General features: G+C 40.5%; 2 protein-coding genes and 1 pseudogene across 3 annotated transcripts; 1 reads left to right on the forward strand and 2 right to left on the reverse strand.

Moving 5' to 3' along the window:
• Window positions 1–523: 523 nt before the first annotated feature.
• Window positions 524–26,532, reverse strand: RAD21L1 (RAD21 cohesin complex component like 1). 2 transcript variants are annotated; one of them, XM_065892805.1, is made up of 13 exons: window positions 26,389–26,532; window positions 25,071–25,200; window positions 23,413–23,506; window positions 21,633–21,739; window positions 17,282–17,452; window positions 16,263–16,358; window positions 15,182–15,292; window positions 13,627–13,853; window positions 13,296–13,395; window positions 12,330–12,454; window positions 10,004–10,096; window positions 7,614–7,691; window positions 524–712 (listed from the first exon to the last, which is right to left on the reverse strand). In XM_065892805.1, the coding sequence occupies exons 1-13, from the start codon at window positions 26,530–26,532 to the stop codon at window positions 524–526; spliced, it is 1,665 nt and encodes a 554-aa protein (XP_065748877.1). The 2 variants fall into 2 exon arrangements, with proteins under 2 accessions (XP_065748877.1, XP_065748876.1); XM_065892804.1 differs by having other exon boundaries at window positions 10,004–10,099.
• On the forward strand, window positions 1,733–2,831 carry LOC136134584 (small ribosomal subunit protein eS27-like; annotated as a pseudogene).
• Window positions 26,533–47,720: 21,188 nt separating the features above from the next.
• On the reverse strand, window positions 47,721–49,992 carry C15H20orf202 (chromosome 15 C20orf202 homolog). Its single transcript, XM_065893631.1, has 2 exons — window positions 49,864–49,992; window positions 47,721–47,954 (listed from the first exon to the last, which is right to left on the reverse strand). The coding sequence occupies exons 1-2, from the start codon at window positions 49,927–49,929 to the stop codon at window positions 47,721–47,723; spliced, it is 300 nt and encodes a 99-aa protein (XP_065749703.1). The 5' UTR covers window positions 49,930–49,992.
• Window positions 49,993–54,598: the final 4,606 nt, after the last annotated feature.

Raw genomic sequence — 54,598 nt, forward strand, 5'->3', positions numbered from 1 at the left:
TAGACTGAAGCCACTTAGATAATTAAAAGCTAAGGTGAATTTTATAACTCTTCAATTAAGATATTAGATTAAAAGCCAGGGCATATCAAATCAAGAATGATAGGCATTAGGATCAAATAAATTAGTGTCTGTGGGGAAATAAGAAAGTGTTCATTATTAATTAATCCCATAAAATTTAAGTAAATAATCCAATTTTTAAAAAATCCTTGAATGTTTCTTGAAGGCATACAGTATTTTAACAATGTATTCTAAATGCAACGTTCAAGTTAGGGAAATGGTAAATGATATGCATTCAAGTCAGCTAAGTTAAAATATTACTTAGCTATAATTAAGTATTGCTGTAAGCATATAGGTTTCCAATTCTAGCTATGATTATTCTGAGCTTACAAAGAGGAAATGGAGATCAACCTATCTATGAAATGGATCAGACCTTCAGCTGCTTCCAGACAAGCTTTGACATTAAACTGAACAATCTATAAAGAAATTCCAATGGTGACATAAATCTGCATGTTCTGGATTTCCTTCACATTTTATGGAACATTGGTCCCTCTGTAGCTATAATATCTGCATAGGGAGCACTCTGCCTCAGCTCAATAGCCCGCTGTTTTTTTAGGACAAGAAAGCTATAAAATTTGGCTGCAGCTTGTTTTCGGTCATTATTTCTGCAGAGCTTCATCAGACTAAAGTACTGCATTCCCATCTTGTTGGATTCCTGGGAAAACAATTATAAAAGAAGAAAGGAAAGGGAAACAAGATGATTAGAAATAAAGCAGGCTGTGGATGCATAATGAACAACAAAATATTGATATTTTTGATAAGTGACTGAAATTCTTAAATGGAGAAATGCAAATGACTCATTAGGAAACAAAAAACATCATAGGTCATTGAGCACAGCTTGGTTCATTGAGAAAATACATGCAAAAGAACTCTAAAGTATTACACAAATTTCTAATGTGTTGTACAAATGTTAGGTCTTTTAAAAAATTGATGTTAACATAAATGGCTCCTGGAGAAAGTGCAAATTAATTTAGACTTGCAGGCAGAAAAAAGTCCACAGGACCTTGGGAATCTTCAAAATCAATGAAAATTATCAGCCTATCAGGCTTGTTTTCTTTAAAGGTACTGCAGGATGGGGGTGACTAAACAATTCTTGTGGTAAATGTCATGGCAGGGGAATATGACTAAATACATCTCCCAGTTTCTTTGCACAGATTAAAAAGATGTTGGATTCACTATAGGACACCTGTGAATCTACTAGAAAAAACTGAGGTACAATAAAGTATTTAAATAGACTACGTACCTGGAATCAGATTTCTAGAACAGGAGTATTGTTTTTTAGTTAGAAATACTGTGGTGAATACTGGTCAGTATCCCTGTGAGTATTGTACTAATCTGATAGCTGTGAAGCATTTTTTTTTTTTTAAATAACATATACAAGGGTTTTTCTGTTTTGTTTTGTTTTGTTTTGTTTTGCCAGTCCATAACACTTAACAAATCAATAAGTTAAATAATTTATCATACTTTATCTCAACCAAAGGAGCAGCCCAGTGTCAGCAACCTTTCAGAGATGGCACGCCAAGCCTTCATTTATCCCCCCCTCTTGAGGAGACAAAATGCAGATCAGGTGGCTTTTTCCCCAGGGAGAGAGCAGGGACAGCCTTCTCAATTCCAAGAATCCTTTTGAAAAACACCCTGAGAGGATTATTCTGTTTCCTCCAGAAACTCCTTTAAAATGAAGGTAAAGGAATAAAGGAAGGAGAGAAATACAAAGTGGAAGACTATCAGACTTAGAGAAAGCCGAACCCTACATGCCAGCAGAGAGGAAAGCCAGCAAAAAGCAAGCCAACTTGAGATACAGAAATTTGACCCTGTTTGAGGAAAGTCTTTTAGGAACTTATTTGGAGAACAAGGATTTTTGAGGAATGCACTAACCATTCTGCCTCTAGACTGAGTTTCTTGCTGGCTGTTCTAATCTACAGATCCCAGACTTGAACTGCAACATCCAATTGGATTTTCAGCCTCCAGCCAGCCCTGCTCACTTCTGACTGTCCAGACCCTACAATCTGAATTGGCTTGAGCCAATTCCTTAATCTATCTTGTTGCTACTGCTTCTCATGACTAATAGGGATTTTGTACAATTCAGTGGTTTTTGTATACTGAACAAAAAAACTACTTAGTTTGTCTAAAGTCTGAAGTCAAGGGGAGATTCTGTCAGCAAGCAAGGACCTCTCAGTTCAGTCCTGAATGGGCTTTTCCTCTAATTGCAACCCAAAGCTTTACATCTGTCTTCCTGTCCCTATAGAGTTTACTTGTGCCACTAAATGTGTAAATGTATATAGACAGAATGTTACTACCGCCAGATTCTCTAATTATTTAATATATTCTACAACCTCTAATATATCACATACTTAAGGCCATCCGTCCATTTATCTTTACATGTCAAAAATGTGGACATAAGGCCAGCATATACTTGTGCTCAGTATTTAATGGTGGAATTTAAGTTAAGTACAATAAAACATGAAAGCTGTAAAATAAAAAAATTAAAAAAAAGCATTTCCAGCAGTGACAGCCTCCCCATGAGTATGTGCCTCTTGCAAAGGATCTCCTTCATCCGTCTCCAAAAGAGAAGAGCAAACATGAGAAGCACCTGGTCCAGAACCCCAATTCCTACTCCATGGTTATGAAATACCCAGGATGCCATAAAATCACTACCACCTCTAGCAATGCACAAACAGTAATTTTGTGTGTTGGTTGCTCCTTGTTCTCGCCAGCCTACAGGAATAAAAGCAAGGCTTACAGAAGGATGCTCCTTCAGACAGAAGCAGCTCTAAAAGCATCCTGAATCAAGACGAGAGGGATACCATTCCTATAAACACACTTGAATAAAACAAAAGACAAAACCCCAAAGTGAAACAAAACCTAGGAAAAGCTCAGGAATTGTAGGCAGCAGGATGTCATAAGCTGGAAATGAGGGGTGAAGCTAAAAACATGAGAGTTCCTTAAAAGGCTACTTGGAAACAGTTAGATCCTCAGGTCTACTCCACCACCTCACAGAACCTTAAGACCACTACTCCCATACCTAGCAGGAAGCAGGAAGTTGTCTTTCTGGAGATATCAACCAGTGAGGTTCTAGACTTGGAATAATAGGCACTGTGGATGGTGGAGGAGAAGTGTTATAGACTGGGGAAATATGGGAAATTCTAATGTCTAAACAGTGAGACTGCAGCCTCTCCCTTACTCCCTTTGGTTCCTGAACCACGGGCATCATGCTTATATCTGCTAGGCAGTAGATCTGAAGATTAAGCTGGGAAAGTGAACATTCCAAGGAAAAGAATCCTATAGATAATGATGTGTGTGTGTGTGTGTATTGGGGGGGCACTACCCAATTATCTCACTATAAAGACCACAAGTCTACAAGCCCCATCCATGCTTATCTAACCTCCAATCAGCTTTTTGGTGTCTCACTCTTTTAAAAAAAAAAGAGATCTAAGAGACATTTGGATAAAATTTCTAACATTCAAGAGCAGAAAAGAATGCATTCAAGAGAATCACTAAGGGGCTTCCCTGGTGGCGCGGTGGTTGAGAGTCCACCTGCAGATGCAGGGGACACGGTTCGTGCCCCGGTCCGGGAAGATCCCACATGCCACGGAGCAGCTGGGCCCGTGAGCCATGGCCGCTGAGCCTGTGCTTCCGGAGCCTGTGCTCCCGGAGCCTGTGCTCCGCAACGGGAGAAGCCGCGACAGTGAGAGGCCCGCGTACCGCAAAAAAAAAAAAAAAAAAAAAAAAAAGTAAAGGTGCAATTCAGGAGATCCAACATCTGACGCATAGGTAGTGCAGAAAAGGAGACTAGATTAACAAGGAGGAAATCCAAAACAATTTCCAATGCAAGAACATGAACTCTCAGAATAAAGAATCTATTACATGTTTAGCACAATAAATGAAAAAGACCCATACCAGAGCACATCATCATGAAATTTCAGGCCACTGGGGATAAAGAAAAGATCTAAAAGCTTCCAGAGAGAAAATAAAGGTCACCTACAAAAGACCACCAACCAAGCAGCATCTGACTTTTCAATAACAACACACATGCCTAGAAATGTTGCAAAGCCTTCAAGATCTGAGAGTTATTATTTTCAAGCTATGTTCAGATACACCCAATAAAGTTAAAGGTAAAATAAAGACATTTTCAGACTTGTATGTAGGGCCTCTATCTCTTATGAACTCTTTTTTTTTAGATTAATTTATTTAATTTTTATTTATAACTGTGTTGGGTCTTCGTTGCTGTGCACAGGCTTTCTCTAGTTGCGGTGAGCAGGGGCTACTCTTCGTTGTGGGGTGCAGGCTTCTCACTGTGGTGGCTTCTCTTGTTGCAGAGCACAGGCTCTAGGCGCATGGGCTTCAGTAGTTGTGGCATGCAGGCTCAGTAGTTGCGGCACATGGACTTCTTGGCTCCGCGGCATGTGGGATCTTCCTGGACCAGGGCTTGAACCCATGTGCCCTGAATTGGCAGGCGGATTCTTAACCACTGTGCCACCAGGGAAGCCCTCTTTTTTTTTTTAAATTTAATTTAATTTGTTTATTTTTTATACAGCAGGCTCTTGTTATCTATTTTATACATATTAGTGTATACATGTCAATCCCAATCTCCCAATTCATACCACCACCCGCCCCCAACCCCCCACCCCGCCACCCCCCCACCACTTTCCCCCCTTGGTGCCCATGTTTGTTCTTTACATCTGTGTCTCTATTCCTGCCCTGCAAACCAGTTCATCTGTACCATTTTTCTAGGTTCCACATATATGCGTTAATATACTATATTTGTTTTTCTCTTTCTCACTTACTTCACTCTGTATGACAGTCTCTAGGTCCATCCACGTCTGTACAAATGACCCAATTTCGTTCCTTTTTATAGTTGAGTAATATTCCATGGTATGTATGTACCACGTCTTCTTTATCCTTTAGTCTGTCGATGGGCATTTAGGTTGCTTCTATGATCTGGCTATTGTAAATAGTGCTGCAGTGAACACTGGGGTGCATGTGTCTTTTTGAATTATGGATTTCTCTGGGTATATGCCCAGTACTAGGATTACTGGGTCATATGGTAAGATTATTTTTAGTTTCCATACTGTTCTCCATAGAGGCTGTATCAATTTACATTCCCACCAACAGTGCATGAGGGTTCCCTTTTCTCCGCGCCCTCTCCAGCATTTGTTGTTTGTAGATTTTCTGATGATGCCCATCCTTTTTTTTTTTTTTTTTGTGATACGCGGGCCTCTCACTGTTGTGGCCTCTCCTGTTGCGGAGCACAGGCTCCGTACACACAGGCTCAGCGGCCATGGCTCACGGGCCCAGCCGCTCCGCGACATGTGGGATCTTCCCGGACCGGGGCACGAACCCGTGTCCCCTGCATCGGCAGGCAGACTCTCAACCACTGCGCCACCCGGAAAGCCCTGATGATGCCCATTCTAACCGGTGTGAGGTGATACCTCATTGTAGTTTTGATTTGCATTTCTCTAATAATTAGTGATGTTGAGCAGCTTTTCATGTGCTTCTTGGCCATCTGTATGTCTTTTTTGGAGAAATGTCTACTTAGGTTTTCTGCCCATTTTTGGATTGGGTTGTTTGTTTTTTTAATATTGAGCTGCAGGAGCTGTTTATATATTTTGGAAATTAATCCTTTGTCCATTGGTTCATTTGCAAATATTTTCTTCCATTTGGAGGGTTGCCTTCTCGTCTTGTTTATAGTTTCCTTTTCTGTGCAAAAGCTTTGAAGTTTCATTAGGTCCCGTTTGTTTATTTTTGTTTTTATTTTCATTACTCTAGGAGGTGGGTCAAAAAAGATCTTGCTGTGATTTATGTCAAAGAGTGTTCTTCCTATGTTTTCCTCTAAGAGTTTTATAGCATCCAGTCTTACATTTAGGTCTTTAATCCATTTGGAGTATATTCTTGTGTATGGTGTTAGGGAGTGTTCTGATCTCATTCTTTTACATGTAGCTGTCCAGTTTTCCCAGCAGCACTATTGAAGAGACTGTCTTTTCTCCACTGTATATCCTTGCCTCCTTTGTCATAGATTAGTTGACCTCCTATGCACTCTTTGTCTCAGGAAATTATGAGAGGATGTTAACCACCAAAAAAATTCAAGATAAAGATCAAATCATCAAAACTAGAGGGACTAACATAGGAAAGAGACAAAGGAATCCCCATGTTATGGTAAAGGAATGTCCCAAGACAAAAACTGTGGAGCAGACCTAGAGAGCAACTAGTCTAGATTAGAACAAGAGGAGGATGAGCTCTGGGAAGGATATTTTCAAGAAAAAAGAAAGGAACTGATGAATTAATTGATGTATTTGACCATACTAAAAGGGGTTTTATTTTATTGTCAGAGAGTTTTGAAAAAGAATTAAGGATGGGTATATAGATACTAAGCAAATGTGAAAAATGAGGTAAGGATTAACGCCAAAATAAAAAACCCATAAAGTTGGCAAGAAATGTAATTATGCTTATGAAGTCTCAATTTAAACTAATTTTTACATAGTGGTGGCAACTGATGGTTGTCCCTTAATATCCATTTTCTTCTTCCTCCATAGTAATAGAATTATTAGCTGGTCCCATGGTTGCCAGGTAAGGACTACGTTTCCCAGCTAGATGTGGCAAGGTGATTAAGTGCTGGTCAGTTAAATGTGAAAAGTGATACATACCATTTCCGGGATATACCCTTAAAGGAAACTTTGCTGCTGATTGGAATGCAGACATGGTGGATAGTTAGCCATTTTGGATCCCAAGAATAAAGAAAATGAGATAAAGGGAACCTGGGCCTCTGACAACTTTGTGAACATAGCTGCCATACCAGATAGTACTCTACCTGACAGAGAAATAAACTTCCATCGTTTTAAGCCACTGACATTTTGGCTCTGTGTCACAATCAAGCCTGCATCGTGACTATTCTAATTATAACATTGTAAGCACTGAATACTGTGCTGAAAATACACTGGGGTGGGGGAGATATAACTAAGCTAAATTTTCATTTTCTTCTGAAAGAAGTCAACAGATAAAATATAAAGCTGAAATATTAGGAAAGAGCAGTAAGAACATGTAATTAGAAACATAGATATAAATACTAAAAGAAACAGTTTATATAGTTTCCTCTGGTAAGCAGAACTTAGGAATAAGTAGGGATGGGACAAAAGACTTGTGTGTTTCCCTTTCAGCCTTAAACATAGTACTACTGAACTTTCAAAATTATATACATGTATTATTTTGATAAAAATATAAGTTAAATTTTAAAATTATCTGTTTCATTCTTAAACTGTTATAAATTTAGTTTCACATTGAGAATTAGTTAACAGGCTGCTAAACACAAGAATTGGACATAGAATAGATGTCTAGGGACATGAAAATGGGTAAGAATTGATTAGAACGTGTAGGCACCAAAAGCAAACTCACATTTAGGCTCGGGTATACAGCTTAAAAATCATTTCACTCTAGTGTAATTTGGCCTCAACAAAAACACAATGAAAATTGTTTTATTTCTATTAATATTTAGAAGGTTGAACTCAACATTTTACTTATTTTTAAAAATAAAAATAGGGTTGACAAACCCTACTAAGTCTTACCCGCAAGCTATTTAACATCTGAAGTATTCTTCGATTCCATCTCTCCACCTCAATATTTTGTTCATTCCCCAATGACTCCTGTTTGAATAATTGATATAATATTTCATTTAACCAAATTTTACTGAATGTTTACTATTTGCCAGCCATAGTGTTAGCTGCCGCAAGAAACACAACTGTAACACTGGGTCCTGCCAAATAAGGAGCTTATAGTCTGATAATTGAGAGAATATGACTAACATACAAATATAGCTCAGTCTTTACAGGATTATATCTATACTCCCAGGCTATCTTCTGACAAGGGGTTCCAGAGTTGGAGATTCTGCCATCTCTATTGGTGATGCATCCCAGGCATTGTGCACTTACTTTTAAAAGTAAAGATGACCACTTTTGGCTAGGACTGTCCCAGCTCTGGTCAATCTGAACTCAGATGACAGGAGTAAACAAAAAGCTATAGAAGAACTACCTTGTAAAGGCCTTTATATGAATTTATCTGGTGATATAAAAGCTGTAACAATAACTGATGTTTAGTATGTACAATTGGGTTAGGAAGCTTACGAGTTTCAAGGGTGTCTTGTCCGAAAAAGATCAACCCACGGCCTTTCATGTTATTTGAATAGATTCAATCTTTTCAGTTTTTAGCCACTTTCAGAAACACCTTAATATTTAAAAATTGTAGAGTTGAAATCCCTTCACAGGAACTCATTCTAAGCCCTTACCAACTAACACCTTATAAACTGAGAACAGAACTGGGCATAGGAAAGGTGCTGATGAGTCTGATAAAAAAGCAAGACTACAAAGGGTTGGGGGAGGCAAGTGGCACAGATCTGACCTACTTTATAATTTCCCCAATGCTATCTCTGACCATGAAACCTAACAGCTCCTGTGTCACCCTTATCACAGCCCCACTGTTTGTCAAGTTTTCGTGTATACCTCTGGAGCCCAGACACTTCTTAAAATTGCATTCAATTTCATGAACTCTGAGATGATTTCAGAGAGCTTCAGAATATCCTGTATGATATTTTAAATCTTTTGAGGCTAAGGGGACTGCCAAGTCCCCATTCTTGCCAGCTGTACTGGCTTCCTGGTTCTGCCTATACAGCATCCTTTCTTACATTCCAAAGATAGTGATCTGAAAACATGGTCAATTTTATTCTGAAGAGTTTTCTGAATTCCTCCAGGTAAAATTTATGTTTATTTCTTTCTGGTTTATTCTGGGACAAACTAGTTCATCCAATTACTAATGTTTATTTTATTGTTAAATACACAAATGTATTTTTCAAATGTAAAAAGCAATGGCCCAACTCTTTGTTAAAGATCCATGAGACTGCAGCTTCACCTATATTGTACAACTAAACAAATCAGGAAAAGGCTCAGAAAAAAATAGTCTGTGCATTTTGCTGAAGCCTGTCCACTTGATCTATCTGGACACCTACAGCTGAGTCCATTGTGTGGAAAGCCCTGTGGATTATTAAAACAGCTGAACTTGTGCTGTGTTGTGGTTTTCTTGACCATGTATGAAAATAACCTGTGTCTAGAAGCAAAGAGAAAGGCGAAAGTGACTCAACTCTCTTCTGGCTCAGTTGTTTGGATGTTTCAGGTAAAAATTTCATGTATTTATTCTGTCCTAGATTATCCAGAGAAGTCAGTCATATGAAAAAAACAATTTAATAGTCTTGGAACTCATTGTAAAGATAATTTATTTAAAAACAAACTAACATTAGGCATTAGTAAGTGTTTTGATATTATTTAAGAAACTTTTGTTAAAATTCATTACAATGTTAAAAATGCCTTCAGCACTATGGGACAAGGACTAGAGAAATAAGACAGTAATCTATATGGAGTCAGGTGAGTCACATGTTAGCTTTGGCTTCGCTACTGACTTGTGGTCCTCTGTGCAGACCATTCCCTTTTTCTGATCTCTAGAAGTCTTGAGTCAGACCTTGGTCTATATCAGCCAAGGTCTTGGTATAGACCGTGAGTCATTGTTTTGGGAAATAATGCCCATACATTTTTCTTTAAATAAAATGAAATTTCAAATGCCCTAGGACATAGTCATAATACAACTCTGCTTCTTTACAGATGTTATAAGAATAATTTAAAACAATGATTCTCAACATTTTAAACCCATGACTACCTGTGATAAGTATAAAAATCCCATACATTTCTTTAAAATTACTTAAAGTTTCAAAATAAATTAAAGAATAAAAGATCAAAGGAATTCTGAATATGTTTTATCAAGCTACTCATACACATCTTTGTTAAGAACACAAATTTAAATTGTAATTTTAGAGAGTAACGTGACAGCTAAAAACAATTTTTAGGTAAATAAGGTGTTAACTATTTAGGAACAAAGTTTTAAATAACATTCTTAAGACTATACATCTATTTACCAATTCAACTGGACAATTTTCAATTTCTTGTGCCAAGATGGCATTCAGTAAAGATGATTCCTCAGCAGCTGAAGGTACCGTTTCAGCAATATCCTGCTAAAGCAAATTAGGGAAATATAGGTAAGTTATCACAGTAGTAGTAGTCATCACAGGAACAATCTCATTTTATTAAATGCTTTAATCACATGGATGCTCATTTCTAAAAGTAATTTAAAATACTACCTGCATTCTCAAAATATTATTTCTGAAATATCCCAAATAGGCAATCCCTGACTTAAATATTCCTGTTTTCTCTATGCCTCCCACAATGAAGAACTTGCATGTTCTGCCCTCCTTGCTACGTATCTTTTCCCTTCCTATTTCCCTCAACACTACAGATGTCATATCAAAAGTCTCTGCTGCTGCACAGCTGAGACCACTTTCTATGAAGCAGTTTGTCTTTGCCCCAGTCCCCTACCTCTATTCTCATGCCAGAACCAGGTGGCAGAGGAAGAAGAATTGTAAGCCGAGGGAGTGAGAATGGCCGAAGGGATATTAATATCCCTACCTAGGGCCAGGACAGGATTCTTGCCACTGCTGCTGGAGTGCCACTAGCAAGAGGGAAGAAAAACTGTGTCCTCCGGAAGGGGAACGAAGACAAAAAGGAAGACGGAAAAAGAGAAATTCTCCATTCATCAACACTCTCTTTTCTCATTGCTATGGAAGCTGTTGGCCCCTTTCTCATCTTCAGCCTGTCTCCAAGCTTCATTCCCCAAGCTGTTATCTGTGGTTGTGATTAAGTTAGAAGCTTCCCACAACATAGCTTACTTGATTTTTCATTTTAGCTTTTAAAACTTTTCATGAGTATGAGGTTGCATTTTATTCTTTAATATGCATGTTTGTGGAGCCCTATCATGTTTTTTCCCTTTTATTTCTATGAATATTCTACATTTTAGATACTCTCAATTGTGCAGTTATTTTACAAAATATTGTTTGAATTTTTGAAAGATTTGAAAATGATTATCAGAATCAATATTTTTCTGTCCATTTAAATTGACTGTGCTTCCATTACTGACTATATTTCATATCTGTTCACCATTTTTGGAAGTAGAATAAGAATGAAATTGAAGGTTAAAGCATAAGTATAGGGTAAAGGAGTAAAAGGTTCAAAAGAAGTAGTGCAACAATCTTTCCTTCACTGCAAGCACCAAAATTTTGTCACTATGTTAAAAAATAATAAACTAAACAAATTTGCCTAATCATAATTTCAGTAGGTGCATTCTAAGAAATGTCTGAATCCAAATAAGGAAGAGAGTAGTACTGGCAACCCAGTATCTCAATATTCAGTATATGATCAAATTAAAACACATTCTGTTTTAATGTATTATGAAGTTGTCTTTCCTTCCAAGGGCATTCAGTTTCAATGTGGATTGACTCTCAATTCCCTGAGTGGTTATCAAAATACAGTGATGATGGAACAAACCAGAAAAGCACTGTTTTCTTTTTATCTTGTGTGGTATAATATTTACACTTGTACAGTCAGTAAAGTGACATTGGGAAAATATTTTACAGCACACTTTTTCCAACTACTTTTTTTTTTTTTTTTTTTTTTTTTTGCGGTATGCGGGCCTCTCAGTATTGTGGCCTCTCCCGTTGCGGAGCACAGGCTCCGGACGCGCAGGCTCAGCGGCCATGGCTCACGGGCCCCGCCGCTCCGCGGCATGCGGGATCTTTCCGGACCGGGGCACGAACCCGTGTCCCCTGCATTGGCAGGCGGACTCTCAACCACTGCGCCACCAGGGAAGCCCCCACATTTTTTTAATAACTGTTTTTCAAATAAAAATTATGTCTTCAAATAAAAATTATGTCTTCAAGTAAAAATTAAAAAAATTCTTTTGGGTCATGGATCTTTAGTCTTTCAGGCTAAGATAACCGGTGCGTCTAACACATATTATTTTTAGAGTTAGGAAGGGTGAACTTATGATCAGAAGCAAAGCTTAGGTGTATTTTCTAGACTTCTAAAGGATTCCATGACATATTGAATGTGAGACCTCAGCATATAACCAGATTCAGGTATAATAATTTATTCAGTGTACCATGAAAAATACTCTTTCAGTATGAAACTACTTATCTTGTGATTTGCTATCCTAAACTTCTAGAAAATACTGTTCTGCAGATGTAAATTATGTTTTACCCTGTAGTACTGTACATACTAAAGAAGTTCTAGAATAACGTAAGATGAAATATAAACTATAAATATAAGACGATATACCAGAGTCTCAATGTTCCTTCACTGTATGTGACAGGAAGATAATAATATTTTTATTACTCTCTTTGGTTAACTTACATCAGAGTTAATATTTTTATTGGTATCCTCACAAGAGCTACACTTAGATCCATCAGTCGCTTCCTTCCAAGTTTTGGATTGACTTAACTCTTGCAGGGAATTTGGCTCTTCCATCATGGAGGTCTCTGAATTATTAAGGAAGTAAAAAAGATTTCACTAACATATCTTTCAAACTTAAAATTGGGATATGGTTGTTACAAAAGAAAACTTCTGACAGACAACTTAAAATCCAAGAATTTAAGCGTGCGCAAACTTTCTTATAGCACCCCAAGTCTCACATATTTATCTTCCATTTTCCTTCATCTGCCTTTTTATCACCTCTACTCCCCGTGTTCCACCACCTATCTCCTCCACTCTCATTCCCACACATTTAACTCACAAGACAACATGGATATACCAAGCCCATCTTAGTATATTGTTCAGCAGATTTTAATGCCTTCAGTAAGCAGAGGTTCACTCAACACATAAGTTAGCTTTATTATTCCTTTATAATAGTCACAATAATAATTCATTATTAATATTATTAAAATTTCATGCATCCTCTAGGGGGATAGATATATCTATATCTCAGGTTAACTGTATTGTTTAAATGCTATTCTTATCACTAAGTGATTTTTCATGTTAGTTGTCTTAAAGTGAAACATTATCCTACGAGATATAGAATTTTCTTTGTTGAAGGCTTGTGAGTACTGCCTTTGTGGGTGGGGGAGGTGGGAAAGAGTGAGATTAAGAATAGTCCACATAGTATATATACTTCATCTTTTTAAGGTAGTTTGTTGGACAAAAATTAATCCACATAGAAGAATGCAAGGCTGATCTAACAATTTCTTTTAAGTTCAAGTACTCTTCTAAGAGCATTTATACTTGGGAATATGGAATTGGATCCCATCTTAATTTTGAAATGTAATATCAAAGTTTTGTTTCTACAACATTCCCCTCAACACCAACAGAATTAGGATGTCTTACCTACTATGTTTTCGCTTCCCATTTCTTCCCTTACTGACTCCTTCTGCATCAATTTTCTTCCAAGTTTAAAGCCAGAGGACACAAAGCATTTTGTAAACAACTGTAAAAATATACATTTTTGTTTCTCGCTTTTGTACAAGTAAAGCAATTCAACAAAATACAAGCATATATGCTAAAAAGTTAAAACTATTATTCATGCACACACATCCAGCAAATTAATTCAAAAGGGGGTATTTTTTCACAAGTTTAAATTCCGTTGTAGATATGAATATAAATATGTATTTATTTATCACCAAACATTGCACCCATGTAAAAGAATAGAAACTATTACCATTTTCAGTTCAGCATGAGTCAGATCCTGGGCAGCAGTTGACAGAAGTGTGTCTGCTCCTCCCCTCTGCTTCCACATCATCAACCTTTGGGTAGGAGGTGCAAGTTCCAAAACCATGAGTGTGTCCGTAAAGGAAGTAAGCTGTCTATGCATAATTTTGCTACTGATCTCCTTGATTGGATCTATGAGCAGTTTCCTCTTTTTGCCTTTTCTTTTTTCAGCAATGTCTAAATATAATAAATACATACAAATGTGATAGGTTGTACAACTTTGCATAATGATATTCTAGGCATTGCATATCTAAGAAATGTCTACCACAATACAACCTACAGAGTTGACTTGGGAAGAAAATCCCCTTCTCTCTACTGAAAATTATGTTTTATATGGTTTTTGCACAGCTAGTGTGTCTCAGCAGCCAAGGGTTAACACATTTTGTAAAGTGCTTAGGAGGCAGGCACCCTGTTGATATACTAAATGGACAACTGAGGAATGTGGAGCAGAGAGTATATTGAGAGGGAAGTCACTCAGTTGTAAAGTTCCTTAAAATATCTACCTAACAGGATAACTTTTTAAAACATTAATTTGTATTTGTCCAGTGTATTTTTCCCTCCCCCATTGAAATTCATATACAAATTCCTAGTAGGTAGTTAGGGCCATGGGATTTTGCTCCTTTAACTAATTTGGCCGGGTAGAAAGTAGAAGTCAAGCTTTTCCTTAGTAAAGATGCAAAAGGGGAGTGGGGGGCAGTTAGATTTTCTGGAATGGGTGGAGATCTGAGATCAGATGGAGCCAAAGGAACTTGCTTGCTGATGTGCCTCAGTAAAATCTTGGGAATAGGACAAGATTCCAAAGGGGCTGGCTGTGTGATGACTCCAGAGGTTATGTAGGCTGGGACACTGGGTATCACACGGTGGTGTGGCTGATGACCGGAGGTTCCCTTCCACCTGCTGTACCCCTCCCCCAAACTTTGATACTATACATGGCTCAGGGCAGATAGGGGAGGTTTGCAGATTGCATTTCTTGCCAACCAAGTGGGATAGAGGCTCAGAGTTGAATTTCGCAAAGAAAACGTTGAATGCTTTATTCTTTGCATGCCTGAGTTTATAAACTGAAATATCAATTATACTACTTAAAATTAGGATATTCTTAAAAGATCTAGTTATATATTAGATTCATATTCAGTGCCTCTATTCCGACCCTTTTACTCTGTCTTATTTTATATTGCATGCTTATTTATCTCTTGATCAGACTGTAAGCTTCTTAAAAGCAGGAACTATGTCTTCATTTCTGTGCCCAGAATAATGGCTTGATAACTATTGGAACTGAACTCTGTTTTACATTTTCCAATTTCCCAAGCTGGACAGATGGTTTGACCAGGACTGAATATAATGGAAGGACCATCCCAAATTTTCTTCACACCTTTCCCTTATTGTATTATGAATGTTATTACTAGATTGACTACCTCCTATAATATTTTAAGAATTATTAAAGTATCTCAGGGTAAATAAGATAGTAGCGCATCAAAACTAAACATAAAAACATGAATGACTCTGACCTGAAGTATCAATTGGCTCAAGGGTAAATCCTTCCTCTTCATTTGATGATGTGGTTTCATCCATTTTTTCATTTTCAGGTGGACATACACACTCAGGATTATCTGGTTCTACTAATCAACGTTGCCATAAAAGGATTTATTAAAAAAAAATAATGGTTATGTTGCAAACTAGAGGACTGTATGAGAATTAAAGTGAAAGATAAACTAACTGTAGATTTATATTGCTAACTGGAGCCACATCTGAATTCTTAGAATCATGTATTTAATAGAGCTGAAGAGACTCAGAGATTATACAGTCTGGGGCCTGCAGTGTTCAGGTGAGTCAAGTAGTATCACCCTCTTTTGCACCTGTCACATCTAAGGCTGGGCTACAGTCACATCAGAAGTGAAAACAGAGATAGGAACCACAATAAATGATTGACATAAATTTGGCAATATGTCTGCTAAAAAATTTGTGTTCTGTTAATGATTAGTTGACCCATAAAGAACCACACATAACTAAATTTTTATTGCCTCTTTTTACATTTAAAATTTCTACTACTGTGTTAGAAAGCAAATGTAACATCAAAAAGAGTGAAACATCAAAATGGGGCTAATCATTCTTTTAATTCTTAAGAAAAATCAGACTACAAGACTTCAAATCATCTGAGGTACTTTCACATCAATTTCAAGTAGAAAATATCCCCAAATTTATAATTTCTATCAAATTATATATAGATTGTCAAGCTATATTAATATTAATGTGATATTAATAATTAATAACCATGTTAGTGTCAAACATTAATGATGCTTTTACTATGTAACATATATTATTTTAATGATTCAGAAGCAGGGTATTTTGGCAGAGTATTTAAATGAGCTTTTATAACAAATAAACCCAATCCCGATTAAATACCCATCATTGTACTTTTCCCAGAACTTAGTTTTCTATTCTATATTATCTAAAGTCAGACTAAGAGTTTGAGGGACAACACTCTTCATTATCTTTCACTATACTATACTGCTACTTAAACCCATAAGTTTTGAGACTTAATTTGAATATTAGTATCTGTTCACATTCTACACAAAAGAAACAACATACCCACTATAGTATCGGGAGGCTCAGGAAGCATGGAAATTTCTCTATTTAAATGCATGTCTTCTAACAGGATATTCTGATCATCTTGCAATAGATTGTCTTGAAAACACAATAAACACTTCGGTTATACAGAGTTGAATCTGTCATTTGTTCACTAAACACTTGACAGTATTGCATGCAAGGAGTTGTGATGGGATACAAAAATGAGTGAACCCTACTTAATTAGATTTGACTGGTTATATAGACTACCACATTTCATGCAGTATGACGTAGAATTTTATATATTTAATTTCCTTTCCTTTATTAAAAGTCTATTTATAAATGTTTATTTCAGGAAATATTTACTAAACTACCAAGATAGTAGCCTTGTTACAAAGCCATGTTTAGATTTTCAGATTAAGAAGTAAAAGTTTTCATACTCCTTTGGTAGAGATCTAAGGTTGAGCCACTATTTTTCGTAGTTTTCAAATTTCAAAAAGTTTGCCATAACCAGCCTTTTACTGTAAACTAGAGAATTAAAAAAAAAGATTTGATATATAATAGTCAGTATCTTTAAAATTAAGTGCATTTCGATTTCCAAGTTTTCTCTATCCTATTTCTATGATGACTTTAAAATAATATAATAATATAAATATAAAATAATAATATAAAATGCTGGACAGATCCTTTAGAATAGCTGTCCCACAATTTCTGCTAAAGAAAACAATGTTTTCTAGTATACAATCTAGTATATTTTGTGAGGAATATATTTACCTCCCTTCTTCCCCTCTAAAGACTAGAAATTTGTAAAAATAAAAACAAGAACTTATATGATAAATGTGTTTAAACAGATAGCTATTTACTTGGAACTAGCCTAAATTTTTAAGTATACCATAGACTTTGAAAACTTGTGTAAAAAAATGTGTTGACCTATATGACCCAGAAGCATATATGAAATTTTAGTTTGATGGAATAAAACTTCCAGTATGTTATGTAATTTGACTGAAACAAATATCCAATTTCTATATGACCAGATAGTATACCAAATATTTCTCCTGCAGCTCCTTCATCTCCAAATCCATCTCCACTGTCACAGAACAGAAATATTTCTCCAATGAGGCTTCCAGAACTATGTTCAACTAAAGGACCACTGGAATTTAGCAATATGTTGTCATCAAAGAAGCTATGTCTTCTGAGAATTTCAGGTTCCTCCTCTAAATAAATACATATAATTAATATTGAGTTAGTCATAGAAACACAGAATTTTAGGGTTAGAAGCTAGAATTTAGATATCATTTTGAATAGCTCCTTTCATTTTACAATGAGAAAAGTGAGAGCTAAAAATTTATTTGAATTATTCAAAGACATACAGATGGCCAGTAGGCATATGAAAACACTAATTATTAGATAAATGCAAATCAAAACTACAATGAGGTACCACCTCACACCGGTCAGAATGGCCATCATTAACAAGTCTACGAATAATAAATGCTGGAGAGAGTGTGGAGAAAAGGGAATCCTCTTGCACTGTTGGTGGGAATGTAAGCTGGTGCAGCCACTATGGAAAACAGTATGGAGGTTCCTCAGAAAACTAAAAAGAGAATTACCATATGATCCAGCAATCCCACTCTTGGGCATATACCTGGACAAAACTATAATTCAAAAAGATACATGCACCCCTATGTTCATAGCAGCACTATTCACAATAGCCAAAACATGGAAACAACCTAAATGGCCATCAACAGATGAATAAAGAAGATGTAGTATATATATATACACAATGGAATACTACTCAGCCATAAAAAAGAGCAAAATAATGCCATTTGCAGCAACATGGATGGACCTAGAGATTATCATACTATGTGAAGTAAGTCAGAGAGAAAAAAACAAATACCATATGATATCACTTATATGTGGAACCTAATTATGGCACAAATGAACCTATCTACAAAGCAGAAACAGACTCAAAGACATAGAGATCAGACTTGTGGTTGCCAAGGGAGAGCGGAGGAGGCAGACAGACGGACTGGAAATTTGGGGTTGGTAGATAAACAACAAGGTCCTACTGTATAGCACAGGAAACTATATCCAATCTCCCGGGATAAACCATAATGGCAAAGAATATTAAAAAAAGAATGTATATATGTGTAAAACTGAGACACTTTACTATACAGTATAGATCAGCACAACATGGTAAATTATACTTAAATTTAAAAAAGAAAAAAGAAAAAAAATATTTGAATTATTCAAGTCATTCTGCTAATCAGTGGAGACTGGATTTCTAGTCTAACACTTTTTCCAATACAATAACAAAAATTTCCAAAATATCAGGATAGAGTTTTTAGTAGTGGTACAGTTTAATACTTCCCAGAAGGTTATTATTGGCAGTCGAATGATTTCTTCTACCTTAGGTGGGTCATATCCCACTTGATTGAGTATTATTTCATGGACAGTTGCTTGAGTTGTTTGTCCATAAGGAGGGATTGGAAAATAAGGAGTATGTCTGCCTTCTAAGTAATGGAAAGGTAGGTAAAATATTAAACAATGGGCTTATAACATTTGTTCAATAGATATTTATTGAATGACTAGGTGTTAGGCAATATGCTAGGGGTTGGATACAGCAGTAAAAAAGATAAAACCTGGTCAGCTAACATAAACTGAGTGGTTACTATGTGCATTGTATTATGTAGTAGAGGATACTATTATAATCCTCATTGTACAGACAAAGAAACATCCACAGAAAGGTTTCATAACTTGCACACAGTCACACCCTAATAAATGATAGAGCCAGGATCTGAAGGCAGCAAAGATCGTCTTAGTAACGGTTAGAATTCTAGCAAAATGGAGACTAATGAGAGAAAACTCCTAAGACACCGACAGCAGCAGATAAAATGAACTCCCTGCTTCAAACCGCCTGCTTCCAGATTGGCTGTCAGTACATGCATATTCTTTCCCTTCCTTGGGTTTGAATCTTTGGGTCCAGAAGTCTGAAACCCCAGAGGTCAGAATCTAGAAGTCTGAAATCCCAGAGGTCAGAGGTTGATCCTCTCTTTCCTTCCTCTAGCAACCCACGTCACTGCTAGTCAGTAAAGAAACTCATGAAGTATCACTCACTGGAAATTTTTCTACAGGCCTACATCTTCTAGAAAGAAAGAGCTAAAAAAGGCAACCTTCATTGTATTGGACTAAAGATTTGCTCAATAGAAAAAATAAACTTTTTCAAAAGAAGTAAAGGTATTGTTCACATCTTCCAGGTGCACCTTGATAGCTCCCAAAAGAAAAATCATTCTTTGTCAATAAGATAATAACATTTATGAACAGACAGTATATTCTGAGCACTGAATATCATGAGAACCTGAGAGTACACCAAAAAATTAAAGAAATAATCTTTGCTTTCACTCTTATACTATAATCCAGAATAGGATGGATTAACATTAAATATTTCTTAGAGGACATTAGGTTTGAACTAGTTTTTGAAGGAGAGAAAATCCCTTATTGGTAGAGAGTACTAAAGGAGAGAATAAGGGAAATAACTGTGATGTTGCTAGTAATATCTGGATTTTACATATAGGGCAGTAAGGCTCAGAGAAGCTAGGTGATCTGCCCAATATCACACAGCAAATCAACAGAGAAAGCCCAGATTCAAACCCAGGTCTGTCAGTCTACTCAGGACATGTTCTCCCCACCTTCTTGAATTGTAGTAGACAGAACTGAGAACAACTAAATTGTATTAGTTGACTGGTAAGACATTTGCTTGACTAGAGCAAAAAGTCTATATTAAGGTAAAACAAAGTTAATAAAGATGGTGATAAATTGGTAGAGGGCCTTGAGGAGAGGCAGGAGTATCTATCAGTAAGTTATAGGGACCCAAGGCACTTAAGAAGAGAAATGTGATGTGGAAAAAAAATGGAATTTAAGGACAATTCCTCTTGCAGAGCTGTATAAAATGTGGGGCCTGGAAGAAACTGTGTAGGAGGGTATACAGCACTTCAACACTTTAGTACTGGCGAACTAAATATATATATATATTTAGTACTGGTGGCTAGGGAAACAGAAAGAATACCTGAGACATTTCCATTTTTTTTTTTAATTAGCACTGGTATGAAGCTTATAGAAAGCATAGTTAAAAGTGATCCTAAAGTTGCAGGGCTGAAGAAGAGCAGTAGCATTTACAGGGAAATGTGTAAAGAATATCTTGGGCAGTAGGAAATATGATTAACTTTTTACCAATGTGTTATATTTCAAGGTTTGGGGTAACAGCCAGTAAGAGATGCGTGCTACTCAAAGTAGGGTCTGTGGACGGTGTTGGTCCACAACAGAGTAAATACACAAATTAGACGTAAATGTTCACAAAGTTTTAATATAATGTCGCAGAGTAATTTTATACATGTTGGATCTAATAACAAAAACTTGAGGCTTACATGTTGATTTTTAAGTAAGTTTTTAAATTTTTCTAGTAATTAATTTTTATTATATTTTACAAAAGTGTCATTCCATGACAGATAGGAAATTGACAAAAATTATAAAACTGGTCCTTCACCACAAATCATTTGAGAAACACAGCTATAGATCGTAAGAGTTATGGAAGGAGAGTCAGGATGAGAAGTGGAGGTTACAAGGTAGCTCAAGCATTACTGATGCTTGATCACCCTCCTCCACCTAAGACAAATTTAGGCCAGCCTTCTCCTATGCTCACTGCTTTGGGCACTATAAGAAAGTCAAAGATGAATGTGACGCAGATCTTACCCTCATGGAGTTTTCAGAACAAAACAGACCAATACAATAAATATCATGATACAAATCAGAGAGTGGTAAACGCCATAAAAAGGAACAAATACTATATAGTTAAATTACACCATATAGCTTTAATTTTAAAATACATTCAACAGTTTCTGTTTCCCAATCAATGTGTATTCAGTGTGTATTTCCTCCTCACTCCCAAGCTATTTTAAAATGTTATTGATATATATTTAGAGGAAATATATTTTGAAGGCTCTGTATGCAGCACTTGTGTAAAACCTTGTGTATATGTTAACTACAGCAACTGTTTATTTATATGTCTCTCTCCCAGCCTGAAGCTCCTTGAGAGCAGGAAATGCTTCTTTAAACTTTGTATTGCCCATGCCTGTGATAGCACCTGACATATAGTAGATATTTAATAAACGGTTGTACACTGAGAAGGGAAGCATAGGCTAAGCCTGAGTCTTGGCATTGACACCTACAGTAGAAAAAGGCAAGAATAAACTTATTGGGGGGTTACATTTATACATCAAAAAACTCATACATTCTAAAGATATTTCTACTGGCATAGAAATAGCTTTGGCATTGTTTTAATACAAAAATGCAAATATAATTGATTATGACTTGCAATTTGAATTTCTCAAATATTCTCACCAAAGCTCCCAGTGTGGAAAAGTAGATCATTGCCATAATCTTCTCTAAGTGTGATTTCTTCTGGTTTGCTTTGGTTCTGAGTAAAGTGTTCTGAAACATCAATAGCACTATGGAGAAATATAAGATTGAGGAAAGCATGTGAACAGAACACAATGATTTTGCAGTATACTGAAAAACAAACAAACACCCTTAAACAAAAACATGTTTTATTATAAAAACAAAGGAGAATTTTATTTTCTCAATAGTATTCCTTACAAACACTAGTTCATTATACATATGATATAATGAACTATGATCTCCAGGTTGTCAAATCCAATGGGCAATTCTCAGTCCTTATCTTACTTACCATACCCAACAGCCTTTGAAATTGATGTTCACTCCCTTCCTCATGGAACACATTCTCTTCTTGGCCTCTGCAATACTACTGTCTCTTGATTTTCTTCCTACCTCACTGGCTGTTCCTTTTCCATCTCCTTTATTAGTTCTTCCTCATCTCCCAGGTTATTAACTATTAGGAATGACCCAACATTCAGTCCTCAGACCTCTCTCTCTCTCAAATCTACACTCATTCCCTCAGGGATTTCTTATGACTCATGGTTGAAGTTCCATCTACATACTCACAACTCTCAAATTTATATATCCCATCAAACATCTTTCCTGAATTTCAGACCCAGATATTCAACTACCTACCTACTCCCCTTGGATGTGTAACAGTCATCTCAAAACCTATATCCAAAACCTAATTTACTTCCTTTACCTTGCCCTCTTTAAACTTGCCACGCTCTAGTTATCCTAATCTCATTAAACTGGTAACTCCATTCTCATGCCAAAAATCATATAGTCAACCTTCACTTCTCTCTTTCTCTGTCAGCTCTGCCTTCAAAATAGATCCATAACTTGACTGCTACCACCTTGATAAAATGAAGACTGAGAACTGATCACAGAGACTATCATCTCTTGTCTGGACTTCTTACTGCAGTAATCTTCTCATAGGTTCTCTGCTTCCTTCCTTTCGCCCTTATAGTATGTAGCCAGAGGAAGCATGTTGAAGTCAAGTCAGATCCAGTCACTTTCCTATTCAAAACCCTCCTGTGCTCCCTATCTGACTAAAAGAAAAGTCCTCATTACAGCCTATGACACCCTCCATCACCTGCACCCCGGCTACTCCTCTGACCTCGTCTCCTACCACCGGGCCCTTCATTTACTCCACTCCAGTCTCACTTGCCTCCTTGCTGTTCTTTGAATAGGTCCAACATGCTCTGCCTTAGAGCCTTTCCATTTGCTTTACATGGAACATTCTTCCCAACATTACTGAATGATTTGTTCCTTCATTTCCTTTAGATTTCTGTTTGGACCTTATTAGAAAAGCCTTTTCTGATCTCTCTATTATTTTATTTTCTATTTCTCTTCATAATGCTGATCATCTCCTAGCATACTACATATTTACTTGTTTGTTTATTACCTGTCTCCCCCAACTAAAATATAAGATTCATGTGGCCAGGAGCTATCTCCTCAGTGCCTAGAACAGTGCTTGGCATATGGCAGGCACCCAACAAATATTGAATGAATGAATATACTGTCAATATTGCAAACTACATTCAGCAAATATATTGATTCATTTTTGGTTTTCTACTTTGAACTTTCACACTAAATTTAAGTCTTTGTCAACTGCATGTGTATTTCAGTTGTTAACTATGTTCCATCTGCATTCATGAAATCTGACAATGTAAAACAACGAAATATCAGGAAAATCAAATTGAAGGAAAATAAAATAATTTACTTCATATTTTGGGGATCAAAATCATGAAATTCTTCTGGCAATGTGATCGCATTGTAAGCTGCTTCGAGATTCTCTTTTGGAAGGTCAACCAGTCCTGAAAAGGATAAAATACCACATTCAATAAGCCATGATGCTATATAAAATCAACTTCCAACTAAATCTCTACTTTCTCTCACTGGACTAACTGTTTAGTCTCCTGACTGGTTTCCCTGTATCCACTCCTGCTCCTCTTCAGTCTATTCTCTACAAAACAGCCAGAGTGATATTTTAAATATGCAATTATATCAGATCACCCCCATAGGTAAAATGACTCAGGGACTTCCCTAGCGCACTTAAATAAAATCCAAATTTCTAATCAGGGCCCTGTATCCCTACAAAACCTATAGGCATCATCTAACAACACCTTCCCGTACTCACTCTACTCCAACCGTACTGGTCTTTTTGCTCTCTGAATGAGTCAAGCACTTTACCACCTCAAGACCTTTGCTCTTGCAGTTCCCTCTGCCCGGAATGCTATTCCCTCATGAACTTCTTACATGGCTGGATACTTCTCATTCTTCAAGTCTGAGCTTAAATTCTATCCTCTCAGAAAGGCTTTTCCCAATTAGCCTAACTAAAATACACTTCTCTCTTATTTTCTGTAGTAGTACTCTTTTTATATTCCTTCATAGCACAATCTATAATTATTATAATAATTTTTTTAGAAAATCTTTTTCATTATCTGATTTTCTCACCAGGCTCAAAGGGACCTTATTTGTCTTGTTTGTCCTTGTATCCCAGAGCCTAACATAGTGTTTCACACAAAGTACGAGATCAATAAATATTTATGGAATATATAAGTGAAATAATGAACAAATTTATTTCACTGAACCATATTTGATATAATTATAAATCTACTAAGAGATTCTACAGATATTTTAAATAGAGAAAAAAAAACTTGTCAATCCTGATTCACCCATATTAACTGAGGGAACAGTACGTGCAAGGCACTGAGACAAGCACTATAAGAGATTCAGAAAATAAGTATGACAAAGATGTTGCCTTCAAGGAGCTTGCAGACTAGTGTGAGAGGCAAGGTCTGTACCTAGATAAACATAATACAAGGTGGAAAATGACTAAAGTCTTAAAACTAAAATAAAAATTTGAAAGCGTTCTATTTATGACACATGTAAATCTCTAGCACTTTGGAATGCCTAAAGATTTTCTATAATATTTCATAAATAGCATGCTATTGTACTTAGAGTCTTGAGAATTGTGAAAACAATGACAATTACTGATATCTAGGTTTTGTCAATCACACTATTTCTAATTTATCTCATAAAGGCAAAAACAGATATGGCAAACCAAGTGACCCATTAAAACTGAATATCAGAGTTTCTTACACAAGTGTGGTAGCATTAAGTATATTTCTTGTGTAAATAGGCAGCAACATTCCAAGTTTTTGAAGGCATAACCTTTTCCTGCAAACACAGGAAAAGAGCAAGGAAAATAATATAATTTGTTCTTAACCATGGAAACTTAGATTCAGTCAGAAGGAAGCTTACATTCACCATACTCACACTGGAACTACAGAGTGCTGCCAATTAAAAGAGCCCACCCAAAATAAAAATGCAAAAGGGAACAAAGATGAGTGAGACAGGTCAATATTGCATGTATACCTGGGCGAAATGTCATCTTCATTTTAAGCAATGCTTCACTGCAATCTGCCAAAAGATACTTTGCCTTCCTGTTATAGATTCGAACAACTCCCAAAAGAAGGTGTCCTGAAGTTCGAAGTGCAATTTTCACCTTTCAAAATTTTTTTAAAGTATTAGAATATTAAAAATTAGATTCATAAACTCTGTTCTTTGAAAATTATAAAATAATAAGAATGTCTTCTCTTTAAAAAGCAGACATTTTGTATTCTTATTTAAGGTGAATCACTTAACTTTTACCTCACCTTGTAAAATGATTAACTTTTTTATTCAGTGAAGATAATCTAATGTGGCATTTAAGTGAAGTATGCTATTATTGGTTTTACGGGAAGTATATAACCTTTGCAGTCGGGCAGACTTGGGGTCAAGCCTTGGCTCAGTTGCTGAGGCTGAGTCATTTAACCTTCCTGAACTTCAATTTATTAATAATGGCTACAATTTATTATATACTTATTTTGTGCCAGGCATTGTCCTAAGAGCTTTTCATACACTAATTTATTTAATTTGGACAACAACCTCTATTTACAGAAGCAAAAACTGAGACTCAGACATGATAAGCAGCATGCCCAAAGTAACAAAACTATTAAGTGATAGAGGAGGAATTAAATTTAAATTTGACCAACTCAGAAGTTCATGCTCTTAATTACCACACTTCACTGAGGCTAAAAGAAGCCTATCTCATAGGGTTATTGTGAAGATTAAGTAAACTAAAGAACATACATAAAGTCTAGCCCAGTGCCTGACACATGGTAAATTTTCAATTATAATTCATCCTTCTCTCAAGAAGAAAACTACTTAACCTATAAAAATATTAAAATGATATTTTAATGCAAATTCTAATAGCTTGTTATAGTGTTTTATAATGAACATAGTACCTTGCTTATGAAGTGACTTCATATATATTTTGATTTATACTCAATCCTCCTTTCTTGCTACTCTCCTATTCATTCACCCATTATTTTTCTAAGAAATACTCATTTGATACCTACTGCGTATACAATATTTTGTTAGGGAATAAGAAACAATCACAAAATACGTATAAAACATGGCCTCTATCCTTCAGGATCCAATCAATTTAGGATAAACATATAAGAGTTAATTACCAACAGAAATCAATATATGTTTATGTCCAGAAAATAAATGCTATAGGAAATAAAAAAGAGAAGACCATTTAAGAAGTAAAGTTTCCTTGGAAATATATTTCATGATATAATGTATTTTAATTCCTTTCCTCTCCATAAGTCATAGCAAATACATACTATAATTTTAATGAATAACATACCTTAGGTGAAAGAATTTTTTCAATGGTTATTTCTAGATTACATTCAAATACATGGGCCTTTGTCAGTTTCTTCTCCCAGTGAGCTGCAAGCCAGATTTTGGCCAATGGCCCTCGCTTACTCATAAGCACATGTGTGTAGAACATGGTGCCTGTATTCCTTAGTAGTATTTAATGAACTACAGAGAACATTAAAAGACATTTAAATTTTGATACAAAAATCTTTCAGCGCTATTTTACAGCAAGCAAAACCATTTTTCACTAATTCTATAAAATAGATTATCTTCTAATTCAATGCATTATTCAATTCAAATTATTTTCTTATAAAAAGAAACTTTTATTTAAAATACAAAACTATATTGGGCTTCCCTGGTGGCACAGTGGTTAAGAATCCGCCTGCCAATGCAGGGGACACGGGTTCAAGCCCTGGTCTGGGAAGATCCCACATGCCGTGGAGCAACTAAGTCCGTGTGCCACAACTACTGAGGCTGCTCTCTAGAGCCTGTGAGCCACAACTGCTGAGCCCGTGTGCTAGAACTACTGAAGTCCATGCGCCTAGAGCCCGTGCTGTGCAACACGAGAAGCCACCGCAATGAGAAGCCCACGCACTGCAACGAAACGAAGAGTATCCCCCGCTCGCCGCAACTAGAGAAAGCCCGCGCGCAGCAATGAAGACCCAACACAGCCAAAAAATAAATTAATTTTTTTTAAAAAAAGAAAAGAAACTATAGGAAAAGAATCAGAGGAAGGGAAGAAAAAAAAAGAATCCAATTTAATGTTTTGAAATAAGAATGGTAAAAGAAAACCTTCACTTAAAGACAAAATAATTATGCACATTTCCACAAATTGTACTATTCTCAATAACATCATAAGGCTCCAGTACTAGGCAAAGGAATGTCATAACGCTTTGGCTGACTTCTAGAGAAGAATCAAATCATTGTTTACATATAGGTAATCTTAAACTGCCACTAGAAAACTATTTTTTAACTTCTTTCCTACTTAAAGTTCTGATAAAAGAGAAAACTGAACCAAAGCGAATACAAAAACAAAATCAGCCACGGAATTAAAAACTTAGATGACCTTTGATCAATGCCCATTTCCACCCCAAGAATCAAATCATTGGGCCCAAAATAAAGGTTATGCAATCTACCGAACCACATTCCTCAATGGGACAGCTAGAGATTTTAACGTGTATGGCCTCTGCCTGCCTTGGCTCCACGTTCTTCCTTTCTCCTGTGTCTGGTATTTTAGAATAAATTCCAATTTGTCTTTTTCAATTGCTCCCAGGTGTATGATTACTAGTAAACTTTAAGAAAAAAACAACCCTGTGATTTACTATTCCTGAGACGTTGATTTTCCTGAGACGTTGATTTTCCTACCTCACCCCACAAAAAATCCCCCACAGAAGCCCCATTTTCCTGTGAGTTATTTCTAGGTTGAATTGACTTCATGCAAAGTAAAGCTAAGGATAGTACATGGAACTAGGAGCCAGGGAGGAGGCTTAATTCGTGGAAAAGGGTCCCAGTGAGGAGAGTGAGGGCGGTGGGCGAAGGGGAGCAGAGGGCGGGAGGAAGGGTTAGAAAGCGGACCCTGGGGGCGGGTGGCGTCGGGGGTGGAGAGAGCCACAGAGGGCGCTCCTTCCAGGAAGAGAGAAGGGGGCAGAGGCGAGGAATGGAAGGTGCTGAGGTCGGGGGGCGGGGCAGGGGTGTGAGGAGAAGACGGCGAGAGCCAAGGACTCGGACGCCTAGGGCTCCCTCCACACACGACTCCTCAGAGTTGAAGGCCGGGTACTCAGAGAGGGACACCGAGGCTGAGGAGTGACCGCAAGCGCCCACTGCCTCCCCTCAGGCGGGGTCCCTCAGGCCTTGTGCCGGTGAAGAGCCCGGCGGCACACGTGTGGGGATGAGGGTGGCCGCGGCCGCCGTGATCCAGCCCGCCTCCAGCCCCCGGGTCCCGCCCGTCGCCCTACTTCCAGCGCCGGGTCTGAAGCGAGGCGTGCCCGAACAGGGACTGGAGGAGGAGTCGCTAGATCCTCGCGTTAGACCTCTGGCGCTCCGCGCCCTGAGCTGCTGTGCGTCTGGGAGTGAGCGGTCGGGCTACAGGGCGGGGAGGGGCGGGGCAGTGGACCGGGGCGGGGCGAGGGGAGGGGCATATGGGGATGGCACGGGGCTATAGGCGGGGCAGTGGGCAGGGAACAGGGCAGGCCTAGGGCGGGGCGGAAGGGTGGGCGGGGCTAAGGGCCAGCGGCATGAGTGGGTGGGGCAAAGGGCGGGGCAGGGGGCAGGGGACAGGGACCCGGACAGGGGCGGGGATGGGGGACACTGAGAGCAGTTTCCCGCGTGGTGCTTGCTCTTGGAGCTTATCTGTTCAGCGACCCGGTCACTAGTCACTGCAAAACAATTGTGAGGGGTGGTAATGTCTGACCCCTCTGCTTGGCCTCTGAACATCACCAGGATGATGTCTCATCATCTTTTGCACTTAGAGCGAGGAGGTCCCTGGAGAGTTATTAAATCTCTTTAACCTTAGTTTTTCTCATCTGTAAAATGGAAATGATGATAATAAAAGTACCTCTGTCACAGGGTATTGTAAGAGATGAGTGAGATGAAGCACGTAAAGAGCCTAGCAATAATAAATGCTCAATAAATATTAGCTATCATTATTGTTGTTAAAAAGATCATTCATATTGACCAGCACTTTAGGGACAGCAAACATTTTCCTGCCTGGAATATCACAGCTTTCAATAGCTAAAGCCAACTGCTACAACATAAGAAAAATCATACAAAAGCATATGGATCAAAGGCTGTTTTCCTCCCTTGAACTTCATAGTAAATACTGATAAATCTTGGAATAAAAATGGCATCCAATATATAGGTTATTGATAAGGTCCCAGGCTCCTTGCTGATGGGTTGTCTTATTTACTCTTCAAACAACCTCACAAGGTAGTTAGTAATTTCCCCCCTTTTGAGATGAGGAAATGGCCTGGAGGGAGAAGCCACCTGTCCAGGGTCACATAGTTGGGGGTGTTAGAGACAGAATTCAGCCCGGGTTTAGCTCCCCTTTTCCCACCTCAGGGAATGGTGTCACAGTGACCACTCAGGCAGACATCTGGGAGATGCCCTTGATGCCAACCTCACCTCTACCTTAATATCACTCCATAAGCAAGCCCATCACTCCACCTTCAAATAGGACTTTATCCACTTCTCACTGCCTCTACCCTCTCCACCCTGGTCTAAGCTACTTCCCTCCTGGAAAAGCTCCAACAGCTTTCTCAGCAATCTCCCTCATGTCACTTGCCTTCCTTGAGCCCATTGTCCACACTGAAGCCAGAAGGGTCTCCCCCCTTTAAAGCCCTCTAAGTCCTCCTGTTGCTCTTAGAATAAAAACAAACTCCCTCCTAACAACTACAGGGTCCTGCATAGTCTCCCCCTTACTTATTATTCTAGCTTCATGTCCTATGGGTGGATTTATCCTGACCACAATGAATCTTCAGTTTCAGGGCCCTTGCTTGCATGGGCCCCTCCAAGGTCCTGGGAGAAACATAGCAGTGTGTTCACCTGGGTGTGTGTTTTTGTAAACATTGCAGAAGTAAGATATTTAACGGTAATCCTTTAAGATAGATGTCTTTCAACTCTCCCTTTATCACACTGTATTGTGGCAATGGAGTACCTGAAGGATGCAGCTAAGGTAGAGTTGAGTTAGGTGTACATTAATTTAGGTTCAGAGGTGTTATGGATTGAATGTTTGTGTCCCTCCAAATTCATATGTTGAAATCCTAATCCCCAATGTGATGGTATTGGGAGATGGGGCCTTTGGGAGGTAATTAGGTCATGAAGGCTCCACCCTGATGGGTTAATAATATGGGATTAGTGCCCTTATAAAGGAGACCTTTCAACCTTTCTGCCTTGTGAAGACACAGCGAGAAGACAGCTGTCTGTGAACTAGAAAGCAGGTTCTCACCGGACACCAAATCTGCTGGCAACTTGATCTTGGACTTCCCAGCCTCCAGAACTGTGAGAAACAAATGTTTGTTGTTTAGCCACCCAGTCTATGGTAGTTTGTTATAGCAGCCTGAACAGATTAGGACAAGAAGGATCAATTTATACAGTTCACAGCCCCTTTCATCTTTAGTTGTGTCATTGCTGTCCGTCTCAGTGTAGGAATGGCTTCCAGGAATATCCCTATTGTCCACTGTGCTGACTCACCCTGCACTGTGACAGGAAGGTGCAGGGCCACATGTTGTACCATTGCCCAGCATCAGTGCAAAATGGGTGGAAAACAAGATTTGGAACATACAGTGCTAGAGCTAGTCTACAGAAAATTCTTCTGATCATCAGATGTATTAAACTATATGCAGAGGATTTGGTTCCCCACAAAGCCTGGTTAAAAGCAGAAGTATATTTGGCAGTGCAGCCTATACAATTATAAATGCACTGCACGTTTTTTCTTCCTTTCTAATAGGAATTGCACAAACTAGAAGATATCAAAGTCCTATGTTTGTAGGGATATGGTGAACTGTAAACAGCGAGTATGTCCATGAGGGAATTTGAGTGTTGTATGATCTCATCGTGTTGGGTCATGCCTTACTTAGCATTTCTGCCCTAGCAATGTCTTACAGAAGAAATGGCCTGTAGATGGTAACAAAAGTAGTACAGTAGGCCCTCCATATCCACAGGCTCTGCATCCGTGGTTTCAACCAACCTCAGCAAAAATATTTGAAAAAAAATTCCAGAAATTTCTAAAAAGCGAAACTTAAATTTGCCACACAGTGGCAACTATTTACATAGCATTTACACTGTATTAGGTATTATAAGTAATCTAGAGATGATTTAAAGTATGGGGAGGGTGTGAGTAGGTTATATGCAAATACTATGCCATTTTACATAAGGGACTTGAGCATCTGTGGATTTTGGTATCTGTGGGAGAATAATTGCCCCACAGATACCAAAAGGCAACGGTAATTCATTAAGAGGAATAGATACATTTCAAATCAAAGTAATGAATACACTTGTAGATTGTTGTGATAATCTAATTAATTAAAAGGAGTGAATTATAGAAATACATTTGGGGAAAGATTCAAATATCTCACTTATTTGACATGAAATACTGATATGGATGAAGATAATGTAGAATTCATATTATGCCACCACATGGGGATGCTGACAATAAAACTAGTTAATGTGCTGTCAACCCAAAAAGTATTTAAGCTTAGTCACTGTATAAAAAGACTTATAGCTCATGTATGAAAGAAATTTAGAGGTTTTCTCAAATTTGACAATAATCCTAAGAATTTACATGGCATTAAGCTTTACAACTTAAAGAAAATTGTTTAAACTATCCACCAAAAAAGTTAATCAATCTTGTAAACACTAAATTATCATCTTCATATTTTTATAAAAAGACAACAAAATCATTGTCTTATGAGTATATGGTCAAAGAATATACAGCAAAAAATGTAGAGAAAAAATTATTATAGAACCATATCATGGCGGCTAATTAATAAAATATTACGCTATGTTTCCAGATTTTATGATTGTTAGCTTTTAACATTTTATAATTTGTTGTTATTTCTTCTGTCATTCTAGAAACAATTTCCCTTTCTAACCTAGTTCTGTATTTATGACTTTATTCTTTTTCTTTAAGAAAAGAATACTCGGGCTTCCCTGGTGGCGCAGTGGTCGAGAATCTGCCTGCTAATTCAGGAGACACGGGTTCGAGCCCTGGTCTGGGAGGATCCCACATGCCGCGGAGCAACCGGGCCCGTGAGCCACAACTACTGAACCTGCGCGTCTGGAGCCTGTGCTCTGCAACGAGAGGCCCGCACACCACGATGAAGAGTGGCCCCCGCTTGCCACAACTAGAGAAAGCCCTCGCACAGAAACGAAGACCCAACACAGCAAAAATAAATTAATAAACTCCTACCCCAACATCTTCTTTTTTTTTTTGCGGCACGCGGGCCTCCCACTGTCACGGCCCCTCCAGCTGCGGAGCAACAGGCTCCGGATGCGCAGACCCAGCGGTCATGGCCCACGGGCCCAGCCGCTCCGCGGCATGTGGGATCCTCCCGGACCAGGGCACGAACCCGTGTCCCCTGCATCGGCAGGCGGACTCTCAACCACTGTGCCACCAGGGAAGCCCTCAACATCTTCTTTAAAAAAAAAAAAAAAAGAATACATTTTATAAGCTTCAGGCCCCATAAAGCCTGGCACTGTCTCTGCCCAACCCTGTGCTCTTGCCCCCTGTGCTCTAGCCATATTGGATCCCCTCTATGCCCATTGCTTAGGAAATTGCCTGGCACACAGTGGTACCAGAAAACTATTTGTAGATAAATGAATGAATGAATGAATGACTCAGAAGCCAGAATGTTAGAATGTTAACTCCAGGGAAACATGAATTTTGTCTGTTTTATTTGTTCTTACATTCCCACATCCAAAGCAGTGCCTTGCATACAGAAGGTGCACAGTAAGTGTTTTTCTAAATGAATCCAGACCTGTTTCATTGCAGATAATGCTTCTTTTCATTGCCTCCAGTTAATTCCATTTACAAAGTACTTTCCCAAGATCTCTCCATAACTCAGAGATGTTTCATTTTAGAGTTAAAGTTCAGAAGAGAAGTGACTTGCCCCAGGTCATTCAGTCAGTGGCAGAGCTGAACTTCAAATCTAGATCTCCAGGGCCCAAAAGCCTCAATGTCCACAGCACTCCCAATAACCTGTCCCACAGTAGGAAAGCAGACGTTGAAGAAGCCAGTCCCAGAACGCAGAGCAGGCCGGGTCCCAGAAGAGTTACTCTGCATGGACACCAGGTGGCGCGATCCATCGAGTAGTTACCCTAGTCTTTGATAGCAACTTGATAAGATCAAAAAAGTTTATCAGAAACCAAAGTTTGAACCACCAGTTTCATTTGATTTCAACTGCCCTGCCTTTCCTTCATTGACCACTTGCTCTTTGGGTCTCAGTTTCCTTTCTGTCAAATGGGAATATTAACAGGTACTTCCTAACCAGGCGATACGTTATGGTGCCCATGCACGGCCCATATTCAACAAACACGCATCCTACTTCTTCCGACAGGGCCCACGGTAATCTCCAGCTGTACAAAATTCTTCTTAGCCCTGCACATTGCCAGAGAATGATTTCCAGCAGGAATGAGAAGGAAATTCCTTTTTGTTGATCACCTACTGTGGTAAGTGGAAAAATGACCCCTACATCCTAATCCCTGGAGCTTGTGAATGTTACTTTATGTGGCAAAGGGAGGAGGGGTCCTCCTTTGCAGATGTGATTAAATTAAGGATCTTGAGATGGGGAGATTATCCTGGATTATCATGTGCACCCTAAATACAATTGCATGTATCCTCAGTAAGAGGAAGACAAAGGGAGATTTTACAGAGTACCGGCAGCCACCAGAAGCTAGACAAGGTCAAGAACAGATTATCCCCTAGAGCTTCCAAAGGGAGTGCAGCCTGGCCCACACCTTGATCTTGGTCCAGTGAAACAGGAGTGGAACTGCGACCATGGGGCAGAGGCAGGACAGAAATCCCACCTATGAACTGGGTTCAAGATATGCTGGAGGCAGGGAAGGGGGCACACTACTGGGGACACCCAGACTCTAGGCCTACTCACCAACCGTGGTGATTCCAGATGGTGTTGTCTAGAGATGTCTTTGAGTTCCTTTCACACATACAGAGACTGTCTTGCCCCAGACTCTGCCAGAAAGAGTGGAGGGGTTGGTAGGGGGGCACGCGAACCCAGCATCTCTGCATCCTCTTTCCCACGGCACCCCTCCCTCCACTGCTGCTGATTGGAAGAGCCCCATCATGCTGTGGGTCAGAGGTCTGCTTAGGCAGGAGACAGATCTGAGATTTACTCAGTGTGTTATTTTGGGCCCCTTAGCTCCACTAAAGCTCAATTCCTTCATCCGTAAAATGGAGATGTAATATCACCCTTGCAGAGCTGTTGAGTGGGTTCACAGCAACAGTATCTTTACAATGTTTCATATGGTGCTAGTAGTTAGGGTAGATAATTGATGATAAAGATGAATAGTTTACATGGCACACACACAGCCCTTATTAGATGGCAGGCACTGTTGAAAACATTTTGCATGTATTTTTTTTAATGTGACCAGAAAAGAGTTTTATTTGAGCCAAACTGAGGACTATAGCCAAGGAGACAGTCTCTCAGATAGCTCTGAGGCATTGTTCCAAAGAAGCATGGTTTTTAGCACAGTTTTGGATCTTGTCAGAGCAAACAACATCAAACATTACAGGATACATTCCTTCAAAATTTCAAAGAAGACAGATGAGCACGTACACAGCAAATCAGCCTGGCCTTGGCACCTGTGAAGAGAGTCTTATCATCAAAGGAGTATTAGCATTGATGTTCCAGGGAGGGAGGTATTTATCTCTATCTTCAAAACAGCCATTGTTTACTTCTGGACAATGCACACTTTTCTTTAATGGTTAGAGCAGATGTCCAGTGTATGCTTTTTTTTTGGTGCAAGCAATATATATATAAATATATATATATATATATATATATTTTACTCACGTCACTCTGTTATTGGTCAAATCAGTCATACAATCAACTGGGTCATTCCATCATTGGATGGCTTGAATAATATATATACATATATATATTTTTTATACAGCAGGTTTTTATTAGTCATCAATTTTATACACATCAGTGTATACATGTCACTCCCAATCTCCCAATTCATCACACCACCACCAACAACCCCCCACGGCTTTCCCTGCTTGGTGTCCATATGTTCTCTACATCTGTGTCTCAATTTCTGCTCCACAAACCAGTTCATCCATACCATTTTTCTAGGTTCCACATATATGTGTTAATATACGATATTTGTTTTTCTCTTTCTCACTTCACTCTGTATGACAGTCTCTAGATCCATCCACGTCTCAACAAATGACCCAATTTCATTCCCTTTTATGGCTGAGTAATATTCCATTGTATATATGTACCACATCTTCTTTATCCATTGGTCTGTCAATGGGCATTTAAGTTGCTTCCATGACCTGGCTATTGTAAATAGTGCTGCAATGAACGTTGGAGTGCATGTGTCTTTTTGAATTATGGTTTTCTCTGGATATATGCCCAGAGGGCATTGCTGGGTCATATGGTAGTTCTTTTTTTAGCTTTTTAAGGACCCCCCCATACTGTTCTCCATAGTGGCTGTATCAATTTACATTCCCACCAAGAGTGCAAGAGGGTTCCCTTTCCTCCACACCCTCTCCAGCATTTATTGTTTGTAGATTTTCTGATGATGCCCATTCTAACTGGTGTGAGATGATACCTCATTGTAGTTTTGATTTGCATTTCTCTAATAATTAGTGATGTTGAGCAGCTTTTCATGTGCTTCTTGGCCATCTGTATGCTTTCTTTGGAGAAATGTCTATTTAGGTCTTCTGCCCGTTTTTGGATTGGGTTGTTTGTTTTTTTAATATTGAGATGCATGAGCTGTTTATATATTTTGGAGATTAATCCTTTGTCCATTGATTCGTTTGCAAATATTTTCTCCTATTCTGAGGGTTGGCTTTTCGTGTTGTTTATGGTTTCCTTTGCTGTGTAAAAGCTTTGAAGTTTCATTAGGTCCCATCTGTTTATTTTTGTTTTTATTTCCATTACTCTAGGAGGTGGATCAAAAAAGATCTTGCTGTGATTTATGTCAAAGAGTGTTCTTCCTATGTTTTCCTCTAAGAGTTTTATAGTGTCTGGTCTAAAGTTTAGGTCTTTAATCCACTGTGAGTTTATTTTTGTCTATGGTGTTAGGGAGTGTTCTAATTTCACTCTTTTACATGTAGCTGTTCAGTTTTCCCAGCACCACTTGTTGAAGAGACTGTCTTTTCTCCATTGTATATCCTTGCCTCCTTTGTCATAGATTAGTTGACCATAGATGCATGGGTTTATCTCTGGGCTTGCTATCTTGTTCCATTGATCTATGTTTCTGTTTTGGTGCCAGTACCATATTGTCTCGATTACTGTAGTTTTGTAGCATTGTCTGAAGTCAGGGAGTCTGATTCCTCCAGCTCCGTTTTTTTCCCTCAAGACTGCTTTGGCTACTCGGGGTCTTTTGTGTCTCCATACAAATTTTAAGATTTTTTGTTATAGTTCTGTAAAAAATGCCATTGGTAATTTGGTAGGGATTGCATTGAATCTGTATATTGCTTTGGGTAGTATGGTCATTTTCACAGTACCGATTCTTCCAATCCAACAACATGGTATATCTCTCCGTCTGCTGGTATCATCTTTAATTCCTTTCATCAGTGTCTTATAGTTTTCTGCATACAGGTCTTTTGTCTCCCTAGGTAGGTTTATTCCTAGGAATTTTACTTTTTTTGTTGCACTGGTAAATGGGAGTGTTTCCTTAATTTCTCTTTCAGATTTTTCATCATTAGTGTTTAGGAATGCAAGAGATTTCTGTGCATTAATTTTGTATACTGCAACTTTACCAAATTCATTGATTAGTTCTAGTAGTTTTCTGGTGGCATCTTTAGGATTCTCTACATATAGTATCATGGGATCTGCAAACAGTGACTGTTTTAGTTCTTCTTTTCCAGTTTGTATTCTTTTTATTTCTTTTTCTTCTGTGATTGCTGTGGCTAGGACTTCCAAAACTATATTGAATAATAGTGGCGAGAGTGGACATACTTGTCTTGTTCCTGATTTTAGAGGAAATGCTTTCAGTTTTTCACCATTGAGGATGATGTTTGCTGTGGGTTTGTCGTATATGACCTTCATTATGTTGAGGTAGGTTCCCTCTATGCCCACTTTCTGGAGAGTTTTTATCATAAATGGGTGTTAAATTTTGTCAAAAGATTTTTCTTCATCTATTGAGATGATCATATGGTTTTTCTCTTTCAATTTGTTAATATGGTGTATCACATTGATTGATTTGCATGTATTGAAGAATCCTTGCATCCCTGGGATAAATCCCACTTGATCATGGTGTATGATTCTTTTCATGTGTTGTTGGATTCTGTGTGCTAGTATTTTGTTGAGGATTTTTGCATCTATATTCATCAGTGATATTGGTCTGTAATTTTCTTTTTTTGTAGTATCTTAGTCTGGTTTTGGTATCAGGGTGATGGTGGCCTCATAGAATGAGTTTGGGAGTGCTCCTTCCTCCACAAATTTTTGGAAGAGTTTGAGAATGATGGCTGTTAGCTCTTCTCTAAATGTTTGATAGAATTCACCTGTGAAGCCATCTGGTCCTGGACTTTTGTTTGTTGGAAGATTTTTAATCACAGTTTCAATTTCATTACTTGTGATTGGTCTGTTCATATTATCTATTTCTTCCTGGCTCAGTCTTGGGAGGTTATACCTTTCTAAGAATTTGTCCATTTCTTCCAGGTTGTCCATTTTATTGGCATACAGTTGCTTGTAGTAATCTCTTAGGATGCTTTGTATTTCTGCAGTGTCTGTTGTAACTTCTCCTTTTTCATTTCTAATGTTATTGATTTAAGTACTCTCCCTCTTTTTCTTGATGAGTCTGGCTAATAGTTTATCAATTTTGTTTATCTTCTCAAAGAACCAGCTTTTAGTTTTATTGATCTTTGCTATTGTTTCCTTATTTTCTATTTCATTTATTTCTGCTCTGATCTTTATGATTTCTTTCCTTCTGCTAACTTTGGGTTTTGTTTATTCTTCTTTCTCTACTTCCTTTAGCTGTAAGGTTAGATTGTTTATTTGAGATTTTTCTTGTTTCTTGAGGTAGGCTTGTATAGCTATAAACTTCCCTCTTAGAACTGCTTTTGCTGCATCCCATAGGTTTTGGATTGTCGTATTTTCATTGTGATTTGTCTCTAGATATTTTTTGATTTCCTCTTTGATTTCTTCAGTGATCTCTTGGTTATTTAGTAATGTAGTGTTTAGCCTCCATGTGTTTGTATTTTTTACATTTTTTTCCCTGTAATTCATTTCTAATCTCATAGCGTTGTGGTCAGAAAAGATGCTTGGTACAATTTCAATTCTTTAAATTTACTGAAGCTTGATTTGTGACGCAAGATGTAATCTACCCTGAAGAATGTTCTGTGCGCACTTGAGAAGAAAGTGTAATCTGCTGTTTTTGGATGGAATGTCCCGTAAATATCAATTAAATCTATCTGGTCTATTGTGTCATTTAAAGCTTTTGTTTCCTTATTTATTTTCATTTTGGATGATATGTCCATTGGTGTAAGTGAGGTGTTAAAGTCCCCCACTATTATTGTGTTACTGTCAATTTCCTTTTTTATAGTTGTTAGCAGTTGCCTTATGCTTTGAGATGCTCTTAGGTTGGGTGCATATATATTTATAATTGTTATATCTTCTTGGATTGATCCCCTCTTCATTATGTAGTGTCCTTCCTTGTCTCTTGTAACATTCTTTATTTTAAAGTCTATTTTATCTGATATGAGTATTGCTACTCCAGCTTTCTTTTAATTTCCATTTGCATGGAATATCTTTTTCCATCCCCTCACTTTCAGTGTGAATGTGTCCCTAGGTCTGAAGTGGGTCTCTTGTAGACAGCATATATATGGGTCTTGTTTTTGTATCCATTCAGCAAGCCTGTGTCTTTTGTTTGGAGCATTTAATCCATTCGATTTTAGGGTAATTATTGATATGTGTGTTCCTATGACCATTTTCTTAATTGTTTTGGGTTTGTTTTTGTAGGTCCCTTTCTTCTCTTGTGTTTCCCACCTAGAGAAGTTCCTTTAGCATTTGTTGTAGAGCTGGTTTGGTGGTGCTGAATTCTCTTAGCTTTTGCTTGTCTGTAAAGCTTTTGATTTCTCCATCAAATCTGAATGAGATCCTTGCCAGGTAGAGTAATTTTGGTTGTAGGTTCTTCCCTTTCATCACTCTAAGTATATCATGCCACTCCCTTCTGGCTTGTACAGTTTCTGCTGAGAAATCAGCTGTGAACCTTGTGGGAGTTCCCTTGTATGTTATTTGTCGTTTTTCCCTTGCTGCTTTTAATAATTTTTCTTTGTCTTCAATTTTGCTAGTTTGATTACTCTGTGTCTCGGTGTGTTTCTCCTTGGGTTTATCCTGTATGGGACTCTGCACTTCCTGGACTTGGGTGGCTATTTCCTTTCCCATGTTAGGGAAGTTTTCGACTATAATCTCTTCAAACATTTTCTCTGGTCCTTTCTCTCTCTCTTCTCCTTCTGGGACCCCTGTAATGCGAATGTTGTTGCATTTAATGTTGTCCCAGAGGTCTCTTAGGCTGTCTTCATTTCTTTACATTCCTTTTTCTTTATTTTGTTCTGCAGCAGTGAATTCCACCATTCTGTCTTCCAGGTCACTTATCCGTTCTTCTGCCTCAGTTATTCTGCTATTGATTCCTTCCAGTGTAGTTTTCATTTAGTTATTGTATTGTTCATCTCTGTTTGTTTGTTCTTTAATTCTTCTAGATCTTTGTTAAACATTTCTTGCATCTTCCCGATCTTTGCCTCCATTCTTTTACTGAGGTCCTGGATCATCTTCACTATCATTATTCTGAATTCTTTTTCTGGAAGGTTGCCTATCTCCATTTCATTTAGTTGTTTTTCTGGGGGGTTATCTTGTTCCTTCATCTGGTATCTTGTTCCTTCATCTGTCCCTCCCTCTGCCTTTTCATCTTGTCTATCTTTCTGTGAATGTGGTTTTTTTTCCCACAGGCTGCAGGATTGTAGTTCTTCTTGCTTCTGCTGTCTGCCCTCTGGTGGATGAGGCTATCTAAGAGGCTTATGCAAGTTTCCTGATGGGAGGGACTGGTGGTGGGTAGAGCTGACTGTTGCTCTGGTGGGTGGAGCTCAGTAAAACTTTAATCCGCTTGACTGCTGATGGGTGGGGCTGGGTTCCCCACCCAGGTTGTTTGTTTGGTTGTTTGGCCTGAGGCAACCCGACACTGGAGCCTACCTGGGCTCTTTGGTGGAGCTAATGGTGACTCCTGGAGGGCTCACGCCAAGGAGTACTTCCCAGAAGTTCTGCTGCCAGTGTCCTTGTCCCCACGGTGGGCCACAGCCACCCCCCTCCTCTGCAGGAGACCCTCCAACACTAGCAGGTAGGTGTGGTTCATTCTCCCCTGGGTCCCAATGTGCACACCACTTTGTGTGTGCCCTCCAAGTGTGGAGTCTCTGTTTCCCCCAGTCCTGTCGAAGTCCTGCAATCAATTCCCACTAGGCTTCAAAGTCTGATTCTCTAGGAATTCATCCTCCTCTTGCCGGACCCCCAGGTTGGGAAGCCTGACGTGGGGCTCAGAACCTTTGCTCCAGTGGGTGAACTTCTGTGGTGTAAGTGTTCTCCAGTCTGTGAGTCATGCACCCAGCAGTTATGGGACTTGATTTTACTGTGGTTGTGCCCCTCATACTGTCTCACTGTGGTTTCTCCTTTGTCCTTGGATGCGGGGTATCTTTTTTGGTGAGTTCCAGTGTCTTCCTGTTGATGATTGTCCAGCAGCTAGTTGTGATCCTGGTGCTCTTGCAAGAGGGAGTGAGAACACGTCCTTCTACTCCACCATCTTGGTTCCAATCACGTTTTGCATGTATTAACTCATTGTTCTTCACATCATCCTCAGGAGGTAGGTATATTATTATTCCCATTCTGTAGATGGTGAAACTGAGGCACAGAGAGTTTAATGACTTGCCCAAGCCCACACAATGAGTAAATGGTAGAGCTGGGATTCAAAGACTGGCAGTGAGTGAGGCTACAGGCTGTACTTACAGCCACTACACTATCCTGAGCTTTAAAATGGTAGCTGTTATTATTAACTATAATAGCTAAGATTGATGTGCCAGGACCGTGTTGACTCACTGCATTTGCTCAATAGCTGTATGAGGTAATTTCTGTTGTATCCCTGCTTTATGGAGGAGCAAAGAGAGGCAAGAAAAGTTATGTTATTTGCTTAACGTCACAGAGCTAATAAGTAGCAGACCTGGGATTCAAACCCAGACAGCCTGGTGTCAAGGCCCTCACTCTTAATCACTGCATTGTATTACCTGTGTATTGACGATGATGATGAAGGAGAAGAGGTAGAAGAAGAGGAGGGGGAGGAGAAAACAAACCTACCTTATACCAACCACCTATGATGTGTTCAGATGTCAAAGGCTGAGCTGATCCATCAGATTCCCTCTCTCTAAACTTTTTTTTTTGAATTTTGTTTTATTTATTATTTTATACAGCAGGTTCTTATTAGTCATCAATTTTATACACATCAGTGTTTACATGTCAATCCCAATTGCCCAATTCATCACACCACCACAACCACCACCCCGCCGCTTACCCGCCTTGGTGTCCATACATTTGTTCTCTACATCTGTGTCTCTATTTCTGCCCTGCAAACCAGTTCATCTGTACCATTTTTCTAGGTTCCACATATATGTGTTCCATATATATATATATATATATATATATATATATATATATATATGGAACATATATCTAGGTTTCACATATATATGATATTTGTTTTTCTCTTTCTAACTTCACTCTGTATGAGTCTATAGATTCATCCACATCTCTACAAATGACCCATTTTCATTCCTTTTTATGGCTGAGTAACATTCCATTGTATTTACGTACCACATCTTCCTTATCCATTCATCTGTCAATGGGCATTTAGGTTGCTCCCATGACCTGGCTCTTGTAAATAGTGCTGCAGTGAAATTTGGGGTTCATGTGTTTTTTTGAATTATGGTTTTCTCTGGGTATATGCCCAGTAGTGGGATTGCTGGATCATATGGTAATTCTATTTTTCGTTTTGTAAGGAACCTCCATACTGTTCTCCATAGTGGCTGTATCAATTTACATTCCCACCAACAGTGCAAGAGGGTTCCCTTTCCTCCACACCCTCTCCAACATTTGTTGTTTTTAGACCTCTCTCTAGACTTTGATAGAGAGAAATAGCAGGAGAGTGCTATCTTTAGCAGTGGGAGTGGACAATGAAAATATGCAGAAAGAAGACAAAGTAAAGCCCAGACATAGTTAAAGGAAACTGAAGCTAGGAGCTAGGACAGATGGCAGAACAGCCCCTGGCCCCGGTTCTCAGACTTCCCTTGGGGGAGTAGGGGCTGTGGAAACTCAATGCCCCGACCCCAGTTCAGAGGCTGTGGTTCAGCAGGCCTGGGTGGGCCTGGGGGTCTGCACTCTTAGTGCGCACAGTGGTGGAGACTGATGAGGACCCACTCTGACACGCTGAGGAAGCCGGTCTGTTGAGAGAGAATGGAGGATGTGTCTGACATGGGGGTGCTCACCAGACTCTCCATCCACTCCTCACATTTCCCAGCCCCCATGCTGGGACAGACCACATGACTAACTCTAGCCAATGGGCTGTGGGCAGAAGGGACACATTTCACTGCCTGGCTAAAGTGTGGAAGAGACAGTGTGTGACTCTCCTTATGTATCTTCCCTACTGTAGCATCTGGTGACAGCACAGATGGTGGCTGGGTCCCCGAGCAGGAGCCCCCCCCCCCATAATAGAGCCATAGGACATGTAGTGTGAGCCAGGAATGGACCTTGGTCGTGTTGAGGCCTTGAGTTCGTTTGTCACAGCAGCAGAGCTGAGCCCACCTCTCAGTAGCACACTGAAACACAGTAATGCTGGAGTGATGGAGTGAACTCTTGTAGATCCAGACCTACCCTTCACCTCCTGGAGTTCCTGCTCGTGGATTTTGATGAGATTCTGTCTTATCACTCTGCCTGAGGTTAGATGCCTATTCCTTGCAGCTGATGTGCCACACTGGAAACCCATCCAGTCTTACATGGTGTGGTGGCTTTAAAACATGTCTGCAAGTTCTTTGATGCTCCTCCCATCAAGAGGTGGTCTAATTCTCTTCCCCTTGAATGTGAGCTGGCCTTGGTGCCTGGCTTCTGCTGCATAAGATGCAACGGATGTGACACTGTGTGACCTCCAAGACTGAGTCATAAAGGCTATACAGCTTCCTCTTGGCTCTCTTCAGATGCTTGTTCTTGGCACCAGCCACTATGCTATGAGGTAGCCCAGGCCACAGGGAGGAGTCATGGGTAGGTGTTTCAGGTGACAGCATCAGCTAAGGTCCCAGGTAAGAGCCAGCGTCCACTGCCAGACATGTGAATAAGCCTTTGAGATGAATCAAGCTGGACTCCATCTGACTGCAGCCACTTGAGAGACCAAAAGCAAGAACCACCCAGCTGAACCCAGCCAATCCCCAGAACTGTGGGAAGTGTGATTTTACTGCAGTGATGAATGGTTGTTGCAATAATAAAGTGACTGTTTTTGTTTTAAGTTTGGGAGCATTTTGTTACACACCAGCCAGAACACTTGGGCACTGTAAGACATCAAGCCTGGCCCAGGGCTGGACGCTGGCCCCAGGTCAAAGTGAGCCTCTGATCCTTTCTGGTTAGTCACAGGGTGAGTCCTGAACTGCCGGCCCTGACAACAGGTATCCCATCTTGAACTGTTCTTCTTCTGCTCCTAATTTTTTAGCTTCTGACCCCCATCAGTCCTTTCCCCACCTGTGTCCCCTTCTCTCCTCACCCTCGGGTGTACAGTACTGCTTTTGCTGCCTCAGCAGAGAAAACCCCAGATTTTCCTTTGTGACCATGATCCACAGGCTCCCTCTAGTGCTCACTTGCGCTCGTGGATGAACATGATCTATAACCCAGCCCTCTAGGAACCCACACTGAAGATGTCATTGCCACTCCAACCCCCGTGTCCCCCAGAATCTGGGCTCAGTCTGAGCTTGTTCTGACCTGGGATCAGGAACTGAACATTTGTTCCAGAGGTGGGATCTGGAGAACAACACATACCCGAGCAGAGGGTCAGGTTTATCTTTGCGGATTGGCAGATGTTTTTGGTCTGGGGGCCCAGCTGTGGGAAGCTGGGCGAGGCAGAGGGTGCTGGTTGTTGGCACTGGGCATGGAAAACCAATGTCATTGTTACTTTACATGGCCAGGCAGATATCCCTCCTAATGATGGTTGCTAGCAAGCTTGTCTACTTGTAATAGTCTTAGTTTCAGAAATCATCATATTTGTGATTACACAGCAATAATAACAAGCTGTCATTCATTAGCCTTTACAATGCTCAGTGAGCATGGTAAAGTGAGTTATATGCATTCTCCTATACAATATAAATAATAATCCTATGAGGTAGATATTATTATCCCTTCTTTTACAGATGAGGCTCAGAGAGGTTGAGTAGTTCATCTAAGATCAAAAAGTAAGTAAATGGTGGGGGTGGAATTAAAACTCAGGTTAACCACCACATTTGTAGGAATATGCAAGTTAAGATCACAGTGTAATACCATTTTGCACTCATTATATTGGCAAAAATTAAGAAGACTGATAATACCAAGTGTTGGCGAGAATGTTGAGCAACAGGAACTCTTGGACACGGCTTGTGGGAGTTTAAGTGAATACCCCACTTTGGAAAACACGCTTCTTGTAAACTTGAGTATTCACACACATACTTCCAGTTCAACTCTTTGCTCTACAGGTATCCGTTGCTTTTCGAAAGCTCACTTTATGCCACTTCGCTTTCATGAAAGAGCTACATTAGTACCTGTTTTCATGAACTGAAAGAAAGCCAAAGATGATTTTCACTTTTACAAAAACAGGTGAAAAGTGAAAATGGTGTTCAGTGTTTGATCTGGGGTGAGCCGTTACAGAGGCAGCAAGCACCCTGAGGGGGAGTGGCACCGCTAAGCTACTTCCCCAGGAACGGCACTCAGCATTTCTGCACCAAGCCACCATAGCTTTGACCTGGCTTTGACCTGTGTCTATGAGCATCTGTGCTTTATCTCAATTTATTTTGGGCCTCTTTTAGCAAGATGTGTCCTAAGGTAATTGCTTCTTCACAAAATTTTGGCTTGTGAAAGGTTCCATAGGAATGATCTACTTTCAGTTAGTGGGAGAAAACCTGTATATCCTAGGGGCACTGGGCTTGTGCACCGGGGCACATGAACAAAAGTGATCACAGCAGCATTGGTAATTATAGCCAAAAACTGAATTATTTTAACAGAGAGAATTTAATATAAAGAATTGCTAACTAGGTATAAAGTTGTTAACTGGATGACCGAAAGGTTATAAAAAGAACTCTTAGAACGAAGGTAGCACTTGCAGGAAGCATCTACCACTCCCAGGGCTGAGGGAGCAAAGAGAGGAGACTGAAATTATTAAAGCTTTCAGCCTTGCAGAGCTCCACTTCAGGTATCTGAGAAGGGAGCTCTGCTCAGCTGGGCTCAGGTCTCAGAGAGCAGAGAGGAGCCAGGGAGGACAGGAACTGAGACTTCGGGGGAGGGGATGCTAGCCATCTGGAGCTGGTGTCTCTGAGGTTGGGGGAAGGGCCCCCCAGGGCTGACACCTACAGCCTTGAAAAGGGGGTTCTGGCTGGTGCCACAGGGAGGAATTGCTGCTTTGAGGTGAAGGAGCATTGCTGGGTGATGTTCATGAGAGTAGGAAGGTCACAGGAAGCTACAAAGAACAAAGATGAAGAAGCAAGTCTTTTCTCTCTCCTCCAGCCCTGTGGTGTCCCTCTAGCCCCGCCCTGCTTATTGGCAAAGTCTAACCTGGAGCAGCTAGTAATGCAGAAATAGGGTTTGTGGGGCTCCAGCCCCAGCATCACAGAGCAGGTAATTTAAAATTTTAAAGTATTTATTTTTAATTGTGGTAAAATATAACATATGATAAATATTACCATTTTAACCATTTTAAAGTGTATAATGCATCAAGTACATTCACGTTGTTATACTACCATCACCACCATCCATCCACAGAACTTTTGCCATCTTGCAACACTGAAACTCTGCACCCCTCAAATGACCCCCCCAACCCCCTACTCCCTGCCCCCAAACTCCTGACAACCAGAACTACTTTCTGTCTCCATGAATTTGACTCCTCTAAGTACCTCGTATGAGTGGAATCATATTTGTGCTTCTGTGACTGGCTTACTCCACTTAGCACAATGTCTTCAAAGTCCATCCATCTTGTGGCATGTGCCAGGATTAACTTCCTTTTCAAGGCTGAATGATATTCCATTTCATGTATATATCACATTTTGTTTATCCATTCAGCCATTGATGGAGAACTATTTTTTTGTATGATCAAATATTATATAGAAACCCCAGATTAGTCTGACCATAACCATAGTACATATAATGCAACCCTCCCACCCTTTGCCTCTGTATGCAATGGATTTACTTTTTCAAGGCCATTAAAAGCAATATCCTAGCAACATGCAAGAAGATTTTCAAAAATAAAAAGGCTTGACGATACTCGGACCATGTTAACACCAGGACTTTATTTTCACCTGTTCCATTTATATCTTTCTTATATATGACTCCTGCACCCCAAAGAATTGAGGGTTCTGCCACAACATACACCTTGTTGCCTGCCTGCCAAACTCGGTTGTCAGAAGTGCCATTTTTTTTCATGATTTCTCTTCTTTGCTTCTTTGACCATCCGGATTATTTTGGTTGCAAATAAGGGAAACCTTATTCAAATCAGCTTAAGCAAAAACAAACTGGTGTGTGCCTTTGTGGGTGGTGGTGGTAGAATCTACTGGTTTCTGCTCTGGAAAAACGGCAGGAGTAACTCACAGAAGTAGGGTCTGAAACCAGGGACTAAAAAGAGTCAGCACCCTTCCTCTCTGCCCATCTCTTGTGTGGTCCTCTCTCTGCTTCTCTTTGAAGATTAGCCTCTTTCTTTCCTACTGCCAGCAGGTCTCCCTCACCTGACAGGAATCATGGCCACTGGCAGCCCCAGGTTTGCGACCGCAGTAGAACAAGGATCAAGAGGGCAATCCCAGAGAAGGGCTGTGATTGGCTCTGTTGAGCCACATGCCCACCCATTGGGCCAATCACGTTGTTAGGATGACCATGAATTGTAATTGGCCAGGCCTGGTTACATGCCCATCCCTATGGCCAGGCTGGTTGTAGGGCCTGTTTCTTTCAAATAAAGGGGAATAAGGAGGCCTGCCGGGAAGACAGAAAACAACCATCAAGTCACTGCACGGGGTTCTGTATTTTTGCCATGGCAACACTAGATAAACATCCGGGCACATTGGGCTCTTTCTTTGTTTTAACAATCACCTTGTGGGAAATTCCTAAGAATAGGATTACCACCGTGGTGCTTGCCAGAAGCCATGTAACACGTTTGCGTTTTCCAAACGTGTTCACATCTGATACTTTATTTGTGCAAAAACCCTGAGAAGTGACAGGAGAGGAAAGAGTGACACAGAGAAGCTGAGTGACAGGTCCAGGGACACACAGTGAATGAGGGCAGGGGTGAACCCAGAGACCGGCCTTCCTGACTCCCATTCCAATGCTCTCTCTCATCACAATCAAAGTTTAGACTAGTGGGGGGAGGGTTAAAGTCAGGGTCATCTCTGGCCTGTTAAGGGAGGGAGCTTCGTCTGCTGTCTGCCCCTTGGAGGAGCTGGGCCAGGCCCCTGGAGGAAAAGGGCTGGTGGCCCCTGCCTTCAGAGCCTGCTCGAGGTCTGATGGGGGAGGCCCCGCCACTGGATCTGGCATCCTCCCAGTGGGCACTCTCCGCACGCAGCTCCTGCAGGACACTGTGAAGATGCTTCAGCGTGAGCAGAAGTCTCTGGTCTTGGACCTGCATCTCAGCCTAGGAGAAAGAAGGAGTCTGTGAGGGGGCGGCCAGAGTGCTGGATGTTCCCCCAGAAAGCCTTCTCCTATCATTGTCTCATTGGAGACAAGCCCACAGCCTCATAGAAGCCATGTCCACCGAAGCCTCAGTTTCTTCATTTGCAAACTAGAAAGCAAATTACTTGCCTTTCAAGGCTCTCTCCCTGTTTTAGATTCCACCAGGACTTTGGGGGCTTATATGATCCCAGGAAAGGAGGGAGAGCACCAGACTTTCATCAGTGCTCATCAGTGGTAGTTGCTCGTGTTACTGACGTGTTGCTTCTGCTGTGTAAAGTGACTGACATACTTCGCTGATGGCCAAGCGGGGCTTCTTGGCTGGGCTCCGGAGGGGAGCCCTTGTGACGTCATGTAAATTCCCTGTGATGGAGGTTAAAAACACACTTGACTGAGAAATTTGCAAGTCAGGGACCAGCAAGTGGAGACTCAAGGCTCATCTCTTGTCATATGTGGAGGCAGAGGACATTTGGCCCCGGGAGGCTGTGCCCTGGGTAGGCTTCCCCCCACCCCTACCTGTTCTCCCTCCACATGGGTAGGAGAGAAGAGAGGTACTTTATCAAGTGGAAACTGGCACTTTGGGTTCAGGTACTTAGCAGGCTCAGCGGAGTGCCTAGTGTTTAGGGGGAGCACGGGGTGGGACTGCCACCCAGCCTCTAGATCCCTGAGGACCATAAGTGGCTGCAGTTCCTGCTGCTGGAGTCCCCTGGGCCCATGAGAAGCCCTACTGGGTCAGCCCCTCCCACCGAGGTGAGGACAGGGTTGGTTCCCAGCTAGTCTGTTGCCTGGCAACCCAGACAGGTCATTTTTGGACAATCCTTTCTGTCCCTCCCCAGAAGAAGAAGCTGGCGTATTGGAATACAAACTTTGGGTGCCTTCTGTTGTTCCCCAAACCACCTCCTTCTCTCTCTGGGCTGGTGTCCCCACATACTTTGGGACTCCCTTCTGTTTTTGGACTTGGAGAAAACATCACAAGGAGACACATAAGGCCTGGCTTCCTGAGCAGCCACGGAGGGGCCAAGAGACACAGCTCATAAGTTCAGGTGAGTTAGTGCCCCATGGGGTGGAGCCTTACAGACAGGAAATGGGAGACAGGAGTGAGCTGGGCAGATAAACTTCTTCTTCTTCTCTCCCCCAGGGTGCAGATCCTCCTTCAACCCCTGCAGAGAATCCCGCAGCCAGGAAAACCGGCTGCTGCGAGGGCCTCTGGGCCTCCTTAGGGCTCCTTTCTAAGTGGCAACCAGCTTGGTAACGCAAGGCATCTCCTCAAATAGCATTGGCCTTTGCCTCCACTCCCTATTTCCCTCACTCTCACCACTCTGGGCTTGTACCTCCAAATAAACGGTTAATACCCCAATCCTTGCAAGTCTCTGCTTTCTAGAAGACCCAGGCTAAGACAGCTGATGTACTCCATATCCAGCTGGGTCAGGATTGTAACAGCTAACATAGATGTGCCACGCAGGCAGTAAGTGAATTACACCATCTCCTCACCAAATTCTTACGATAACCCTTGTGGTGCTGGTACTATTGTTATCCCCATTTTACAATAAGGAGACTGAAGTTCAAAGAGGTAAAGCCACTTGCTAGAGGTCACACAGCTGCAGAGCTGGGCACATACCAGGACTCAGTGTAATTCTAAAACCAGTCAGGCAAGTACCGCACCCAGAGCCTCCTATGTAGGCCATGACCTACTTATCCCAGCACCTGAGGTGGTGATTGTGCGCTGTGTGGCTGGTCCCAGAGGGGTGCCTGCAGGGCCTGTACCCCAGCCTGAAGCTCTGCCCCAGCCTAGGGGGCACCTGGGAGTGGGGAACCAGGGAGCCTTGGAATATATGGTGTGAAAGCACCAGGTAAAAAGAAATGTAAAGACTTACCAGCTCCTTTCTCAGCCACTCCAGGGTCTGCCCAAGACTTGAGGTTGGCTCTTCTGCTGTTTTCATCTCAGTGTCCTTGGGAGAGACCTTGATGCTGACCTGGTGACGGGCCTGAGGGACCTTTGATTTGGACAGTCTGCTCTCTGCTTCAGGCCAGGAGCAGAGTCTGGCTAAGTCACTGAGGATGGAGTTAATGAGAGCAGGAAGTAGCTGACATTGGAAAATGTAGTGTGTGTTTTTTTTTTAAAGGGCTTCAGTACTCTGAATAGAACAAGGGGCGGGGGGTGGCGGAGGGAGATCACTGGGGTATGGGTGCCTCAGTGCCTGTGGGCTCCAGAATCCAAATCTGATGCTAACAGGATCACAGAGACTATAAAGCTTTAAATGATAAAATTAATAATTATTATGAAAATAGGTGTCCCCTTTCTGAGGGCCTGTTTTGCTCTAAATGCTTTGTTTTATATATATATATATATATATATATATATATATATATATATATATATATATATACACAGATATATAAAACCTCATTTGGGGCAGATGGCACATCTGTGTCCCCAGTCCTCTCCCTCCCTCCCTCACCTATCTATAGAGTCTATAGATAAGGGAAATGCTCACTTTCCAAGTCCCCTTTCTTCTGGAGGCCCATGCGCCCCATTTCTAGCAAGTGAGACCAAAGCAGAAATTTGCTGTTAGACTTCTAGGAAAATGTTACCTACACGATAAGGAAAAATGTCAGGGATGCTCCCCCTTTACTCTTACTTTCTTCTACATCCTTCTGCCTTGAATGTGGATGTGATGCGTGGAGCTACAGTAACCATCTTGCAACCCTAAGACAAAGGCCAAGAAGATTGCAGAGTCATTGAAATCAGTCAGTCACAGAACCCCCAACATCATCTGCCTGTTATACGAGACAAGAAACCCAATTTTTAATTGGGCAAACACAGTTCTAACTGACACCCCATTTATTCTTCACAACACACTGTGAAGTGGGCATCCTTTAATTCTCTCTTTCAACAAATACTTTCTGAGTGCCTACTGTGTTTAAAATTCTGCTGTAGGCAGATAGAGGAGTAGAGCCCAAAATCAGAGAGACAAAGGCTGGAGCTGACATCCTAGTGGGTGGAAACAAACTATAACCAAGTTAATATTATGACGCCAATAAATAGGATCTAGTCTCACGCGGGCTTTAAAAAAATGTATTCTATCCACTTGAACTAGGAACCCCAAACTAAGAATTAACGTAGTGATCCCAGGTAAGGAGCTGAGGTGACCAGCAAAGCAAACGTAACCTGTTTTGGAGGTACTTGCCCTCAACTGGGCTACACAAGCTGTCCACAGATAAAGGTCCACTGAAGGTGAACTCTTAGCCCCAAATTACAAACCACCCAAGGAAACCATCCACTATAAGTGAGAGTCAGCAGACACCAGCAACAACAGGATTAGACTCCACTTCCCCATAGAACTTCAGATAAGATTAAAAAAAAAAAAGTATTTTGAAAAGAATTAAAGTCATACAAAAGAATTCAAAAACATAAGAAAAAAGACACCATTTTAAAAGGCAGATATGAAAAATAACTAAATAGAATTTATAGAAGTAAAATTTATAGGAAATGTTTATAAATTAAAGAAAAAAGAGTGTACATTTAAGTGTAGTGCCAGAAGACAGAGTTAGGGCAGGTGATACAGGACATAGGGAGGCAGATTACGACTCAGTAGGAGGAAAGTGTTGCTTAGAATTCTTCCAAGCAGTGGGCACTCAGCCAGTGGAGTGGGGAGGCACAGCCCAGACGATCAGGGAGGCTGGAGAAGGGGCTCCACTGGCTCAGAGATGGCACCTGTAGCATCCTTCCAAGTGTGAGACTGACTGCGCAGGGAAGGGGGCCAGGACACTGTATAGGAAGCCAGGACAACTGGGTTCTAACCCGGTTGTACCAAATTTTCTGTGTGAGCTTGAGCCTCATCCTTTCCATCTTAAGCATAATGAGGCTCAAAATAGTTACAAAAATGAGTTGTAAGAAAAATCACATTTCTTATATCCTGGATTTTACAGCTTAAGTTGCATCCTGACTGCCACATGCAGAGAAAATTTTATGTGCAATTTCTCCTAGTTTAGCTGTTACTCTTTAGAACCAAAGAGGATCCAAGAATCTCCTGCTTACCACACTCACACCACTTCTGAGCACAGGGGCCAGAAATGATTGCTTCCAGGCAGGTCACCAGGCTTTGTGTCACTTGACCATGTAATTATGGGACAACTGCTTGGATCAGAAATGGGTGTCCCAGCCCAGGGGAGCCACCTGCAGACTGGACAGGAGGGAGACCCTCAGCTTGTGGGTGATGGTGTGAAAGCAGCTATGTTCTGGGTGGTGAGCAAATGATCCAATCAGACCTTCTCTCAGAGAATTTGAATTTGCCACAGTTAGAGGGGTTGGATTATCCAAGACTACTGTGTAATGAAACTCTCCAAAACGCCATACCTTCAAACAACAACTGTTTATTTTTGCTCTTGAGTTTGTGGTTTGGCTAAGGTGGTCTGCATCGGTCTTCAGGTCTGCAGATTTGAGCCTTCGCCATGGGTCTCTTGTCCTCCTCCTAGAATCACTGGGCTACTGGGGCAAGTTCTTCTCTTGGCAATGGCAGAGGATAGAGAGCAAGTGGAACCACGTGAGGCCTCTTGAGACTTAGGCTCAGAACGATCAAGCTGTCACTTTTTTTTGCGGTACGCGGGCCTCTCACTGTTGTGGCTTCTCCCGTTGCGGAGCACAGGCTCTGGATGCGCAGGCCCAGTGGCCATGGCTCGGGCCCAGCCACTCCGCGGCATGTGGGATCTTCCCGGACTGGGGCACGGACCCGTGTCCCCTGCATCAGTAGGCAGACTCTCAACCACTGCGCCACCAGGGAAGCCCCAAGCTGTCACTTTTGCCATGTAAGCAAAGTGAGTCACACAGCCAAGCCCCAAATTAAGAGGCCAGAATGTATACTCCACCTATGAAGAGATTGTGCCACGTGTGGAGTTAGGGAGGAATGAAGAAGGGGGGATGGCGATTCTATACGAAAAGGAAGTTAGTTCAGAAGCAGGGCCACAGGCCCCGAGGGGTCCAGACGGAAGGCGGCAAGCAAAAACCATGAGATGGCAGGAGCTGGAGTCAGGAAGAGTTGCTGGGTGGCAGCGGCAGGAGACACAGAAAGGACTAGAGAGACTGGAGGATGATTTAGGACAATTAACATTTACTGCTCTCTGACTCCAGACCAGGCATTGTGATAAGCCCTTGACAACACAACTTCATCTCATCCTCAAAACCTTGTGACTGCAGTTCCCAAACTGAGTGCCAAGGCACCCAGAGGCACTTCAGAAAACTCACAGGGGCACAGCAAAATATTTTTAAAATTTGAGGGAAATAAATTAATATCTGTTGAATACTGTACAAACTACTATTAAGTTGTTTGAAACTAATTTAACAAACAACTGTTAGACATTTCTTTGGGCCTGGTGCACTGTGAAAAAATTACAGAGAAGATAAGGATGCCATGAACTGAGAACATTTGGGAACCTCTGCCTACGAGGTAGGTACCATTGTTATCTGCATTTTATAGTTGATTAAGAGCCTATTATTAACCCTTTTTTACAGGTGAGGAAACTGAGGCTTAAAGAGGCATAGATTTTCCTAGGATCATCCCAGCAGGTAAGCAACAGGGTTGGAATTAGAACCTGTTCTCCCTGACCTGTGTGGGAGGGTCTTGCCTGTTGTCTTGCCAGGGTGGAGGGTCAAGCGGGGGCTCAGGCTAGGCCATCTGCTGCCATCCTGGGCAGCCCAGCAGGTTCTCTGCCCAATACAGGAGTGGTGTTGATAGGAGTGCTTGGCTATTAGAGTCTGATGCTCTGTTCTTTGCCTCCAGTGCCAACACTGAATTATCCTGGGAAGACATTTCTTGTGGTTAACTTGTTTTGACACACTTTCATTTATTTTTAATCCTACTCTCACGATTCTGGCTCAGAGAACGTTTTATTTCATAGGCTTGGAAAGCCTTGGCACATGGGGAGAAGGGGAGGTGGAACCAGGAGGCCTAGGAAAGGAAAGAACTTAAACTCCTCAGCGAGGAAAAATGTCCTCACCAATTATCAAAGCCAGAATGGCCATCCATGCATCATCCACGGGCAGCTGGTAATATGGCTTCCATGTGCCAGACGAGGCTCTGCCCTGGATGCCAGAGGTATGGCGCTGAGTAAAAAGACCTCACACCTGACCTCACAGGGCTTATGGTCCAGCTAGTAGGAGAATTCATTAGCAATCAAGTGGTTCAAAAATCATACTTTATATCACAAACCTGGAATATATATATGAATGAATGAATATATGAATGAATGGATTAGTGAATAAATTTGCAGATGAAGGAACCACGGCTCAGATGGCGATGTGAGTTTTGCCCAAACAAGTCAGCAACTGTGGCAAGAATTGCAGGTTGTCCCTCAATATCCCTTCTCCCATTCACACATGGCAAAAGACTATCCCTAGACTCCCCGGCAGGGAAGTGTGGTCAGATGATTAAATCCTGGTCAGTGGGATATGAATGGACGTGATGTGTGCAATTTCTGGGCTGTGCCTTTAAAAGGAGGGAGGAGGATTCCTGCCCCTCCCCCTGCTTCTCCTTCTGCTGACTGGAATATACTCATAAGGGCTGGAGCTGGAGTAGCCATCTTGGGCCACCAGGTGGAGGATGGCAGAGCAAC

This window comes from Phocoena phocoena, chromosome 15 (genome assembly GCF_963924675.1).
Source record: "Phocoena phocoena chromosome 15, mPhoPho1.1, whole genome shotgun sequence".
Classification (NCBI taxonomy): Eukaryota; Metazoa; Chordata; class Mammalia; order Artiodactyla; family Phocoenidae; genus Phocoena; species Phocoena phocoena.

What these genes read in the sequence shown, in the direction of transcription:
- RAD21L1 (XM_065892804.1), bottom strand. Translation starts at nt 26,532, where the DNA reads ATGTTCTACACACATGTGCTTATGAGTAAGCGAGGGCCATTGGCCAAA. An exon ending in AAAATTGTCCAGTTGAATTG is followed by an intron (nt 7,692 to 10,003) that starts GTAAATAGATGT and finishes TTATTCAAACAG; the next exon opens with GAGTCATTGGGGAATGAACA. An exon ending in AGATGTTAAATAGCTTGCGG is followed by an intron (nt 713 to 7,613) that starts GTAAGACTTAGT and finishes TTGTTTTCCCAG; the next exon opens with GAATCCAACAAGATGGGAAT.
- C15H20orf202 (XM_065893631.1), bottom strand. Translation starts at nt 49,929, where the DNA reads ATGAAAACAGCAGAAGAGCCAACCTCAAGTCTTGGGCAGACCCTGGAG. An exon ending in AGTGGCTGAGAAAGGAGCTG is followed by an intron (nt 47,955 to 49,863) that starts GTAAGTCTTTAC and finishes TCTTTCTCCTAG; the next exon opens with GCTGAGATGCAGGTCCAAGA.